Source organism: Arachis hypogaea, chromosome 6 (genome assembly GCF_003086295.3).
Source record: "Arachis hypogaea cultivar Tifrunner chromosome 6, arahy.Tifrunner.gnm2.J5K5, whole genome shotgun sequence".
NCBI lineage: Eukaryota > Viridiplantae > Streptophyta > Magnoliopsida > Fabales > Fabaceae > Arachis > Arachis hypogaea.
Window position 1 is genome coordinate 88,829,424 of NC_092041.1, and position 72,089 is coordinate 88,901,512.

At 33.9% G+C, this 72,089-nt stretch overlaps 1 protein-coding gene and 3 long non-coding RNA genes across 15 annotated transcripts; 2 read left to right on the top strand and 2 right to left on the bottom strand.

The window, feature by feature from the left end:
- The first annotated feature begins 12,730 nt into the window (after positions 1–12,730).
- LOC112696873 (uncharacterized) lies at positions 12,731–33,211 on the top strand. 12 transcript variants are annotated; one of them, XR_003810869.2, is made up of 9 exons: positions 12,731–12,940; positions 13,030–13,141; positions 29,131–29,348; positions 30,158–30,271; positions 31,162–31,529; positions 31,636–31,871; positions 31,953–32,359; positions 32,433–32,534; positions 32,660–33,211. It is a non-coding gene; the product is annotated as an uncharacterized lncRNA (long non-coding RNA). The 12 variants fall into 12 exon arrangements; XR_011862445.1 differs by having other exon boundaries at positions 12,731–13,141; positions 30,144–30,271; XR_003810868.2 differs by having other exon boundaries at positions 12,731–13,141.
- A 2,767-nt stretch (positions 33,212–35,978) lies between these two features.
- LOC112696874 (uncharacterized) lies at positions 35,979–38,164 on the top strand. The gene is made up of 4 exons (XR_003150982.2): positions 35,979–36,321; positions 36,571–37,280; positions 37,405–37,493; positions 37,689–38,164. It is a non-coding gene; the product is annotated as an uncharacterized lncRNA (long non-coding RNA).
- An 18,365-nt stretch (positions 38,165–56,529) lies between these two features.
- On the bottom strand, positions 56,530–58,066 carry LOC112698223 (uncharacterized). Its single transcript, XR_003151444.2, has 3 exons — positions 57,976–58,066; positions 57,533–57,604; positions 56,530–56,744 (listed from the first exon to the last, which is right to left on the bottom strand). It is a non-coding gene; the product is annotated as an uncharacterized lncRNA (long non-coding RNA).
- A 668-nt stretch (positions 58,067–58,734) lies between these two features.
- On the bottom strand, positions 58,735–60,806 carry LOC114924187 (formin-like protein 21b). The gene is made up of 6 exons (XM_072198234.1): positions 60,302–60,806; positions 59,694–59,858; positions 59,475–59,619; positions 59,119–59,217; positions 58,932–58,973; positions 58,735–58,767 (listed from the first exon to the last, which is right to left on the bottom strand). The coding sequence occupies exons 2-6, from the start codon at positions 59,702–59,704 to the stop codon at positions 58,735–58,737; spliced, it is 330 nt and encodes a 109-aa protein (XP_072054335.1). The 5' UTR covers positions 59,705–59,858; positions 60,302–60,806.
- Between the last annotated feature and the right edge of the window lie 11,283 nt (positions 60,807–72,089).

A 72,089-nucleotide genomic window follows, 5' to 3' on the forward strand; every position in this document is an offset into this window, starting at 1 on the left:
AGAGATACGAGAGGAGCACAGCATCTTCACACACTTATCTGAAATTCCCACTATTGCTTTACATAAGTATTTCTATCCCTTTTTATTTTCTATTTATTTATTAATTTTTGAACTCACCATAAACCAATTTAATCTGCCTAACTGAGATTACAAGGTGACCATAGCTTGCTTCATACCAACAATCTCTGTGGGATCGACCCTTACTCACGTAAGGTATTACTTGGATGACCCAGTACACTTGCTGGTTAAGTTGAACGGAGTTGTGGAAAGAAAAAGCTTCTCTAACAGTGCCTGGAACTCTTGTATCACAATTTCGTCCACCAAGTTTTTGGCGCCGTTGCTGGGGATTGTTCGAGTATGGATAACTGACGGTTCATCTTGTTGCTCAGATTAGAGGATTCCTCTTTCTTTTCTTGTTTTCTTCCCTTTCATATGAGCAGGAACAAGGATAAAGGCACTCTTGTTGAAATTGATCCAGAACCTGAAAGGACTCTGAAGAGAAAATTAAGAGAAGCTAAATTACAACAATCCAGAAGCAACCTTTCAGAAAATTTCGAACAAGAGAAGGAGATGGTAGCCGAAAATAATAATAATGCAAGGAGAATGCTTGGTCACTTCACAAAGCCAACGTCCAAGTTTGATGGAAGAAGCATCTCCATTCCTGCCATTGGAGCCAACAACTTTGAGCTGAAACCTCAGCTAGTTGCCTTAATGCAACAAAACTGCAAGTTTTATGGACTTCCATCTGAAGATCCTTATCAGTTTTTAACTGAGTTCTTGCAGATTTGTGAGACTGTAAAGACGAATGGAGTTGATCCTGAAGTCTACAGACTCATGCTTTTCCCTTTTGCTGTAAGAGACAGAGCTAGAATATGGTTGGATTCACAACCCAAGGATAGCCTGGACTCCTGGGATAAGCTAGTCACTGCCTTCTTGGATAAATTCTTTCCTCCTCAAAAGCTGAGCAAGCTGAGAGTGGATGTTCAAACCTTCAAACAAAAATATGGTGAATCTCTCTATGAAGCTTGGGAAAGATACAAGCAGCTGACCAAAAGATGTCCATCTGACATATTTTTAGAATGGACCATATTAGATATATTCTATTATGGTCTATCTGAATTTTTGAAAATGTCATTGGACCACTCTGCAGGTGGATCTATTCACCTAAAGAAAACGCCTGAAGAGGCTCAAGAACTCATTAATATGGTTGCAAACAACCAATTCATGTACACTTCTGAGAGGAATTCCGTGAATAATGGGATACCTCAGAAGAAAGGAGTTATTGAAATTGATACTCTGAATACCATATTGGCTCAGAACAAAGTGTTGACTCAGCAAGTCAACATGATCTCTCAAAATCTGAATGGATGGCAAAATGCATCCAACAGTACTAAAGAGGCAGCTTCTGAAGAAGCTTATGATCCTGAGAACCCTGCCATGGCAGAGGTTAATTACATGGGTGAATCTTATGGAAACACCTATAACTCATCATGGAGAAATCATCCAAATTTCTCATGGAAGGATCAACAAAAGCCTCAACAAGGCTTTAACAATGGTGGACGCAATAGCCTGAGCAATAGCAAGCCATATCCATCATCTTCTCAGCAACAGACAAAGAATTCTGAACAAACCACCTCTAATTTAGCCAATCTAGTCTCTGATCTGTCAAAGGCCACTTTTAGTTTCATTAATGAAACAAGATCCTCCATCAGAAATCTGAAGGCACAAGTGGGCCAGCTGAGTAAGAAAGTCATTGAAACTCCTTCCAGTATTCTCCCAAGCAATACAGAAGAGAATCCAAAAGGAGAGTGCAAGGCCATTGATATAATCAATATGGCCGAATGCACAAGGGAGGAGGAGGACGAAAATCCTAGTGAGGAAGACTTCCTGGGACGTCCCTCAAGCAAGAAGGAATTTCCTATTAAGGATCCAAAGGAATCTGAGGCTCATATAGAGACCATAGAGATTCCATTAAATCTCCTTCTGCTATTCATGAGCTCTGAAGACTATTCTTCCTCTGAAGAGGATGAAGATGTGACTGGAGAGCAAGTTGCTCAATATTTAGGAGCTATCATGAAGTTGAATGCCAAGTTGTTTGGTAATGAGGCTTGGGAAAGTGAACCTCCCTTGCTCATTAGTGAACTAGATTCTTGGATTCATAAAACTCTACCTCAAAAGAAACAAGATCCTGGCAAGTTCTTAATACCTTGTACCATAGGCACCATGACCTTTGAAAAGGATCTATGTGATCTAGGGTCAGGGATAAATCTTATGCCACTCTCTGTAATGGAGAAGCTGGGGATCATTGAGGTACAACCTGCCTTGTTCTCATTACAATTGGCAGACAAGTCATTGAGACAAGCTTATAGAATAGTGGAGGACGTGTTAGTAAAGGTTGAAGGCCTTTACATCCCTGCTGATTTTATAATCTTAGACACTAGGAAGGAAGAGGATGAATGCATCATCCTTGGAAGACCTTTCCTAGCCACAGCAGAAGCTGTGATAGATGTCAACAGAGGTGAATTAGTCCTTCAATTGAATGGGGACTACCTTGTGTTTAAGGCACATGGCCATCCCTCTGTGACAAAAGAGAGTAAGCATGAAGAGCTTCTCTCAGTTCAGAGTCAAGAAGAACCTCCACAGTCAAACTCTAATTTTGGTGTTGTGAAGCCACAACCAAACTCTAAGTTTGGTGTTAAGATCCCATATCCAAACTCTAAGTGGTGTTGGGACTATACAACATTGACCTGATCACCTTGTGGCTCCATGAGAGCCACTGTCAAGCTATTGACATTAAAGAAGCGCTTGTTGGGAGGCAACCCAATTTTATCTAATTTTTATTTTATATTATTTTATTTTTATTTTGTGTTTTATTAGGTACATGATCATGAGGAGTCACAAAAAAATCATAAAAATTAAAAACAGAATCAAAAATAGCAGAAGAAAAAAATCACACCCTGGAGGAAGCACAGGCTGGCATTCAACGCCAGTAAGATGCATCTGGCTGGTGTTCAACGCCAGAACAGAGCATCAACCTGGCGCTGAACGCCAGAAACAAGCAACATTCTGGCGCTGAACGCCAGGAATGTGCCTAGAGAAGAAAAGCTGGCGCTGAACGCCAGTAACAAGCATGAAACTGGCGTTCAACGCCAGAAACATGCTTTACATGGGCGTTGAACGCCCAGAATGTGCACCACACGGCGTTTAAATGCCAGAATGGTGTACAAAGGCATTTTACATGCCTATTTGGTGCAGGGATGGAATTTCTTGACACCTCAGGATCTGTGGACCCCACAGGATCACCTCAGGATCTGTGGACCCCACAGGATCCCCACCTACTATATTCCCACCTTACCTCCTAATCCTATTTTGTGATTTCCCCATGTCACACTTCCCAACACTCTTCACCAATCACCTCAATCCCTCTTCCCAATCACCTCCCTCACCACTCACATCCATCCACTCTTCCCCATAAACCCCACCTACCTTCAAAAATTCAAAAACATTTTCCCACCCATTCTTCCCCTTGGCCGAACCTACATCTTTCCCTCTCTACCATATTCTCTTCTTCTTCTTCTTCTTCTTCTTCTTCTTCTTCTTCTTCTTCTTCTTCTTCTTCTCTTCTTTCTTCTATTGCTCGAGGACGAGCAATATTTTAAGTTTGGTGTGGTCAAAGCACAATCTTTTTTGTTTTCCACTACCATCAATGGCACCTAAGGCCGGAGAATCCTCTAGAAAAGGAAAAGGGAAGACAAAAGCTTCCACCTCCGAGTCATGGGAGATGGAAAGATTCATCTCCAAAAGCCATCAAAACTACTTCTATGATGTTGTGGCAAAGAAGAAGGTGATCCCTGAAGTCCCTTTCAAGCTCAAAAAGAATGAGTATCCGGAGATCCGACATGAGATCCGAAGAAGAGGTTGGGAAGTCCTAACCAACCCCATACAACAAGTCGGAATCTTAATGGTTCAAGAGTTCTATGCCAATGCATGGATCACTAGGAACCATGATCAAAGTATGAACCCAAATCCAAAGAATTACCTCACAATGGTTCGGGGGAAATACTTAGATTTTAGTCCAGAAAATGTGAGGTTGGCGTTTCACTTGCCCATGATGCAAGGAGATGAACGCCCCTACACTAGAAGGGTCAACTTTAATCAAAGGTTGGACCAAGTCCTAATGGACATATGTGTGGAAGGAGCTCAATGGAAAAGAGACTCCAAGGGCAAGCCAGTTCAACTAAGAAGACTGGACCTCAAGCCTGTGGCTAGAGGATGGTTGGAGTTCATTCAACGCTCCATCATTCCTACTAGCAACCGATCTGAAGTTACTGTGGATCAGGCCATCATGATTCATAGCATCATGATTGGAGAGGAAGTAGAAGTTCATGAGGTCATCTCTAATGAAATCTACAAAATAGCCGACAAGTCCTCCACCATGGCAAGGCTAGCTTTTCCTCACCTTATTTGCCATCTATGTTACTCAGCTGGAGTTATCATAGAAGGAGACATCTCCATTGAAGAGGATAAGCCCATCACCAAGAAGAGGATGGAGCAAGCAAGAGAGACCCTTCACGGTTCTCAAGAGATGCATGAGGAAGCTCATCATCAAGAAATCCCTGAGATGCCTCAAGGGATGCACTTTCCTCCCAACAAATATTGGGAACAACTCAACACTTCCTTAGAAGATTTGAGCCACAATGTTGAACAATTAAGGGTGGAACATCATGAGCACTCCATCATTCTCCATGAAATAAGAGAAGATCAAAGAGCAATGAGGGAGGAGCAACAAAGGCAAGGAAGGGACATAGAAGAGCTTAAGGACATTGTTGGTCCTTCAAGAAGAAGACGCCACTAAAGGTGGATTCATTCCTTGTTCTTATTTCTTTCTGTTTTTTGGTTTTTAATGTTGTGTTTATCTATGTTTTGTGTCTCTACTTCATGATCATTAGTATGTAGTAACCATGTCTTAAAGCTATGAATAAAATCCATTAATCCTTCACCTCTCCTAAATGAAAAATGTTTTAATTCAAAAGAACAAGAAGTACATGAATTTCGAATTTATCATTGAATTTAATTTAACTATATTGATGTGGTGACAATACTTTTTGTTTTCTGAATTAATGCTTGAACAGTGCATATTTTTGATCTTGTTGTTTATGAATGTTAAAACTGTTGGCTCTTGAAAGAATGATGAACAAAGAGAAATGTTATTGATGATCTGAAAAAAATCATGAAATTGATTCTTGAAGCAAGAAAAAGCAGTGAAAAGTAAAAAGCTTGCGAAAAAAAATAATAAAAAAATAATTGGCGAAAAAATAGAAAGAAAGAAAGAAAAAGCAAGCAGAAAAAGCCAATAACCCTTAAAACCAAAAGGCAAGGGTAAAAAGGATCCAAGGCTTTGAGCATCAATGGATAGGAGGGCTCAAGGAAATAAAATCCAGGCCTAAGAAGCTAAATCAAGCTGTCCCTAACCATGTGCTTGTGTCATGAAGGTCCAAGTGAAAAGCTTGAGACTGAATGGTTAAAGTCGTGATCCAAAGCAAAAAGAGTGTGCTTAAGAGCTCTGGACACCTCTAACTGGGGACTCTAGCAAAGCTGAGTCACAATCTGAAAAGGTTCACCCAGTCATGTGTCTGTGGCATTTATGTATCCAGTGGTAATACTGGAAAACAAAATGATTAGGGCCACGACCAAGACTCATAAATAGCTGTGTTCAAGAATCAACATGCTTAACTAGGAAAGTCAATAACACTATCTGAACTCTGAGTTCCTAGAGACGCCAATCATTCTGAACTTCAAAGGAAAAAGTGAGATGCCAAAACTGTTCAGAAGCAAAAAGCTACAAGTCCCGCTCATCTAACTATAATTAATATTCATTGATATTTTGGAATTTATAGTATATTCTCTTCTTTTTATCCTAATTGATTTTTAGTTGCTTGGGGACAAGCAACAATTTAAGTTTGGTATTGTGATGAGCGGATAATTTATACGCTTTTTGGCATTGTTTTTAGGTAGTTTTTAGTAAGTTCAAGCTACTTTTAGGGATGTTTTCATTAGTTTTTATGTTAAATTCACATTTCTGGACTTTACTATGAGTTTGTGTGTTTTTCTGTGATTTCAGGTAATTTCTGGCTGAAATTGAGGGATTTGAGCAAAACTCTGAAAAAGGCTGACAAAAGGACTGCTGATGCTGTTAGAATCTGACCTCCCTGCACTCGAAATGGATTTTCTGGAGCTACAGAACTCCAAATAGCGTGCTCTCAACGGCGTTAGAAAGTAGACATCTAGAGCTTTCCAGAAATATATAATAGTCCATACTTTATTCGGAAATTGATGACGTAACTTGGTGTTGAACGCCAAGTACATGCTGCTGTCTGGAGTTAAACGCCAGAAAAACGTCATGATCCGGAGTTGAACGCCCAAAACACGTTATAACTTGGAGTTCAACTCCAAGAAAAGCCTCAGCTCGTGGATAGATCAAGCTCAGCCCAAACATACACCAAGTGGACCCCGGAAGTGGATTTATGCATCAATTACTTACTCATGTAAACCCTAGTAGCTAGTTTAGTATAAATAAGACTTTTTACTAGTGTATTAGTCGTCTTTTGACCACGTTACATCTTTGGTCTCAGTTTTGTATTATTCTTCATCTTAAGAGGCTATTGATCACCTTTTAGGGGGCTGGCCATTCGGCCATGCCTGAACTTTTTACTTGTGTATTTTCAACAGTGGAGTTTCTGCACACCATAGATTAAGGGTGTGGAGCTCTGCTGTACCTCAAGTTTCAATACAATTATTATTACTTTCTATTCAATTCTCTTCTATCCTTATTCCAAGATATACGTTACACTTAACTTTGATGAATGTGATGATCCGTGACACTCATCATAATTCTCACCCATGAACGCACGTGATTGACAACCACTTCCGTTCTACTCTAGGCCGGGCGCATATCTCTTAGATTCCCCAACAGAATCTTCGTAGTATAAGCTAGATAGATGGCGGCATGCATGAGGATCCGGAAAGTCTAAACCTTGTCTATGGTATTCCGAGTAGGATTCTGGGATTGAATGACTGTGACGAGCTTCAAACTCCTGAAGGCTGGGCGTGATGACAAGCGCAAAAGAATCAAGGGATTCTATTCCAACCTGATTGAGAATCGACAGATGATTAGCCGTGCTGTGACAGAGCATCGGAACGTTTTCACTGAGAGAATGGGATGTAGCCATTGACAACGGTGATGCCCTACATACAGCTTGCCATGGAAAGGAGTAGGAAGGATTGGATGAATGTAATAAGAAAATAGAGATACGAGAGGAGCACAGCATCTTCACACACTTATCTGAAATTTCCACTATTGCTTTACATAAGTATTTCTATCCCTTTTTATTTTCTATTTATTTATTAATTTTCGAACTCACCATAAACCAATTTAATCTGCCTAACTGAGATTACAAGGTGACCATAGCTTGCTTCATACCAACAATCTCTGTGGGATCGACCCTTACTCACGTAAGGTATTACTTGGATGACCCAGTACACTTGCTGGTTAAGTTGAACGGAGTTGTGGAAAGAAAAAGCTTCTCTAACAGTGCCTGGAACTCTTGTATCACAATTTCGTCCACCATGGCTTCTACTGGCCCACTCTCTTTAAGGACTCCAGAGAGTTTGTCCGTAACTGTGATAGTTGCCAGAGAGCTGGCAATCTCCCTCATGGTCATGGCATGCCTCAGCAAGAAATCCTAGAGATTGAGCTATTTGACGTATGGGATATAGACTTCATGGGACCCTTCCCACCTTCAAACTCAAAAACCTATATCCAGGTGGCAATAGACTATGTGTCTAAATGGGTTAAAGCAATAGCATCATCCACTAATGACACCATAGTAGTAATGAAGTTCCTCCAGAAGAACATATTCAACAGATTTGGTGTCCCCAGGACACTCATTAGTAATGGAGGTACTCATTTCTGCAATAGACAGCTGGATTCTGTCTTAAGCCGTTACGGAGTTCACCATAAAGTAGCAACACCGTATCATCCCCAAATAAATGGGCAAGCTGAAGTTTCAAATAGAGAACTAAAGCAAATCCTATATAGGACAGTAAGTACCTCTAGAAAGGATTGGGCTAGAAAGTTTGATGATGCTCTATAGGCATATAGAACAGTTTTCAAAACCCCTATTGGAACCTCACCATATCAGCTAGTATATGGGAAGTCCTGTCATTTGCCAGTGGACCTAGAACACAAAACCTATTGGGCTACTAGATTCCTTAACCTTGATGCTAAAGCAGCAGGAGAAAAACGACTTCTCCACTAAATGAGCTGGATGAATTCCGCTTAGCTGCATTATTTGAAAATGCAAAGATCTATAAGGAAAAGGCGAAAAGGTGGCATGACAGGAAGTTATCTTCCAGAGTCTTTGAATCAGGATAGAAAGTCCTACTCTTCAACTCAATACTCAAATTGATTCCTGGGAAACTCAAATCCCGTTGGATAGGACCGTTTGTGATTACTAGTGTATCACCTTACGGGCACATAGAACTTCAAGGTAAAGAAAATAGGTTACCTGTCAAGTGACAGATGGTCAAGAATTACCTTGAAGGAGATATAGAGCCAGGAGGCTCAACACTGTTACTAAGTTAAGTACAGTGAAGTCCAACTAAAGACATTAAGAAGTGCTGTTGGGAGGCAACACAATAATCACTCATACATTATTAATTTTTTTATTATTTCTGTTTTAATTAAGTTCTCTTTTTAATTAGTTTTTAATTATGTTTTAAGTTAATTTTAATGTTAGTGATCATGAACAATGCTCAAACAGAGACAAGATTATGTTAAACAGCAAACAGAATACCCTGGAGAAGGGATATCCTTGGCATTAAACGCAAGAAAGGGGTGGCAAATGGGCATTTAAATGCCCATGGAGGCAACGAACCTGGTGTTAAACACCAGCCAAGGAGCCATGGCTGGGCATTTAACGCCCAATGATGAGCACTAAGCTTGGCATTAAATGCCAGCCAGGGAGCCCTGACTGGGCTTTTAACGCCCATGAAGGAGGAACCATCTGGCATTTAAATGCCAACAAGACAGCATGGAGGTAACCTCAAAAATCTTATTTTTTCTTCATTCAATCTATCTTATTCAAATTCAATCTTGAAAATTCTTTGATTTTTAAGTCAAATCTTGTTTAAATATTTCAATTTCAATTTAATTTTAAATTTAAAATTTTTTTCTTCAATTCTTTTCAAATCTTTTTCAAAATTTCATATCTTTTTCAACTTGTTTTGAAAATTCTTTCAAAATCTCTTTTTATCTTTAGTAATTCTTATTCACATCTTTTATTAAACTTTGAAATCTTTTTATCTTATCTTTTATGTCTTTTATATCTTGTTCATATTTTTTTCTTATCTTTCAAATTTAACAACTAATCTTTTATATCTTTTTCAAAAATCTTTATCTTTCTTTAATGATTATTTTCGAAATTCCCTCCCCCCTCCCTATATATATGTGTGACCGTGCCCCTCTCCCTCACTCACCACCTCCCATTCGAATTCTATTTCCCTCTTCTCTCCTGCTTCACTTTTCTTCTTCTTCCTTTATTACCTTTTGCTTGAGAACGAGCAATTCTTCTAAGTTTGGTGTGGAAGGAGCCCTGTTCTCTCATCAAGAATTCAATCCCATGGCTCCAAGAAGTGGCAAGACTGCCCCAAAGAACAAGAAAGAAGATAACTCAATAGTTGTTTTCAAACCTATTCGATTCCTTACCAAGCAACATGAAGAACATTATCACAAGATAATGAGTAAAAGGCCAGTAATTCCTGAAGTGGGATTCAAACTAGGAGAAAAAGAATACCCGGAGATCCAAGAGCAAATTCGAAGAAGAGGCTGGGAGATTCTGACTGATCTTCAGTTTAAAGTTGGATACAACATGATCCATGAATTCTATGTAAAAATCTGTTGATGACAGAAAAGCAAAAGAAAGATGGAACATCATTCCATACTTTTCACATTATGGTCAGGGGGGAGATCATGTATTTTTATCTAGATAGGGTGAGAGAGATCTTCAAATTACCCTTGCAAAAGGACAACCCTGAATCATACAATAGAAGGGTGGTAGCCAACCAAAAGCTGGATCAAGTCCTAGAGGACATATGCTTGCTTGGAACTCAATGGATTGAGAATACAAAAGGGCAGCTAAACCAGCTAAAAAGGGCAAAACTCAAGCCAGTTGCTAGAGGATGGTTAGACTTCATTGGGCGTTCTATACTCCCCACAAATAACTGCACTGAAGTCACTATTCCAAGAGCCGTGATGATTCACTGCATCATGATGGGGAATGAGGTAGAAATCCACCAAATAATCTCCCGTGAGATTTACAAGTTGGAAAACATGGTGTCTACTAATGCCATGCTGCCTTATCCAAATCTCATCTTTCGCCTATGCCAAAAGGCTAAGATTCTGATCCACGTGGACAATTTTATTCCAGTTGAAAGCGCAATCACCAAGCAGGTGATGGAGAGTTCCAAGATACAAGAGGATCAACCCAAAAGAAAAGCACCTGAGCCTCCCCAAGAGATCCCTCCAATTGAGTATTGGGACCAGCTGAAAGCATCTGTAATACACTTGCAGAGCACTTTAGATTAGCTCAGAGAGGAGCACAAAGATCAAACTAGCATGATTTGTAAACCGATCAAGGAGCAAGAGAAGTAAGGGTGTGAGATGGAGGAGTTGAAGCGCCAGAAGCTCTCCCCTGAAGAGCCCAGTGTCCCTCAACTTGAAAAGCCCAGCACCTCTCAAGCTGAAGGTTGTTGAGTTTCAACTCTTTGACTATTCCCATTCTCGTTCACAAATTTCCATCCTAATTTAAAGTTACATGATCACCAGTAGTATTTAAGTCTTTATCATTATTTTATGTCTTTTGATTTTTAGAATTAAAATAAGCATTAGTATTAATCAATTTTTTTTCTAAATAGCTATAAATTATTCCTCTTATCATCATTAAACATGAATAAAATAGTAGATTTTTTTAGACGAATTAAAGATGCATAAATTTTTGAGTTCTACAATAAAGAATAGACAATTATTTTGATGTGGTATCATTGCTTTAGTTTTCTGAATGTATGAATAAAAAATGCATATTTGAAGTTGGAATTTTAGGATGCTGGCTCTTTGAAGAATGATGAAAAAGAAAAATTATTATTGATGATCTCAAAAATCCAAAATTTGATTCTTGAAATAAGAAAAAGTAGCAAAAAATGACAAAAATAAAGGAAAAATAATTACTAGCTAGAATAATGGCTGCTAATTTGTATTATTCACGGATAGAAGATCTTATGCTTGAAGTAATTTATTTTTAGAGAAATAATTTGTATTATTCCCAAATAGAAGATCTTATGGCTGCTAATTTATTATAGCAACCTAAATTTTGTTTAGGATAATTTTTATTATTTAAAAAATATTGCATTATATTATTATGTATTTATTTTTATTTTATAATATTTTACTAATTTAATTAAAAATATAGGATTATATATATTTATATTATTAAATATTAGATTTTAGAAAAAAATTATTAATATATATATATATATATATATATATAGAAAATAAAAAAATAATGAGAGACTTAAGGCTACACTTATATACAGTAGTTATAGCATACAAAAAAAATGAAGGACCTAAGGCTACACTTATAAACGGTAGTCATGGTATACAATGTGGCTATGTTTTACAGGTGATGAAGTAGCGTTGAACACTACAAGAAAAGAGAGCTATTTTAACACTTTATTTTTTAACACCATAATTAAATGTCAAAATTAATATATATTTTTAAATATCATAAATGTCAAATTTTCTATGTTTTCTTGATGAATAATTTGACCGTAGAAAATTACTTCTCAATTTTGACACTCATTTGTTTTCAATTTACTCCACTATTTCTCTTCTTCTCCGGGCTCTGTCAATTTTGACATCATACTGCTATCAGTTTGGCATCATACTACTCATTCTTTATCTTCAAAATCTCAATTTATCCTTCAGTTTCAAGATCTCATCTCATTCTTTGTTAAAAAATTTTGTTGAGAATATTTTATGATCAATAAGTATCATAATAAATAGTATTTTTGACGGTTAATAAGTATCACAAAAAATATATTCTCAAATTTTTCGAACAAATTATTTTTGACAGCCAATATTTATCAAAATAAGATTTAAACTTTTTTCACAATCACTTATATGTTAAAAATACAATTTTTGACAAAATTTTTATTAACATATTTTCATAGTTAAAATAGTGTCAAAATTTATTTTTTTGACAAATTTTAATTCTTTTTTTACACATATAACCCTCAAAAACAATCTATATTGTTGTAGTCGAAAAGCGTAGCCTATTCTGATAAAAATGGAAGTTGAAAAGCGTAGCCTTTGATTCTGGACAGCATCACTTGAAAAGCGCACCCTATTTCCAAATGCCAAAAGCATAGCCCTTGGTGCAGAAAAAAGCCTTTGAGAATAGGCAACGGCGGAATAGGCATCCCCACAAAAGCGTCTTCGTAGCTCAAAAAGTGTAATCTTAATATAAGACATCATTTTTTATTTTTAGCTATATTTTTTAAGTGTACCTTAATGGGTGTTTTTCTTGTAGTGTATTGATACAATGCTCATTTATATACACGGCAAGAGTAAAGAATATAATGGTTATATAAGTTGTTATATGATGCATTAGTTTAACCAACTACAAGAACTCTAATTTTGACAAATTTTTTATTCTATATGCTAACACTACAAGGGACACGGGTCTTACCTGCGGTAAAATACTAGCCCTTTTCCAGAGCGTTGCTGATCGAGTGAGCTGCTGCAGTTCTTCATGCGTTTTGATGGTCCGCCTCCAATAGATCCAAATTGGTTGCACTCTTTGTCCCAACCGCATCTAATAACAAGGTGGGAGAAGGTGTTTGTTTCATTAAAGAACCAAAACCAATACATTAAGGTGCGAATAACCTTCCCTCTTTTGGTGCGAACCCTAGCAGAGCATAGCGCCAATCGCAGGTCTCCTGCCACTACCGTCGTGATGTTGTCGGCAGCCTTCCCCCTTGCCCTTGCCCTGCTGTGTGCCCGTTCGCCCCCTCTCCCCTATCTCAGGTTCGTTCTTGTCCCCTCCCCCAATTTAATTTGAGTGGCTATTCATAAATTAATTTGAACATCAATTTCATCCATGTGCCATGTGAACTTTTGGTGTCAAAAGCATGTGAGGAACGATCCTCTCCCTCGTATGTTCCAATTTTCTCCCCCAATTTAGTGAGCAGATTTCATTTTTTTTCCCAATTTCTGAACCCCTGAGTTTTGATATGTTTGTGCTTAGTGCAATTTCATATTCGAATCCAGTTTTGCACTTTCGATTGGATTAAACTAATGTACTTCCTGCATGAATGTGTGGTTGACCAAATTAAATAGAATCCACTTTTAGTAAGCAAGAATATCTGCCATTTTTGTATTTCTGTGTTCCAAGTTTGCTCCTCTATTCAAAGTATGAACCTTCCGAAAATAGCTCTATTTTCATAAGGTTGTGCATAGAGCAACCCTTCTGAAATAGAAACCTAATTATTCTGCTATTTGTTAGAAAGACCAAGTTGAATTGACTAAGTTAGAAATCACATTAGTTTTTGATTGGATTGAATTTTACCAATTTAAAGTGATAGAATAATGTAGTGTAAGAGACACACTTCCTTGTGACTAGGGCAAAATAATTCAGCATGCTCTGTTTTGCTTAATTAATCAATGATAGGGATATATTAAAATGAAGGATATCATAACCAACTTCTAAAATTATAATAACTGAAAGAAAGAAATAGAACATGATAAAAATAAATCATTGGGAGATGGATCACAATTATATTAAACCAGACAGTAGCAATAAGGAGCAGATGGTGGAGCAGAAGGAGTAGTAGTGTAATAGCAAACACAGTTATTATTATTTTGCTTGCATTTCTTGTCATCTTTCTCCTTCAATTCTTGGAACTGAATAATAATAATAATGATGATAATGATGAATAATTTAGTGGTCATAACAACTTCATTAGAGGAACCAAGTCTTGTTATTAACTAATTAAGACCAAAATTGTTAAGACCAATGTTGAAAATTTTTAAACTTAGTAAGTACTTGTTAATAGGGTTGTGTAGAAGACAAAAGAGAAATATCACAAATGGAGGAAATTCAATAGAACTTTCACAATTCATTCCCCTATAGTAGTTGATGCTTTTGTTATTGGTATAAACAATTGTTCTACAAAAGACAATAAGAAATTGCAATATAAATAGCCAATAAAAACAACATAAATGCAGTGATTCAAGTCAAAGGCAACAATACGGAAGGCCAGCAAGAACCTTTCTCTTTCTACAAGTTTTAGATTTTAGACTACTTCAGCTGTGCAATAATGCGACCCATAAACAAAGATGTATATATATTTAATACTAGATACTCATATATCAAAAGGTATGGTCATTGAACAGGGGCCATTCACTTTAATAATCAATTATATATATGTGTCGACCAAAGTAATTAAAATTTATTTTCCTAGGATTGAACAGAGGCCATTCACTTTAATAATCAGTAGAATACCATTCTAAGTGGAGGGAATGTACTGGAGAATCTCCATCTTTCTGTAGGGGGTCCATGTTAATTTGACGCTGCATATATTGATTACTCTTAATTTCTTAGTTTCATCATAACATACACTTCGCTTCTTACCTGTTTGCATAGAGTAAAATATCTCTTGGGCCTTACTATACTTGTCCCATTGCAATCTTCAAAGATTTATAAAATTCTGGTATACAACTGTAGTTGTTGTCGCTTATACAGTTAGATGAATTAGTATTTATGCTGTTAAACCATTTTTGTCTGATTTCTAATTACCAAATCAAACTAGTCAGTTTTGTCTGATTTTTAGAACCATATGTAATAATTTGGATTTTTCTGAGAATTATGATGTTTATGTATTTTATTTAAAATGAAGAGATGATAAAGCATTTTGTGAATTTTTGGCTTTTCTTGTCTTCATGGTAGACCAAGTGAAAGTGACTTGTACATTACTGCAAAAGGTTTTATCTTCTTTTCTATTATTAGAACAATTGATAACAAGTTAATGGAATTCGTATAACCCAAAAACCATACCTCTGACTTACTGATGTGCATTAAGTCTATTTTCTTAATTTATTACATCTTTATGGTCATTTTTGGCTGCACAAGAATAAATATATTTTTAGTTACTTTCACATGCATGTGATCACATATGACACTTCCATCGTATAATGTTATGGGGGGATATTAACCACATATATATATAGCAAGCTAGTTACTACAAAATTGGAAGCTTTATGTGCAAATTTAAGGTTTAAAGTGGTCCTGCACACTTTATTCAAGGCCAAGTAGTTATACAGCATTATTAATTACAAGTATATTAATTATTAAATGTTAAATTGATTTATTTTTAATTTAACTAGTACATTATATTGTAATACTATATTAATTTCTCATTTTATTATTTCTCACATTAATATAATATTTCTCTTTTTTTCTTTTTCTTTTTTAAGAAAGAAATTTTATTTTCCATTTCAAATATTTGGCATTGGACCCAGAGTTTCTTTCTTCCAGTAATTTTATTTGAAAGTGCAGAATTTTTCAATGAGTAAGCAAATTTCTCATATTTTTCTGTTAGCTGTGTATTATCCTGGACTAGTAAATGTGTGTTTTATTACTCGGTTTAACCGTCAATCTCCCATTCTATATCAAGTGTTAATTCATCACTTTTTTCTCGTGGTCTGACTTTGTTTTATGATTTGTCGCCGTTTTATTTTTTCATTAAACTAGCTATCGATAAGAGTTGGATTTCAAAGTCCCGAGTTGGTGCAGAATATAAGAACGGTTTGACCAGATTCTTAGATTTTGCATTTGCCAATGCATCATCCGATGGGATGATACGTTGTCCATGTCCGAAGTGTGGCTTCCGCCTCTTTCAAAATAGAGAGGATGTGTTTGATCATTTGGTCATAAACCCTTTCCCGTCTAGTTACACATTTTGGATCCATCACGGTGAGAAATGCGGGTCGAGCACTCTTGTGACGGACAAGAAGATCAATCTGAATAAAATTTCAACGCCCCGATGCTTGAAATGGTCCAGGAGGCATTCAACTTCTCAGGACTTCCCGGCCACGAAGAAGACTCAGAGAATGAACACGACGGCGGCGCTATGGATGAGTTGCCTTATATAGAAAATGAACCTAGTCGAGAGACCCGAAACTTTCACGACCTACTCGAAGATGGGGAGCAAGAGTTATACCCAGGATGTTCAAAGTTCTCTGAGTTATCCTTCTTGGTGAGGCTCTATCACATAAAGTCCATGTGCGGAGTGAGTGATAAGGTCTTCGGAATGATTTTGGAGTTGCTCGCGGACGCCTTTGAGCATGCCCAGATTCCATCCACTGTGCACGATGCCAAGAAAGTCATAAGAAAACTAGGTCTCGCATACAAGAAGATAGATGCATGTCCAAATGACTACATGCTATACCAGGGCAACGACCAAGAGCTAACCAAATGCAAGTAGTGTGGGAGATCGAGATGGAAGCATAAGACTAAGAAGAACTCTGGGGTGAAGATCAATATGGTTGTCAAGAAGAACAGCAAACCACAGGTGGCGAAGATTCTTTGTTACTTTCCCCTTATTCCACGATTGCAGATATTATATATGTCTAGTAAGACAGCCGTTGACATGCTGTGGCATAAGAGAGGTCCTAACTCTGATGGTTTGTATAGGCATCCAAGGGACGCCGAGACATGGAAGTCATTTGACATACGATATTCCGACTTCTCTCGTGATCTGCGCCGTGTTCGCCTAGCACTAGCTAGCGATGGCTTTAACCCTTTTGGGAACATGAGCTCGAAGTACTCAATTTGGCCCGTGGTTCTTATCCCGTATAACATGTCACCCTGGTTTTACATGAAATCCACTTCGTTTATCCTCAATTTGGCCCGTGGTTCTTATCCCGTATAACATGCCGCCCTGGTTTTACATGAAACCCACTTCGTTTATCCTCTCTATGATTATTGCTGGTCCTAAAATGCCTGGAAATGACATAGATGTGTACCTAGAGCCGTTGATCACTGAGTTGAAGCAATTATGGAGGGGTGTTGAAACTTATGATGCAGTCGAGAAAAAAACCTTTAAGATGCATGCAGCGTTGATGTGGACAATCCGTTATTTTGCAGGCTTGGGGAACTTATCTGGGTGGAACACGTACGGTGGGAGAGCATGTCCTGCGTGCAATTTGGATGTTCAAACTAACTGCCTTACACACAAACAGAAATGGTGTTTCATGGGTCATCGTCACTTTCTGAATCATGACCACAAATACAGAAAAGACCGGTACTCCTTTGATGGAAAGATAGAGGATAGAGGTTTGGTGCGCGAAATTGTGAACAATACTTTTTCACAACTCTCATAATCCCCGGTCATGAACCCCAAAAACTTGGTGTTCAATACCATGGCATTACACAACTTCGCACAACTAACCAGCAAGTGCACTGGGTCGTCCAAGTAATAAACCTTACGCGAGTAAGGGTCGATCCCACGGAGATTGTTAGTATTGAAGCAAGCTATGGTTATCTTGTAAATCTTAGTCAGGCAAACTCAAATGGTAATGGTGATGAACGAAAATAACACAAAGGTAAAGATAGAGATACTTATGTAATTCATTGGTAGGAACTTCAGATAAGCGCATGAAGATGCCTTCCCTTCCGTCTCTCTACTTTCCTACTGTCTTCATCCAATCCTTCTTACTCCTTTCCATGGCAAGCTTAAGCAAGGGTTTCACCGTTGTCAGTGGCTACCTCCCATCCTCTCAGTGAAAGCGATTGCATATGCTCTGTCACAGCATAGCGGAATTCATCTGTCGGTTCTCAATCAGACCGGAATAGAATCCAGTGATTCTTTTGCGTCTGTCACTAACGCCCCGCCTTCAGGAGTTTGAAGCACGTCACAGTCATTCAATCATTGAATCCTACTCAGAATACCACAGACAAGGTTAGACCTTCCAGATTCTCTTGAATGCCGCCATCAGTTCTCGCCTATACCACGAAGACTCTGATCTCACGGAATGGTTGGCTCGTTTGTCAGACGAGCACTCAGTTGTCAGGCGATCAACCATGCATCGTGCAATCAAGAATCCAAGAGATATTCACTAGAGCCTTGGTTGCTTGTAGAACAGAAGTGGTTGTCAGTCACCTTGTTCATAGGTGAGAATGATGATGAGTGTCACGGATCATCACATTCATCAAGTTGAAGAATAAGTTATATCTTGGATAAAGAACAAGCGGAATTGAATGGAAGAACAATAGTAATTGCATTAATACTCGAGGTACAGCAGAGCTCCACACCTTAATCTATGGTGTGTAGAAACTCCACCGTTGAAAATACATAAGAACAAGGTCTAGGCATGGCCGTGAGGCCAGCCTCCCAATGATCTAAGAACTAGATGTCCAAAGATGATCAAAGGATCAAAAATAATCCCAAGATCCCAAGATGAAAATACAATAGTCAAAGGTCCTACTTATAGAAAACTAGTAGTCTAGGGTGTACAGAGATGAGTAAATGACATAAAAATCCACTTCCGGGCCCACTTGGTGTGTGCTTGGGCTGAGCATTGAAGCATTTTTCGTGCAGAGACTCTCCTTGGAGTTAAACGCCAGCTTTAGTGCCAGTTTGGGCGTTTAACTCCCATTTGGGTGCCAGTTCCAGCGTTTAACGCTGGGATTCCTGAGGGTGACTTTGAACGCCGGTTTGGGCCATCAAATCTTGGGCAAAGTATGGACTATCATATATTGCTGGAAAGCCCAGGATGTCTACTTTCCACCGCCGTTGAGAGCGCGCCAATTGGGCTTCTGTAGCTCCAGAAAATCCACTTCGAGTGCAGGGAGGTCAGAATCCAACAGCATCTGCAGTCCTTTTTAGTCTCTGAATCAGATTTTTGCTCAGGTCCCTCAATTTCAGCCAGAAAATACCTGAAATCACAGAAAAACACACAAACTCATAGTAAAGTCCAGAAAAGTGAATTTTAACTAAAAACTAATAAAAATATACTAAAAACTAACTAGATCATATCAAAAACATACTAAAAATAATGCCAAAAAGCATACAAATTATCCGCTCATCACAACACCAAACTTAAATTGTTGCTTGTCCTCAAGCAACTGAAAATCAAATAAGATAAAAAGAAGAGAATATACTATAGACTCCAAATTATCAATGAAACTTAGCTCCAAATTAGATGAGCGGGACTAGTAGCTTTTTGCCTCCGAACAGTTTTGGCATCTCACTTTATCCTTTGAAATTCAGAATGATTGGCTTCTTTAGGAACTCAGAATCCAGATAGTGTTATTGATTCTCCTAGTTAAGTATGATGATTCTTGAACACAGCTACTTATTGAGTCTTGGCCGTGGCCCAAAGCACTCTGTCTTCCAGTATTACCACCGGATACATACATGCCACAGACACATAATTGGGTGAACCTTTTCAGATTGTGACTCAGCTTTGCTAAAGTCCCCAATTAGAGGTGTCCAGGGTTCTTAAGCACACTCTTTTTGCCTTGGATCACAACTCTTATTTCTTTCTTTTTCTTTCCCTATTTTTTTTTGGTATTCACTGTTTTTTTTTCTTTTTTGTATTCACTGCTTTTTCTTGCTTCAAGAATCATTTTGATGATTTTTCAGATCCTCAGTAACATGTCTCCTTTTTCATCATTCTTTCAAGAGCCAACAATTTTAACATTCATGAACAACAAATTCAAAAGACATATGCACTGTTCAAGCATACATTCAGAAAACAAAAAGTATTGTCACCACATCATACTAATTAAGCTAGTTTTAAAGATGAATTTGAAATCCTGTACTTCTTGTTCTTTTGTAATAAAAACAGTTTTCATTTAAGAAAGGTGATGGATTCATATAACTTTAAGGCATAGACACTAAGACACTAATGATCATAAGACACAAACATTGACAAACATAAGCATATAAATTCGAAAAACAAGAAAATAAAGAACAAGGAGATTAAAGAACGGGTCCACCTCAGTGATGGCGGCTTGTTCTTCCTCTTGAAGGTCTTATGGAGTGCTTGAGCTCCTTAATGTCTCTTCCTTGTCTTTGTTGCTCCTCTCTTAGTTGTCCCATGTTGGAACTCAATTCTCCTAGGGAGGTGTTAATTTGCTCCCAATAGTCCTGTGGAGGAAGGTGCATCCCTTGAGGCATCTCAGGGATCTCATGATGAGAGGGGTCTCTTGTTTGCTTCATCCTTTTCTTTGTGATGGGCTTGAGGTCATGCCTTCTCAGTTGAACCGGCTTCCCTCTTGAGTTTCTCTTCCATTGAGCGCCTTCTTCACAAATGTCTGTGAGGACTTGGTCCAACCCTTGATCAAGGTTGACCCTTCTTCATGGCCACAACTTCATAGAAGTGGTCTTGATGCACCCTTGAGATGAATCTCTCCATCTCCCATGACTCGGAGGTGAAAGCTTTTGCCTTCCCTTTCCTCTTTCTAGAGGTTTCTCCGGCCTTGGATGCCATAAATGGTTATGGAAAAATGAAAAGCAACGCTTTTACCACACCAAACTTAAAAGGTTTGCTCGTCCTCGAGCAAAAGAAGAAAGAAGAGAGTAGAAGAAGAAGAAATGGAGGAGAGGGAGATGGCTTTGTGTTTCGGCCATTATGGGTGGGTTTGGGTGGGGAAGTGGTTTGAATTTGGATGGTGAGGTAAGTGGGGTTTTATGAAGAGGTATTGGGGTGATTGGTGAATGGGTGAAGAAGAGAGAGGGTGGTGGGGTTGGTGGGGATCCTGTGGGGTCCACAGATCCTTAGGTGTCAAGGAAAAGTCATCCCTGCACCAAATGGCATTCAAAAACACGTTTTGAGCCAATTCTGGCGTTAAACGCCGGACTGGTGCCCATCTCTGGCGTTTAACGCAGCATCTTGCCCCCTTTCTGGCGTTTAACGCCAGTCTGGTGCCCCTTTCTGGCGTTAAACGCTCAGAATGGTGCCAGACTGGGCGTTAAACGCCCACCAGCTAACCTCACTGGCGTTTAAACGCCAGTGGGTGCGTCCTCCAGGGTGTGCTGTTTTTCTTCCTGTTTTTCATTCTGTTTTTGCTTTTTTCATGGATTTTGTGACTTTTTATGATCATCAACCTACAAAAGAGATAAAATAACAAAAGAAAATAATTAATTATAAAACATTGGGTTGCCTCCCAACAAGCGCTTCTTTAATGTCATTAGCTTGACAGAGGACTCTCATGGAGCCTCAGAAATGCTCAGAACCGTGTTGGAACCTCCCAACACCAAACTTAGAGTTTGAATGTGGGGGTTCAACACCAAACTTAGAGTTTGGTTGTGGCTTCCCAACACCAAACTTAGAGTTTGACTGTGGGGGCTCTTTTTGGCTCTGTTTTGAGAGAAGCTCTTCATGCTTCCTCTCCATGATGACAGGGGGATATCCTTGGGCCTTAAACACCAAGGATTCTTCATTCACTTGAATGATCAACTCTCCTCTATCAACATCAATCACAGCCTTTGCTGTGGCTAGGAAGGGTCTGCCAAGGATGATGGATTCATCCATGCACTTCCCAGTCTCTAGGATTATGAAATCAGTAGGGATGTAATGGTCTTCAACCTTTACCAGAACATCCTCTACAAGTCCATAGGCTTGTTTTCTTGAGTTGTCTGCCATCTCTAGTGAGATTTTTGCAGCTTGCACCTCAAAGATCCCTAATTTCTCCATTACAGAGAGGGGCATGAGGTTTACACTTGACCCTAAGTCACACAAGGCCTTCTTGAAGGTCATGGTGCCTATGGTACAAGGTATAGAAAACTTCCCAGGATCCTGCCTCTTTTGAGGCAGTTTCTGCCTAGACAAGTCATTCAGTTCTTTGGTGAGCAAAGGGGATTCATCCTCCCAAGTCTCATTTCCAAATAACTTATCATTCAGCTTCATGATTGCTCCAAGGTATTTGGCAACTTGCTCTTCAATGACATACTCATCCTCTTCAGAGGAAGAATACTCATCAGAGCTCATGAATGGCAGAAGTAAGTCCAATGGAATCTCTATGGTCTCATTTTGAGCCTCAGATTCCCATGGTTCCTCATTGGGGAACTCACTGGAGGCCAGTGGACGTCCAGTGAGGTCTTCCTCAGTGGCGTTCACTGCCTCTTCTTCCTCCCAGAATTCGGCCATGTTGATGGCCTTGCACTCTCCTTTTGGATTTTCTTCTGTATTGCTTGGGAGAGTACTAGGAGGGAGTTCAGTAATTTTCTTGCTCAGCTGACCCACTTGTCCTTCCAAATTCCTAATGGAGGACCTAGTTTCAGTCATGAAACTTTGAGTGGTTTTGATTAGATCAGAGACCATGGTTGCTAAGTCAGAGGTATTCTGCTTAGAACTCTCTGTCTGTTGCTGAGAAGATGATGGAAAAGGCTTGCTATTGCTAAACCTGTTTCTTCCACCATTATTGTTATTGAAACCTTGTTGAGGTCTCTGTTGATCCTTCCATGAAAGATTTGGATGATTCCTCCATGAAGGATTGTAGGTGTTTCCATAGGGTTCTCCCATGTAATTCACCTCTTCTATTGAAGGGTTCTCAGGATCATAAGCTTCTTCCTCAGATGAAGCTTCCTTAGTACTGCTTGGTGCATTTTGCATTCCAGACAGACTTTGAGAAATCAAATTGACTTGTTGAGTCAATATTTTGTTCTGAGCCAATATGGCATTCAGGGTGTCAATCTCAAGAACTTCTTTCTTCTGACTAGTCCCATTGTTCACAGGATTTCTTTCAGAAGTGTACATGAATTGGTTATTTGCAACCATTTCAATCAGTTCTTGAGCCTCAGTAGGTGTCTTCTTCAGATGAAGAGATCCTCCAGAAGAGCTATCCAAGGACATTTTGGACAGTTCAGAGAGACCATCATAGAAAATACCTATGATGCTCCATTCAGAAAGCATGTCAGTGGGACACTTTCTGGTTAATTGTTTGTATCTTTCCCAAGCTTCATAGAGGGATTCTCCTTCCTTCTGTCTGAAGGTTTGGACTTCCACTCTAAGCTTACTCAATTTTTTGAGGTGGAAAGAACTTTGCCAAGAAGGCATTGACTAGCTTTTTCCAAGAGTCCAGGCTTTCTTTAGGTTGAGAGTCCAACCATGTTCTTGCTCTGTCTCTTACAGCAAAAGGGAATAGCATAAGTCTGTAGACCTCAGGGTCAACCCCATTAGTCTTGACAGTGTCACAGATTTGCAAGAACTCAGCTAAAAACTGATGGGGATCTTCCAATGGAAGTCCATGGAACTTGCAATTCTGTTGCATTAGAGAAACTAATTGAGGCTTAAGCTCAAAGTTGTTTGCTCCAATGGCAGGGATAGAGATGCTTCTCCCATAGAAGTCGGGAGTAGGTGCAGTAAAGTCACCCATCACCTTCCTTGCATTGTTGGCATTATTGTTGTTTTCGGCAGCCATGAGTTCTTCTTCTTTGAAGAATTCATTCAGGTTCTCTAAAGAGAGTTGTGCTTTGGCTTCTCTTAGCTTTCTCTTCAAGGTCCTTTCAGGTTCAGGATCAGCCTCAACAAGAATGCCTTTGTCTTTGCTCCTGCTCATAAGAAAGAGAAGAGAACAAGAAAGTGTGAAATCCTCTATGTCACAGTATAGAGATTCCTTTAGGTGTCAGAGGAAAAGAAGAGTAGAAGACAGAAGTAGAAAACTCGAACTTAACAAAGGAGATGGAGTTCGAATTTTGCATTAAGGGATAGTGTTAGTCCATAAATAGAAGGATATGAGAAGGAGGGAAGTAATTTTCGAAAATTAAGTGAAAAATTTTGAAAACATTTTTGAAAAACATTACTTAATTTTCGAAAATGAAAATGGAAAAGAAATCAAGTGATTTTTGAAAAAGATTTTGAAATTAGAAATCAAAAAGATTTGATTGAAAACTATTTTGAAAAAGATGTGGTTAAGAAGATATGATTGGTAAAAAAAAATGTGATTGAGAAGATATGATTTGAAAAACATTTTAAAAAGATTTGGTTTGAAAATTAAAAACTTGACTAACAAGAAAAGATATGATTCAAACATTAAACCTTTCTCAACAGAAAAGGTAACATACTTGAAATGTTGAATCAAATCATTAATTGATAGTAAGTATCTTTAAAAATGGAAAGAAATTGGTTTTGAAAAAGATTTGATTGAAAAATTGATTTGAAAAAGATTTGATTTTGAAAAGATTTTGAAAACTTAGAAAAAATTTGATTTGAAAACAAAATCTTCTCTTCTAGCCATCCTGGCGTTAAACGCCCAGAATGGTGCACATTCTGGCGTTTAACGCCCAAAATACTACCCTTTTGGGCGTTAAACGCCCAACCAGGTATCCTGGCTGGCGTTTAAATGCCAGTCTGTCCTTCTTCACTGGGCGTTTTGAACGCCCAGCTTTTTCTGTGCAATTCCTCTGCTGTATGTTCTGAATCTTCAATTCTCTGTATTATTGACTTGAGAAGACACAAATAAAAAATATTTTTGGATTTTTAATGATCAAAATGCAATTAAAATCAAATAACAATGCATGCAAGACACCAAACTTAGCAGTTTGTATACTACTGACACTAACAAAATGAAAATGCATATGAGACACTCGAAACACTCAAGTCAATTGAATTCAAAGATCAGAGCACGAAAATTATCAAGAATTACTTGAAAATCCTTAAGACACATGAATGAATGCATGCAATTGACACCTAACTTATGATGAGACACTAGACTCAAACAAGAAATATTTTTGGATTTTATGATTTTTCTGAATTTTTTTTGTGTTTTTCGAAAATTAAGTGGAAAAAGGTATCAAAATTCTTAATAAGAATTCCAGGAATCAGTGCAATGCTAGTCTAAGACTCCAGTCCAGGAATTAGACATGGCTTCACAGCCAGCCAAGCTTTCAAAGAAAGCTTCGGTCCAAAACACTAGACATGGCCAGAGGCCAGCCAAGCCTTAGCAGATCATTGCTCCAAAAGCAAGATTGATAAAAATCAACAAGCTTTTGTGGTGATAAGTTGAAACCTCGGTCCAATGAAATTAGACATGGCTTCTCAGCCAGCCAGATTTCAACAAATCATCATGAAACTCTAGAATTCATCTTCAAGAATTTCGAAAAAAAAATAAATACCTAATCTAAGCTACAAGATGAACCGTCAGTTGTCCAAACTAGAACAATCCCTGGCAATAACGCCACTAACTTGGTGTTGTTGCCAGATCTTGGCACTGATGTTACCAAAAGCTTGCTCAAAACTTGAACAATCCCCGGCAACGGCGCCAAAAACTTGGTGCGCGAAATTGTGAACAATACTTTTTCACAACTCTCATAATCCCCGGTCATGAACCCCAAAAACTTGGTGTTCAATACCATGGCATTACACAACTTCGCACAACTAACCAGCAAGTGCACTGGGTCGTCCAAGTAATAAACCTTACGCGAGTAAGGGTCGATCCCACGGAGATTGTTAGTATTGAAGCAAGCTATGGTCATCTTGTAAATCTTAGTCAGGCAAACTCAAATGGTAATGGTGATGAACGAAAATAACACAAAGGTAAAGATAGAGATACTTATGTAATTCATTGGTAGGAACTTCAGATAAGCGCATGAAGATGCCTTCCCTTCCGTCTCTCTGCTTTCCTACTGTCTTCATCCAATCCTTCTTACTCCTTTCCATGGCAAGCTTAAGCAAGGGTTTCACCGTTGTCAGTGGCTACCTCCCATCCTCTCAGTGAAAGCGATTGCATATGCTCTGTCACAGCATAGCGGAATTCATCTGTCGGTTCTCAATCAGGCCGGAATAGAATCTAGTGATTCTTTTGCGTCTGTCACTAACGCCCTGCCTTCAGGAGTTTGAAGCACGTCACAGTCATTCAATCATTGAATCCTACTCAGAATACCACAGACAAGGTTAGACCTTCCGGATTCTCTTGAATGCCGCCATCAGTTCTCGCCTATACCACGAAGACTCTGATCTCACGGAATGGTTGGCTCGTTTGTCAGACGAGCACTCGGTTGTCAGGCGATCAACCATGCATCGTGCAATCAAGAATCCAAGAGATATTCACTAGAGCCTTGGTTGCTTGTAGAACAGAAGTGGTTGTCAGTCACCTTGTTCATAGGTGAGAATGATGATGAGTGTCACGGATCATCACATTCATCAAGTTGAAGAACAAGTGATATCTTGGATAAAGAACAAGCGGAGTTGAATGGAAGAACAATAGTAATTGCATTAATACTCGAGGTACAGCAGAGCTCCACACCTTAATCTATGGTGTGTAGAAACTCCACCGTTGAAAATACATAAGAACAAGGTCTAGGCATGGCCGTGAGGCCAGCCTCCCAATGATCTAAGAACTAGATGTCCAAAGATGATCAAAGGATCAAAAATAATCCCAAGATCCCAAGATGAAAATACAATAGTCAAAGGTCCTACTTATAGAAAACTAGTAGTCTAGGGTGTACAGAGATGAGTAAATGACATAAAAATCCACTTCCGGGCCCACTTGGTGTGTGCTTGGGCTGAGCATTGAAGCATTTTTCGTGCAGAGACTCTCCTTGGAGTTAAACGCCAGCTTTAGTGCCAGTTTGGGCGTTTAACTCCCATTTGGGTGCCAGTTCCAGCGTTTAACGCTGGGATTCCTGAGGGTGACTTTGAACGCCGGTTTGGGCCATCAAATCTTGGGCAAAGTATGGACTATCATATATTGCTGGAAAGCCCAGGATGTCTACTTTCCAACGCCGTTGAGAGCGCGCCAATTGGGCTTCTGTAGCTCCAGAAAATTCACTTCGAGTGCAGGGAGGTCAGAATCCAACAGCATCTACAGTCCTTTTTAGTCTCTGAATCAGATTTTTGCTCAGGTCCCTCAATTTCAGCCAGAAAATACCTGAAATCACAGAAAAACACACAAACTCATAGTAAAGTCCAGAAAAGTGAATTTTAACTAAAAACTAATAAAAATATACTAAAAACTAACTAGATCATATCAAAAACATACTAAAAACAATGCCAAAAAGCATACAAATTATCCGCTCATCAAGGATCGCTTATTAGAGTCTCTGGTAGAGATATTATCCGGCAGTTAGAGGGTGTGCATGTCCAATTTGGCAAGGTGCAATCGGTTACGGGGAAAAGGACACGCGAACAGCAAACTCCCATTCAAGACGACACTCCTTGGAAGAAGAGGAGTATATTCTTTGAGCTGCCATATTGGGAGAATAATGAATTGCGTCACAACCTTGATGTCATGCACATAGAGAAGAATGTGTGCGACAACATAGTATTCACCATAATGGAGATGATTTTTCCTCCTTCTTTTTTCACAGTGATGGTTCACTTGACAGTGCATCTAGTCAAGGAGGTGCGTCTCGGTGGCCCAGTGCATTATCGGTGGATGTACCCAATTAAACAGTAATTAATCAAACAAAATTATCAATTTTGCCCTTAATTAGTGCTCATGACACATGTTATATTCCCAAAGGTACCTATGCCGTCTCAAGCAGTACGTGCGTAACAGATCACAACCAGAGGGCTCAATTGCAGAGGAATACTTATCTGAGGAGATTCTCGTATTCTGTTCAAGGTACTTAGATAATGTCGAGAGTAGGATTAATCGACCATTCCGTGTTGACGATCGACCACGTGAAGTCATGCCTGATGAGAGTGCAACCATGTTCCCAGAGGTTGGAAAGGCAGTCGGGGCTGCTTCTTTTTACACCCTCACACCAGCTGAAAAATTACAAGCTCACCGTCATGTATTGGTCAATTTCCTGGCCGTGGAAAAATATCTTGAGTAAGTGCATTTGAAAGTATCTACTTCGTATGATTTTCTATAGTTGGAGAACCTGACATGACATTTTTGTGACGTTTCTAGTGAGTTTAGGGTGATCACAAAGAGAAAGTTATGAAGTAGGACAAGGTCACAGTCTCACATATACAGTGTTGTGCACAGAGAATTTTTCGATTGGTTCAAGCGTAAGGTGAATCGTGGTATCATTTATACACATACATATTAATAATGGTGTCATATTATTCGTATCCCAAGATAATGAATATTCAATTTGTTCACTGCCAAGTTACATTGGGAAGCAGCATGCACCCGAACGAATTGCAGTGGCTTGCATGTGGGCCCAATGTTCAAGTTAGCCGGTATACATCTTACAACGTAATTGGATTTAAGTTTAAAACCCTCTTGAGAGAGGAAGGGTTGAAAACCCAAAATAGTGGGGTGTATGTCACTTCTGACACTAGGAGTTACACAAGCAAGCGCAATAGTAATGTTGCTATTGGTAGCGTCTCGTATTACAAAAAACTAGTGGACATCATTGAGTTAAATTACAGTGGTCAATTCACAGTCGTCTTGTTTAGATGTGTCTGGGCAAACACCACATCTGGCAGAGGTATAAAACAAGACTCTTTGGGATACACAGTAGTTAACTTCTCTCATCCAATTTATACCGGTGATCGAGAAGATGATGAACCGTACATTCTTACATCTGAGGCTCGCCTAGTATACTATGTCAAGGATGACGCTGATAAAGAATGGAGTGTGGTAGTCCATGTGAACCCAAGGGACATGTTTGAAATGGATGAAGATATAGGACAGTGTAATTTCGAATTTTCTCCCCCAACCGATCCTGACTGGGTTGGCTGAGTTTGACATCAAAGGGTTGTCATTGAGACGGGACGACGATTTGGAAGAACCAACCACTGATGCCATCGATAATTGCGACGAGGCTGCCTATATATAGATGTCTTCAAATACTAATTCTGGACATGTGCGCTATTTTTATAGTGTATATCACTGTTGAGGGTTATAAGATTGCATAAATATTAATTAACAACTAGCATATAATAGATTCTTAGAACTTGGATACACCTAATGTATATTCATACTTATTTACAATTAATTTACCTAGCGAATGTGATTTTTTAAACATATGTTGTGCTCAATTTATTGAATCAAGTAAGATGTTACTAGATTGTAATTGACACTATATATTGATTGACATGATCTTTTTTGTCAGGAAAATTGGAAGAGAGGGACCTCTTTCTTTGTGCCTCTAGCATCTTGTTTTGCAAGGCGATGATTGAGGCCTCCCTATTCTCTTTACTAGAGCACGCAAGGTCATTCGCAAGAGACCTGTGGTTCAACACGTTGCCTATTCAGTCATGGCTGGACACATTCTCAGCACACAGGCGCTTATCTGATGCTATTACTATTGCGAGTGGGGATATTAGGACGGTAAATTATCATGTGTCTGCCCGTATAAAGGCTGCTTGGCTTTATCTCAACCTACCATAGCAAATCCAGATGTTTTATTGTCTTTAATTAAAAGACACTTTCAAAAGGGGCTAACATATTTAAAAAAATGGACATATTTCAACTTGGTTGGCTTTTTTTTCTTTCGAATTTGGTTCAAGTTATATTTCATACTAATTCCACTTATATTAATAATTAATAACTTTAAATAGAATAATAATTAAATTGGTACCTAACAATATTTATATGTATAAATTAGTCTTGAATAAAATCTTTTTTTGACAAATTACTCTCTTTTTAAAATGTTAGATAAATTAATTTTGAATAAAATAAAAAATCAAAATAGTCTTAAATACTTCTTAAAAATTAATATATACTTAACAAAATAATATGTTCGTTAAGTATTTATGTTTTTTGTAATTTTTTTATTAATAACCTATAATACTTTTAAAAACATTACCAAAAAAAAACATATTCAACACAGATGTACAAAAACGTATTTTTATTTAACTATTTTTATATTTTATATAAAAATATTATTTATATACTTAAATTAGTTAATAAAATTAACATAAATATTTTTTTATAAATATATAAATAAGAAACTAATATATTCGTTAAGTATTTATTTTTTATTGTAATTTTTCTTTCAATACCTACTAATACTTTTAAAAAAATTACAAAAAACCAAAAAACACAAACTTAAATTTTAAATTAGATAAGCCACCGCCCCTTAAATCCTTATTTTTTCCCTAATACCAATAATCCTTATTGTAGCTTGCTTCGTCCAGGTTTCTCTCCTCCACGTCCATCTTTGCGGTTTGCCAACGTCCTAGAGCCCCTTCTCTCACTGCCCGATCTTCAGTGGTTCCTCTCTCACCCTCACTCCAGTCATCCCACTGCAGGTAAGTACGATTAATCCTAGTTCCTCCCTTCAATATTCACAGCATTCAACTTAGGTAATGCTATTAACGACAATATGTTTAGTTTGCATTTAATATGTAAGGGTCCCTAGAAATTCATTAGACTGAATGGAACTCCTTAGCAATCTTATCAAATCTTTGATTAAATTGATTGTCCATAAAAATTCATGTTTGATTATCCAAATTTAAAGTAGGCCTACAAATGTTCCAAGTTCCAACATCTTAGTTCAACTAATTGATTGTAACTTTTTTGGAACTCTATTCTATTATATCTAAGTATGATATTTTTTCAATTTGTTAAACATGCTACTTATAAGTTCCAAGCTTAAAATTAACTTCCAATAGTGCAGAATATTACTATGGTTCTAGGCATTATAGAGAAATTGTGAGTACATCAATGTTTTTTTTATGCCTAACATATTTGATTTCCTTGTTAATATACTCTTTTAACTGATGTACTCATGTACTCTCGTATTTTTCGAATGCAGTTGGGAAAGATGATAATTTATATTATGATGTACATGTTAATTGTTATTACTGCGCTATTTCCGGCTTACTAATTTTTTTATCTAAGCTATATTCGGATTAATAAAAATGATACATGAATAATTATATTTATTCTTAAATAATTGAATAATTATATTTAACATAAATTAATAATTTGATTCTAGGAATTATATAGAAATTGTGAATACATCAATATTTTTTTATGTCCCACGTATTTAATTTCTTTGTTAACATGGTCTTTCAACTCATGTACTCATGTACTCATGTACTCATGTAACTGGGATATGCTGGTGTCCTTTTTGTATGTTAATTTATATTATTATGTACATATTAATTGTTATTACTTTGTTTTAATCCGAATACAGTTGGGAAAGATGCCCCAAATAGGTCGTTTCACGAACAAAGTCCGTGTAGACACAGCATGTCAGCAGCCTCAAGTGGGAGGTCATGCGGCTTCAACTTCGCAAAGAGCAGACTGCCCAATTCCGCCGTCCAGTGGCAATAGTGCCCCCGCATCCTCGTCTTTATGCCTCTTTCATCCGCCCCGAACCGAACCACTGCCTGCTCCACAAGCTTCCACGAATGATGTTCAAAACTCGGAGCCAGACGCCGAAGAGGTAGACCCAGAGGTAGATGAGGTAGATTCTTTTAACTAACATGTTGATAATCTTTTTGCTGCATCGGATGCGCAAGAGACGCAAGACCACAGAATTTTGGGATGTTAAAACAATTGGTATAAGAGAACTTATTTAATTCTATTTTTCATTGCCCTATTTTTCTATGATGTATTCGCAGCTTGACTCCAATGGTAGCTAACTAAGAATTAATATGTTTTACAGAATTCGATGGCACAATCAAACAGGTCAAACTGAGTGTGAAAGAAGCTATGAAGCCACCTAACGGAAGAAAGGTCGTACTCAGGTTTAACAGTGCACTGCAACCAGTTGGGGATGAAGCAGGTCTACTGAGCGACGTTATGGGACTGCTAGGATCTGACTACACCAAATTCCCAATCTGCGAGAGGGACTAGAGAAAGGTTCGCACCAGGGACAAGGTCTATAATGAAATAGTAAAGGTAAAATGTTATTTTTATTTCTTCGTACCATTCCAAACTCATACTTTGAACACTACTCACAGCTTAATTTTAATGTTGCAGGAAATGTTCCATTTTGAAGAAGATAGTAGAGAAATTATAAAGCGTACAATATTCAAAATGCTAGGAAGGGCTTGGAAGGAAACGAGGAATAGATTATACCATCACTTCTATGACCAAGAACTTTCACTTGAAGAAAATATTGAAAACCGCCCAGATGAAATTACTGAGGACCATTGGAGATGGTTTCTCGATTATCGCCATAGCGACGAGACACATGTCATATAGTTTTGTTTCATAACAGAAAAAGTCCATTTATGTCACATTGAGTTAGTCAGAACTAGTGTCCAATAACTCTTAATTTGTTGGCATGACAGGAGATTTGTAAGAAAAATATTGAGAATCGATCAAAGCAGCTTTACACCCACACCGGCGGATCAAAAAGCTTGGCTAGGTGCGGAGAAGAAGAGGTAATCCAATTTTGGGAATGTTTTTGAATTATTTGTTCTTATACTTAATACTTTGTCATGGTTATTGGTACAGTCAGAACGACAAGGGAGGAGAGTTGGTAGAGGAGAGTTGTGTCTCTTAACGCACAAAAGATCTAATGGGACCTATATCCATGATGCAACTCGCGCTATTAGAGTAAGTAATGTCTTAAGAATCAGAAAGTAGTGTCTCCTATGTTTTAGTTTTTAAAATTTTATTGGAAGTTTGTGCGGTTAGCGACTTGCTAATAAATGTTTATAATTGCTCATCTATGTGTGTAGGAAAGAATTGAGGCTATTGAGCAACGTGATGAATTCTCTAGACTGTTGTCTCAGAATGATTCGCTTGCTCAAGCTCTCGGAAAGGAGCACCCAGGTAGGATGCGTGGCATGGGGTTGAGGCCGACTTCTAGTCAAGTCTTCGGTATGAATTTCCATAAGCCGATCAATGATTTTGAAAGGGAGGAAACCCAAAGGATGCTACTTGAACTACAAGCAGAGTTGGCAGCAGAGAAATTGAAAAGGAAGGCAGTGGTGGATGAAGTAGCAGCCGAGAAGACCAAAAGACAGGCAGTGGAGGATGAAGTAGTAGCTGGGAAGGTCAGGATGCAGGCAATGAAAAGTGCTTTGATATGTCTACTTCAAGGGCAAGGTAGGAAGCTGCCATCAGATGTCGCTGCATGGATGAGTGCATTGGAGGGACAGAATAGAAAGTAGATCTTAGGATTATGGAACCTTTTCTTCTTTCAGTTATAGACTTTTATGTTCTTGATTATGCAACTCTTAGTAAGGAGTACAGTAATAATTATATTAATTAAATTAATGGTTTTGCTATTGTTGTTTACCTTACAATTTATTTTTTGGGATATAAAATAATTTAACTTACTAATATTAACAAGGATTAAAAAAACAAAAAAAATGTACATTAAAATAAAAAACAGAGTGGTTTGCCAGTGTACAGTACAGTATTTTTGCAGCCATTCAACCGAAAAATAGTGGCGGTTACGAACTAGCTGTTAGAAATTTGAAAATTCAGGTTGGCCGTTAAACAGCAACGTTTTCAAACCGCCGGTAATTAAATTTGAACAAAACCATGGCCATTAAATAGCGGCGGTTTCAAACCGGCGAACATTTCGTGTGGATCACTGTTGTCCAGATCGCGACGGTTTAAAACCACCGCTAAACATTGCGACGCAAATTGCCGGATTTTGTGGTGGTTATGCCAGTGGTTCCTGAGAACCGCCGCAAAATCATATAATCACTCTTTAATAGGCGACGCTTAACAAACTGTTGGAATCCAGTTTCGCGGTGGCTTAAAACCGCCACAAATCACTCCAATAACTGCCGCTATTTCCCGTTTCCTTTGTAGTGTAACAGAATAAAATAACCATCTTACTTTTCAATTTTCTTAATCTTACCCGAGACATAAAGTGTTTATAGTTTTCGAATAAATAATACTGATAAGCAAACTAATTTTGGCCATATCAACAGCTAGACAATCATTTTTTGGTGGCTAAAGGAGATCTAAATATCAATGAACCTATTATTTTGGTTTGATTTGGTAAAAATTTTTAGTGAGATAGTTATATTTTTTATTTAGTAAAATTTTTTAAAAAATATTTATATTTTTTATAATATTTTTTATTTTAAAAATTATTTTATTAAATATAATTATTATTACTATATTTATTAAAATTTATTTTTAATTTAATTTATTAAACATTAATATTATAATTTTAAAAAATTATGTATTAATAAAAATTAATTTTTATAAATTATATTTAAAATTAATTTTTATAAGTTATTTTTAAAAAATAAAAGCTTCGCCGAATCTAAACTTTGACGCGAGGCAGTGACATGATGTTAGTTCTAGCCTTTGTTGTGGTTCTACAAAACAAGAAAATCCTAAGCTTCTTTGTGTTATTTTATTATATGATATGATGGTGGCATTGCTGTAGTTTGGTTTAACTACTTTTTAATGATATTTTAGAGGTTAATTACTAATGTAAGGCTATGATGGTTAAGTTTTCTAATAATATTCCCAATGTTTTAGCATAGAACATGATTTTGCTCCTAATTTTGATACCTGTAATTATAAATTAGAGAAAATGACTTTCTTTTTTTATAAAACACTTAAATTTATTTTACCAAAATATCCATTAATAATAATTATATATTGATAATTGTTCAGTGTTTTCAAATAATAATAATAATGTAACATATTTTAACTTGTTATAAAAATATTTAATTTAATGTGTTTTTTATATATTTCATGCTTAATGATAAAAGACTAAGACAAAATAAAATTTATCACATTTATAATCATGAAATATATAAAAATTTTAAAATAAATACTTTTGTAACAAATTAAAATATTTTATATTTTATGATAAAATATTAAAAACAAAAAAACTTGTTACAGTTGTTATTATTATTATTATTATTATCTAAATCAATCAAATAATTATCACTAAATCATATATAATTATATTATTTATAAGTGTTTCGCTTAGATAGATTAAGTTATTTATTATTTTATTCTTACAGAAAAAAAATATATATTTCATAAATAAAAAATAGTGTTATTTAAATATTTCAAAAGAAAAAAATATCAATTTCTATGTAAATTATTTTGGCTTCATCTTTACAAAACAAAAGAAAAAAAACACACTACAATTTGCAGCATATATTTTTAACAATTGACAAGTGTTAAATCGTATTTTATAAGATGTAAAATGACTAAATATCAGAATATATATATATATATATATATATATATATATATATATATATATATATACCTCAAAAATATTACGTACCTGATAAAATAAAAGAAAAACAATTGATTTATGGAATAAAAAGACAATTGTGTACTATTTCCCTTGTGGTTCCGTTACTGATCACTGAAAACAAACTCTCTGAATCAGATCCCTGACCTTCACGCGTGTGCTCTCTGCAAACGAACCAACCCCTCTATTCAAGTATTCATTTCTACATTTGTCCATTTCTGCTTTGGGAAAAGCTACTGACATTATTATTTTTATTATTATTAAATAAATAATATGATTAAATAAAATGAGATTTTAAGTATTAGTTTAGATTGACTTATTTGAATAAAAAATATTTTTTTAAAATAAAGTACATTATTATGTTTGAAATATATTTAAATGTATCTTTTAACAAAAATATTTTTACTAAAAAATAAATTATTTGTATTTTTTAAAAATCAATAATATTTTTTTAAAACATAAGAAGAAAAAGATATTTTTAATGTTTAAAAATTATTTTTAAATAATCATTTAAATATGAAATAGCTTTTATCTATTAAATTTTAATTTTTAAAATAAAGAAAATAATATTTTTAAAAAAATCAATCCAAACTAATCTTAAATTGCACAAATGTAACATTTGAGATTTGGTTATATTGAAATCCTCTTACATATCTATATAAACTGCATTGACTTATTATTTTCATTCATTTTAAAGTGCGATTTAGATGTATTATTATGAATTTAAAAAAAAAAACGCTACAAGTGGTAGGGTTTATGGAAGAAGACAAAAGTTAGCCAATAAACTCCAAAGGTAGATGCGGTTATGAGGTAAGAATCATGAGCCAAAAATCACTTTAAGTGGTTGTGGTTTATGCACACAAAGAAAAAACCAATTTAAGCCATAAACCACCGTGACCTACACAGATTACTTAGTCGTAGAGATTTAGTTGAGAAGAAACTGTAGTGAATTACAGCGGTTTATGTTGTTGTTTCTATATAAAATTGTGATAGCTTGGCACGGATTCTTCATTTGGAGAGTGATTAAACTAATCTTAGAGAGGTTTCTAGAGAGAACTGTGAGAATCACACAAGGGTGGAGCCATGTCAGAGGAAGAAGATCGTCTATACTGATTTAATGGTGTTGCCCACATTATTGGCTTCATTAATAAAGAGGTTAGTGCATATTTGTTTTTTGTTAGATTCCAGAAAAAGTGATATTATTGATTAGAAGTAGAATTCTAGTGATAGTCACAAAATTCATGATATATTGTTATGCTAGTTTTGTTGGCTATTAATGATTTTATTAAGTAGAATCTGTAGTTTATTGATGTTGTATTAGATGATATATTATTTTTGGAACTTTTAACGATGATTAGATGACATTGTAATTAAGACCAATCAACTTGTTACTTTGTGATGTAGCCGAGTAGGTGTATATACAGTGTTAGAAGGCAACAGAACATGCCTTTTCATGATCAAGTCATCTCCTACTTGGAGACCATCGGATTGTACCCCCTGGCGTGACTGAACATACAACCATTGCTTCAAGTTAGATGAGCCTTTGGTCAGTGCACTTATTGAAAGATGGCCTCTTGAGACGCACACTATTTATATGTCATTCAAAGAATGCATGATAACTTTACAGGACATAGTGTACCACTTAGGGTGTTTTATCAATGGTGAGGTGGTCAGCGGGTGGCTCATAGACTTTTTACAATTCATTCCTGATGGAAAACTAATTTGGGAATGGTCTTAGGAGCTTTTCGATGAGCTTCTGCTACCAAATAAGGTAAAGCAGATGACAATGCACTTCACGTGGTTTCATAAATGATTTAGATGCTCCTAGCCAATGCTACCGAAGACACAGTGTATATACACGCATGGGTGTACATTATAATGTTAGTCTCTACTCAGCAGTGACAAGAATGAAAATCGGGTTCACCTTCAGTTATTGTCGTTTGTGGAAAAGCTCGATGAAATGGACAAGTATAGCAGGGGTTTAGCTCCTCTAGGGTGGTTATACAGATACATGTATCAGGTGGCCAACAAGAATGTCACCAACCTAGCCAGGCTGTTGCAACTACTATAGTAGTGGAGTAGTGGATATTTTGGTGGTTTCCTACACTTAGCTAGTATGGTTTCAGCAACTTTTCTTTTTCGTTGGCATCAAGATATGATTGAATGTTTTTTATGTTTGAAATATTTATATAAATGTATTCAAGTATATGTATGTTGAACCAATAATCAACTTTGTAGGTGGGCGAGGTATCAGCCTATGCAAGATAAAAAAAGAGCCAAGAGTTATTAAGACGAGGCTTGCATTGGATAGGTTGCGGACTCGAGATGTGAGTTGTTTAGGGATTTTATTCGCTTCACACATGTTTTATCTTTTATGTTTGATTAAGAAGAGATTTTTTATCTAGTTTGTGTGAGAGTCATATTCTGTGTGATGTGGTTGTGGTGGTTCACTCGGGGTTAATTGCCGCAGAGCACTCGAGGTTATGGACGGCGGTGACAAACTTGATCTATCTATTTTGCAGTGATTGAGTGGCATCAAGTGGACCAAGTAATATAAGAATTTGATGGGGTACAACATCGATCGGAGATGGTGTTGAACATAGATTTTCTCCACGTGAAAGATGGGAGAGGTGGAGATCGGTGGTTTTCCTATTACTAGCAGACATGGCATCTGCATTGGCAGAACATGGTTGATTCTGTCCTCCACATTTAGAGAGTTGCAAATCCAAGTCCTTCAACACAATACGTAGAGTGGTAAAATCGGTAGCTTATAGAGTCTTGTATTCGAATGCTATATTTGCCGATCCTAGGCATCAGGTGGCTCACAAAGTCTTTCCTCTTCATAAACCGCTACAACTTATAGTAATTTATGGTTTGTATGATATTGCACGTAAACAGTGATAACTTAAGGTGAATTACATTCAAAATCCAAAAATCTTACAACTGATCGCAATTTACATAGAATTGGATCAGAACTTCAATCTAACCAAATTTCAAATGTTGCGTTTGTGTAATTTAGACTCACACTTTATTTAATAATGTCATTTATTCTTATTATTATTATTAATTAATTAATAATCAATAAACATATTATTAACAAATCTTTTATGTATTTATTAAATTTATATAATAATAAATATAAAATTAGTTCATAAAAGGATTATTTCACTCTAATTAAAAAATCTTAAGTTGAATAATATTTAAAATGATAAAAAGTTATTTTCATGTATATATATATGATAAAAAGTTTTTAAGATAGAATAATATGTGCCAATTCCATTCCTAATATATAGCATATAGATTATTTAATAGAGTAAATTATTATTCCATTTTTTTATTATTATTGTTGTTGTTATTGTTTATTGTGGACTCTAAATGAAAATTGTTTTTTTTTTAGTATTGAGAAGCAATGTAAGTTTAGCAATGATATTATTAGAAACGGTATTTTACATAGGAATTTGCAGATGCTATTTTGAAGAAGCACAATAAGCAGGAGGCTTATTGCACTAATATGCAAGTTGCGTATTGCTTGTATGCCCGACACCCATTTAACCCTTGCAAGCCCATGAATACGGCGCACTAACACCCCTTCTCTCTCTGTCTCTCTCACTCTCTGTCTCTCTCTCATCTGCACGGGCTTCTTTTGTCATCTTCATTTTCAATTTCAACTTCACCTCTCTCACTCTCACTTTTCTTTCACTCTCTCCCCATCAAGCTTCTCCTTTCTCTTATTTACCACCAACAACAACATTTCAAACTTTCTTTTTTTAAGTAAGTTATTTTAATTTTAGTAATATAATTAATAGATTTATTGTGTATTTTTTATTGTTTAATCTCAAATAGAATAATATTCATATTTATAGTTATTTTTTAAATTGGTTAATGTTAATTAGTAGTTAGAGAAAACTCATAATATATAATTAGAGAATATACTTGTATCATATCTTTAAATGTATGATATTGATATTAATTAATGATTAGCTATATATACATTGAACGTTTGAATTTGGGGCTTTGGTATATTAAATAATATAAGGATAGGTTACATAAATAAATTATTTGGAGTTTAAATTTATATATATACAACTTTTGAAAATAGGTTAAATATATAACAAATACGGATGATAGCGGCGGTTAATTAGCAGTTGTTTATCAAATCGCAGTAGATTGGCAAGATAGTGGCCAATAGGAAAGCGATTTGGACTCTGCTACAAATCTAACCAAAGAAGAGAGCCAACTCTAAGTGCCTCATCACTCGCTGAAGTCCAGAGCACTGAAGTCTGAATCACTCTCCCTTTTTTCCAGCCCTAGCTTTTCTTCGACCACCCATGCAGCACCACTATCGATCATCACCCCCAGCGTCTCCGTCAGAACCAAAAAACCACCATCTTCTTCTTCTTTGCGAACAACCACTGCGAAAACCCTTCCTCTCTTTCTCTTCCCTTGTCTCCTGCCTTCTCTGTCTCGCCACCGGTTACCATCCAGCGCCGCTGCGACCATATTCTTCCCCTCCTTACAACCTCACACTGTGGGCCTGTGGCTCTCTAGCTCGCCCATGCCTCTCTCATTCCTAGTCGCAAAATCAGAACAGAGCCACTCTAGTATTAACTTGACTCAGGTTCTTAGATCACCTTTTCTTCTCTATTTTAATTAATTTAGGATTAGTTATATATTGATTCTAGTATTAATTTGATTTGCTTAGAATTATTTGCTGCTGTTAGTTGAGTTTAGGTTAGAATTAGGATTTTCTGATTGGAATTAGTGTTAGTTTATACATAGTTAAACATGCTGTTAAGAGCTTCTTGAGTTTGAATTTCATTTTGTTTGAATTGATTGACTGATGCTTTACTGAGTAAATGCGAAATGCTGCTGATTTTTTATGTCATTAGTGCTGAATTTTGAATTGGTGTTGCGAAGAATGCTTGTTAGTGTTATTTTGTGTTGTTTATACTTTTGCATGCCAAGTGTTCGGCAATATGCCAAGTGTTTGAATATGTTTTAAAATTCTATGCAGATATGATCTATGATAAGGACACTATGGATGGCAATGTTTGATTCATTTAGTGCACCCAATCTAATGAGATATGGCTTGGTTGTTGTTGTATTCTTCTAGCTAGAGAAAATTTTGTTTCTTGCAATATCATGCCATAGTTAGTGATATTTTGCATCAAAGATTTTGCATTACTTGATAAAAGTAATGTTGTGTGTGATTTCACCATAAAATATATAGGTGCTACTGTGCTAGACATGAGTAAGTGAGACATCTACTTTGAAGTATCTTCTGCTTTTTTGGTCTTAAAATGGGGAGAATTATGACCTAATTGTGTTTTCATTAGTCATGTCAATCTAGAATTAATCATATTTGTTTTTTTTTCTTCTCCAGATTCCTCACCAGCCTATGTGTGATCCTATCTTCACCATTGGCCAAGGTCGTCAGTGAAATTTATGGCTTAAAAATCCAACTGTTGGCAATATTTTATGCAAGTTGAGTAACATCGAGGTAGAGGTTCCACTTTCTATTTTATGCAATTCAAAACAGGCGGCTGAGTTGCTAATAATCTATCTAGTTTGTATTTTGGTTATAGAAAATGAGTCATTTGTATGATGCATTTTGGGAAATTACTATTTTAGATTACTAATCATGGTTGTTATTCTACAAAATGTAGAGGTTCACCTGTTGCATTACTGGAAATCACATGAGGCAAAGGTGCTGTTCAAGTTAATGGTAAGTACCTATCGCAAGAATGTCCCAACTTTTACTCGTTGTTAGTGCCTCCTTCCTTCTGCTCTGCTCATTACTTCTTGTGTTTTCTTTTTGGTTTGATTTATTCTAAACTTTATTTCTACTAATCATTGCATTACATGAGTTGTTCTTCCTTCAACGCACCACCCACGCACCATCTTTCTTTCGTTCTGATATGCTCCATCTTCGCTGCTGCTTGCTTTCTTCTTTCCTGGTTTGATCTTCTCTCTATGCTCACTTTTAATTAATTAATGTGTATTAGGGTTATCTATTAGGAATTAGGATGAGCTTTTGAATCTGTTGTAATTGATGAGTTTTCATTTAAACTCTTTGTCTTCCCATATGATTAGTCAATTAGTATTTGCCAATATTTGTTTTTTAATATTTCCTCTCTTGATGGTACAGATAGTTCTGGTTAATTTTGCAAGCAAGATTGGTGCTATAGTTACCAAGATTTAGACTTCAGAAGCCACCCATGTTGTAAAACCCGGTTAATTAACGGCTAATTAACCCATAAATGAGAATTTATTCTAGAAAGCCCAAAATGTGATTTTTATGGCTAAATGTGATAGAGGAGATTGAGACGAGAATTTCGGTACCAATTTTATAGAATTCGGACCAAGATTGGACTGAAAGGGCCAAACCGGGACCGGACCCAAAGTGGACCCTTGGCCCAATATAACTAAATCAAAACCCTAGTTTTCAGCACTCTCTCTTCTCACACAACACTAAAACACGCTGAAATTGGAGGCACAAGAGGGAAGAACACTCTCTCAAGTTCTCTCCCTTGGTTAATCTTCAAACCACCATAACTTTTGATCTAGAGCTCCGATTGCCGCACCGTTTGCGGCCACGCGTTCACCGCGAAGAGCTCTACAAAATTCATACAATCAATCTTGAGGTAAGCCACGTTTTTCTCTTTGAATTTCCAGCCTTATTTTCGAGTTTTATGAGCAAAAATATTGAGATTTTGGGCTCTTTGATGTTATAGGACCCAACTCTCTTGAAGGAGAAGGTTAATCTTGTCTCCTTGGACCTTGGGTGTGGTAAGATTCTCAACCCTAGTGTAATTTGTTGTCCTATGATGTTGGGTATTGAGATATTGTGTATGGGTATGATGATTGTGGCTTAGGTTGTGTATGTGTGAATGTTGAAGCTTGATTGGTGATATTGAAAAGCTTGAAAAGGGATTTGGTGGTGAAAAATCTGTTCTTGGAGGTGTTGAGACCTTGAGAGCTTGTGGATAAGTGATTTGGAAGTGCTCCGGTTGAGCTTGGGAAATCGGCTAAGGTATGGTACCGGTTTTCCGTATCTAATATGTAATGTGGTAGGAAATACTTAGGCTAGAGGGCCTAAGATAGGCATTGAATAGTTGATGTTGTTGAATGATTGAGATATATGATGTGGTCATATATGTGATGATGATTATTGATGCCTTGGTGGTATGATGTATGAGAAATATGCATGTTGTGATATATGCTTGATGATTGATTATGGTTGAATTGTGGGTGGAACCATGTTGATGGTGAGTATGATATTGATTATGTACAATGATGATTTAATGGAATTGGTGTTGTTGAAAATTGGCATGAGGAAGAGTATATGATATGTCAATGTGTTTGAGTTTGAGTCACTTGGGTGAAGTGGGTTAAAATGATGGGATAGTGATTTTGTAAATTGTGGTAATGTGTCAATGTGTGAGTTGAGGAGGCTTGATGTTGAATTTGATATATCTTGATTGATTTCAAAGAAAAGGGATGAAATTGGCATGTTTTGAATGATTTTGAAAAGAGTTGAAAATGGCTTGTTTTGCAAATGGCACTTTGTGATTTTGTATGAAAAACATGGTTTTGGGCATACTTTGACGGGACATAACTTGGACTACGGATCTCCTTTTTGTGCCAAATCTATTTAGAAATGAAATTGGATCTGGGATGTCCATGCCGTTCGAAGAACGGGTGAAAAACGATTTAAAATGAGGAGGTTATACCCGTCGAAAGATTGGGGGTTGAATCTGTAAATTCTACCGTTTTTTACTTAGAAAATTTTTAGCAGAATGACCCCCCGCGCGTAGGCACACTTGGCGCGTATGCGCCTCTCAAAAATGCCATCCACGCGTGTGCGTGATGTGCGTGGGCGCGCCAAATGTGCTGCACCCAATGCCCAGCCATTTTCCAGAGAGTTGTGCCAGAACTGTGCCAGTTTTGTGCCTGGGGCACGAGAGTACCCACGCGTACGCGTGGCTGACGCGTGCGCGTCGATTGGCTAATTTTCAATCCACGCGTTAGCGTGCATGACGCATACGCGTCGATGAGTTTTGTGGCCATCCACGCGTGCGCGTGGAGTGTGTGTACGCTGGCCTTGTTTTCATCCTAAAGTTGATTTTTGAGTTTTAAAAGCCAAATCTCATACTTCTAAGCCTCCGATCTCACCATTTATGTCTTAAATCATTATGATATGCCTAGCAATGAGTAAAGGGGCTAGGGGATGTGGTAACTTACGAGTAAAGCAAGGGAAAAATGAATGATCAATGAGGATCAAGCATGATTATGTGAGAGGCGGAGGATGGCGGTGGAAGTGTTTGTTATGCCATGGGCCGAAGGGCTGTGATTGTTATTGAAATGGCTGGTTATGGATTTAACCGTGAGCCGAATGGCTGGTTATGGATTTAACCGTGAGCCGGATGGCTAGATTATTGCCGTGTTACGGCGGAGTCATGATTATGGCTAAGTATAAATGCATATATGCTGTTGAATGAATTGTGAATGTTGCACTTCCACTGTTGGAGATGAGAGTTTCCCTGGAAAGAAGCAGTGGCTAGCCACCACGTGCTCCAGGTTGAGACTCGAAGCTCTTTTGACCCTATGTTGTAAGTGTGGCCGGGCACTGTGAAAGACCCGGATGAGCTCGCCCCCGTAAATATTCACCAGTGAAGGTGATGAATATGGATCATGGTTATGGTCAAGTTTATGATGAGTATAACTCGAGGGGATGCGCGACAGAAGGATAGTCCAATGGTTAGCTACCAGGACTTGTCGGGTTGGATCTATAACCGACAGATGATATCATCAGCCACTAGGGACAGGCATTCATCATATGCATACTATATGAATTGTTTGAGATTGCCTATTTGACTGCATATTACTTGCTAATTGTCTAAATGCCTTATTTGTTCCTATTTGTATATTTCTTGTTTGATATAACTGTGTTTGCTACATTATACTCCTGCTGGTGGTTGGGAGGTGTGAAGGAATTGGAAAGGAAAATATTAGTTTGACTGAAGAATCTTTAGTCAGTCGCCACATATGGTTTAGCTTGTTTATAAGCTTTGATATTATCTGGAGGAAGTTCTAGGATTGCCTTTGGCTTTCCTCTATTATTATATATTATATATGTGGAAGCTGTTACCATGCTGGGGACCTCTGGTTCTCACCCATGCGGATTTTGTGGTTTTCAGATGCAGGACGTGAGGTTTCTCGCTAAGGCCTGCTGGAGACTTCTGGATTTGCGAAGATCCTTTATTCTCGGGGCTATATTTTGGTTTATATGTTCTGCTTAGATACTTTTATCTCCATTAAATAATACAAACTGTGCTGACTCCTCTTATGGGAGATTTTGGAGAATAGGTTTCTGTATTTGTGTCCCTTTGGGTTTCCTTTGGGTTTTTCTTATTTTATCATATGCATATATTGCTATGCTCGGACCGGTTATCTTCGTAGCCGGATTTCGAGTCTTGATATTCCTGTTTTTGACACTCCTTTGTATATATATATATAATCTCGCGTTGGTTATCCTTGTTCGTTACGTTATCGACCAGAGTGTTGCGCTTTCGAGTTGCGATTTTTGTTTACCCCTTTTTCTATAAAGGCTCCTAGTTATAATCAATCATTCATACTACTATACGTACTAAATTTTATTTTTAGAGGTCGTAATACCTTGCCATCTCTGAATTATGACTTAAGCATAAGACTCTGTATAGTAGGTGTTACACATGTGATTGTAGCTACTGATGAAAATGGAGAATAATGCTCTAGAACACTAAAAGTTTTTATGGCAATTCTAAATGAAGAATGGGTTCTCAAAATGGATTATAAGTTATTGTGGTTCTACGTTTTCTTATTTTATTACTTGATTTTATCCTCATAATTGATTTCTGATTATTGAGTTCTTTAGTCACTTAATGACTTTATTATTTGGTTCTTATTCTGCAATGATTATGTTCATTTGAGAGTTGGGGGTTAGAAGGAAGAATAGAATTTATGGAACAGTGAGATCAAATTCAGTAATGTTCTACACAATGGCATTCTTTTTGGACTTACAGTTCTCTGCTATGTGAAGTTCACATTTTGCTTTGATATTTATAAGGTAATCTATATATTTAGCTTTATAATAGTTATTTGATGGAAATTTTATTTTGAAAAAATTTTAAGACTAAATTGACTTGACAATTTAAAAGTGTTAGGATTAAGTTGATTAAATTTTTTCTCTATCATCTCATATCATCTAAATCATACAGAACATCAACAAAATAAAGGTCAAGTGCCCTGTATTGGTGATACATGTAAGTAATGAACTCTAATACTATTTAATCTGTATTTAGTGACAATTTTGAACATAAACCAAATTCTAATATTTCTTTCTATTCTAAAACACAAGCCAAGGTGAGTTCCAAAAATTATATAATCTTTGTTAAATGATTAAATATCCAATGTATTTAGTGCATCAGGACTTGATTAATTTTTATACGCAGTATATATTTACTTTTTCCATTAGAATTTTTAATCTTATATTTGTTATGCTAATCTTAATTTTTTAACACAATGGAAGATATGGTGAGAGAAAAGAGAATAAAAGAATCGACTACATCATACATATTGTATTAGTAATATGTATAAGCATATAAATATAGACAAGTTTGATTAGTTATGTACTTAAACTAATATATATAGCATTATTATTGAGATTTGTTTCAACAGTACCTTTCCAAGTATATGCCAAAACAGTTAAGCAATATGTGCCATTCTCATGGAAGACTGTGGATTCACCTATCTTAATTTTGAGTATTGAAAAGATAATAATCAAATTATGAAGAGGGACATACTAACTGTGCCAGTGATAATAATTTGTTAAAACACCTCAGATTTAATTAGTGTTTTTATCTATAATAACATTACGAGAATTTATAAGTGAATTTGTCTTTGACCCCTTTTAAAATTTGGTGTTGGGTTGAAGAGCTTCTAAAGGATAATGATTTATGAAAATGTATGCACCCTTAAAATTCAATTTCCAATATTCTCTGAACTTAGTAATTCAAACCACTTCATCACTAAGATGACGAGATCAGATAAAGTGCCTAAAGTATATTATATCTTGCAAGTTATTTTATGGTCATTGTATTGCTTTTTCTTATTATTTTTTATGTTAACTCATATTATGCTTGTAATTGTAAATAGGTTTCATACATCCCAACTAAAAATCTGATATATTTGTATTGCTTGAATATTCATCCAACAGGCCTATCAAAACAAAGAAGATCACTAGAGTTGAGTTGAACAAGAGACTTAGGCATAAAGAACAATAGAAAAAAGAAGCAGAAGCTAAGAAATTGTAGGAATTGTCGAAAGAAATTAACAGGTAGTATGTTCATTTTCTATGTTTTCAAACACAACAAAGCATGATATTTGAGCTGTGTTGATTCTTCTTGTTACAGCATACCTGAAATTATGGAGGAAATCAAATAAGAAGATGAAGAAAAGCAAAAGGAACGACTCAGGTGCGAAAATGCTAAACAAGAGATGTTAAAGACACGAACACCACGCTTAGGAAAGTTAGATTCTAATGAGATAATGATCTGTATTAGTGATCATTGGTTAATGACACTTTGGTTTTGCTAATGAAAAATTCTATTTTTTACAAATTAAATTTTAGCTTTTATTACACTAAAGAAAGAATTTTCTTTAGTGCAAATTAACTTAGTCTTTTTTTTTTGCTATTTTAGAAGAAACTAAGTAGTTTTGTGAAGAAATATATTTTTTAATATATCTGTCAAGATTGCGTCGGTTATAAGCTATATTTTTTAAAAAACTATACTCTGAATTGCGGCAGTTATAAATTGACGCAACTTTTTTAAAAAATCCTCTTCTCCAAAGAGCGGCGGATTTGAACCGCTGCAAATAATTTTTATCAATTTAGCGGCAATTATACCAACGGTTACTAAAAACCGCAACAAAACCTAATCCCGCGGCACAAACCACGTCACCTGCTATAGCCGCTCATATATGATATTGCGGCGGTTTAAAATCGCCGCAAATACTAAAATATATCGCTAACATTTATCCCATTGTTGTAGTATATATTTGGATATATATTCAAATATGTATTTATATATGTTTAAAATATTTAAATATATTAGTTAAATTTAAATTTATTTTAAATATATTTTAAATTTAAATATATTCGGAATTTAAATATATATTATTTACATATATTTTAAATTTAGATAGATTTTAAAATTAAATATATATATATATTTAAATCTAAATTTAAATATGTTTTGAATTTAAATATACTTTAACTTTAAATATATATTTCAAAAATTTTTAAATATATTAAATATATATTTTTAATGAATTTAAATTTATTTTAAGTATCTTGATTTATTCCAACTAAATATATTTAAATTCAAATATTTTAAGATGAATATTTTAATTAATATATATAGATAGATTTTATTAAATTAAAATATGTTTAAATTCAATATATTTAAACATGTATTTATATAACATATATTGATTAAATATGTCATATTTATTTTATAGAATATTTTATTTAGTATGTAGGCCTAAGAGGTTAGAGATAATTTGTTCAATGCTATGAAGTACAAACACTTCATTGAGTTGTTGTGTCTGCGTGTCGGACATATTTTGAATATGACATTCATCAACACTTGTTTGATACATGTGTCTTCTGTGTTCAACATATCTTAATGAAAAATAAAAATCTTTCTCTGGACCCACTTGAACACACCTAAATATCATTATGTCAATGGCGTGTCTAACTTGATTCTTAACCTGCATTCTTAAAATGAATTTAGAAATGGTATATATTTTTATTTATTAAAACAAAAAAATTTAAATACTTTATATAATTTAAAAAAGATATTAAAAAATTAAAAAATTAATTTATATTTTGATATCAATAAAATATCAAAATATCATTACATTTATTTGAAAAAATTCATATTATATATATATATAAGATGTCGTGAATGTCGTGCCTCTAAATCTTATAAGAATTTAAATTTCGTGTGTTTCATACCATGTCATATTCCGTATCCGTATCAATATCCATGCATCATAGGTTAAATATGTTTCAAATATATTAAATTTTAATAAGTAGGTCGTTGAGGTTAGAGAAATATAATTTAAAATATAACTTAATATATTTATTTAATGTTAGAAAAATATGAAATATATATACATTATATATCAAATATATATATTAAATATATAATTATATAATATATATCTTTTTTAAAAAGAACAAAAGTAGAAGATGGTTCGCCCCCTTCTTTTTTACACTCATACTTACAGTCACATCCCTTTTCGCGTCTATACCCATAGCCACACCCATACACACAACTATACACTGAGTCTCGCTCTTCATTTTTGACTCAGTTATTTTTCAATTTATACTTATTCCACATGTCGTCTTACCAGGCATATTATCGATCCTCTATCTCACAATAAAAGGACATAGTTGAGCAACCCTCAAACCATCAGCTATATTAGTGGGTGCTTGAATTATCCAACTTATAATGGGTGAATAATTTGTTCTTCAACCCTTACCTGCAAGTGCAGCAATTCTAGTTGCGACCTCCTAAACTTGTCTAGCAGGCGCGACAGTCTAATCGTCAGTCGCCTTGAATTATTCCTGATCGGTTATCTGTGGATTTCAAACTGCAATGTCGTAGTCTCTTTTCACTCTGTAAGACGAGAATGTCTGTTTACTAGAGATGAAGTGATTCGATCCAGAGTGTCACTAGAGGGATTGATCGCAGTGATGCTTGATAATGGCTGAGGATGATAAGGATAGCGTGGATGACAGTGACGATGAGAGCATTTGTGATGAAGATGCAAAAAATAGTGCATTTATTATTATTGTTAATGTTGGTTTTGTTGGATTAGTGTATTTATTATTGTTAATGTTGGTTCTACTGGATTATTGTATTTATTATTGTGGTTGTTGTTGTCGTATAGGTGATGCAAAAAGTGCAGAAGGGGTGAAAGGTACAAAAAGTTTTCATACTCCAGATATTCATGATAAAGGGTATTATTTGAGGATAGACCTCACACACAGAAGCATAAGTTGATATATCCCTTTCACACTAAAAAAAAGGCAGTTAAAAAATGTACTAAATTTGTGAAAAAGACATTTAGCAAATAATTTTTATACTTGTTGTTCAGCTATTATTAAAAGACTTATTGTAATTTTTATAAATTTTTATAAGTTCATATCATGCAACAAGAATTGGAACTTTACTAAATTTTTATAAATCTAGTACACAACGCAATTCATAAAGTAGTATTTAAGTCATTTCATAATGTAGTACATAATCCAATTCATAATGTAATACATAATCTAATACAACAAGTAAATAAACACTAAATTTATTAAGAATTAGGTGCAAAGCCACCAGCACTTGATCCGGCACAATGAAGACATCTACTTCGACTATGAACCTCACCTTGACAAAACCTGCAATGCCTAGAACCACGCATATATGCATTTCATTCAAAAAGCGGGTTATTTTGGGATGACCTTTGGACACTCGCTTTAAGTGCGGATTAGGTATGTATCTTGGTCTTGGATAACCGACTATATTGTTGGATTTTCCAATGGCTTAAATCGTGCTCTATACACCTTTCTGATCTCATCTATCCTATTACCTCATGAACATATTGTTGCCAATTAAGGTGTCGGTTTGCACAACATGTAAAGACATGGCAACATAGAATTCGATTTGTATGAAATTCACCACAATCACAATGTCGTTGATTGGAGACTCACTGTATACACTATACTACTGGATATCTCACGCATTTTAAAAATCTCATTCTGCCTACCAAATAAGTTATCTTGTATATTCCTAGTTGCCTGCTTATTTGATTGAAGTTTATTGGTCGCATATTTAGAGAATACATGTCATGCGTTCCTTCGAGCCTCAATCTTTGCCATTTTTCTAGTGAACAACTTATTTTAGTCTGTAAAAGTTGTCTTGAAGAGTAATATGATAGGAAGACTACATGCCCTTTTTATACTCTATTAATGCACTCTATTAGGTTTGTGGTCATATGATCCATCGATAACCACTATCAAACGTCAAAGCATATTATTTTCATGGGATCCAATTGAGCCAATGAGTATAAGCCTTGCCACGCTCACATAATCTTGCGTACTACATACAAAATTCATGCACAATCCTAGAATAACTTATAAAAAATAACAAAACAAAAATAATAAGTATCATCGCATAATGCTAGCATCGTTATATCACTGTAACATATGTACGCATATTGACTATAAGCTTTTGCAAATACGGCGTTTGGAACCTTCTCATGAAGTTTCATGCTATGTGCCTAACGCAAAGCATGTGGATAGTTCTCAGAGGCTCCCATGATCTATTACTACGTGTTATTGCTAAGCTAATAGAGTCGTGTCGATAAGAGCTAAGCCCAATACCATCCCGAGTTACCACATGTGTGTGCAAATGAGTAAGAAAGAAGTGCCATGCGTCAAAAAAGTCTCACCCTCAACAAAGACAAATACAATAGGCACAATATGACCATTGCCATTCTAAGAAACTAAAACTAATGGAGCTTCTTTGTATTTTTCATACAGATGTGTGTCATCTACCTCGCTCTACGATTGGTTTGTAGCTCCTAAATGCTCTAATATAAGGATAAAAGCACCAAAACACCTGCGTTAGTATCCTATTGTCTTGAACCACCCATCCCGTCAATATGCTGGTGTAATTTTAATCTTGACTGCTATTGATGGCTCTTTGTACCATTACTTCAACCACAACGACAAAGCTTCATAAGAAGCTTTTCAACCACTAAAGATTTTTTCAATTGCCTTTTACTTAGTCAGCCATGCATTGTGGTAGGTAATTTATCGTATAATTGAATTTTAGTTGCACTTCAACAATCACATATTTTACCTTTAAAGATGGATCAGCTTCAACCAACAACTGTATTACATCTGCAATCATGTCTGAGTTCATCTTGGTATGATCTTGAGAAATTATAGTTTTGGTACATATGTGACTATCATTATACTATCTTATAATCCAACAAATTTTTTTCTTAATAAAACTAGTCATGATAAGCCAATAATAACTTGTTCTGTATTGTACACACTTGACATAAAATGTGATTGACTTAGATTCACACACCCGATAATTCACACGCTATAAATAGTATAATTTTTAATTGTCATAATTACAGTCTTTCTAGAATTGAACTCTATGCCAATGACAAATTTACTGTCCATAACAACAACAATAAGGTCTACACTAATGATAACAAGAAATAGATATGACTATTACTATACGATTCATCAACAACAACAACAACAACAACAACAACAATAATAATAATAATAATAATAGATGCTAATAATTATTATTATAATAATAATACTAATAATAAGAAAAAAGACGGCTTATCTGCATTGACTCAGAAAATTCTAGTGCATTCAAAACTTCTGAATCCAAAGTGTGGATGAAAGAAGGTCTCCAGATAGATGTTGGTTCGCTAGTGCGTTTGTCACATTTGCAACGTTAGGCTTAACTATTATGTCATCATCATTCCCATCTTCAATTGGATCAACAATACGATAAGTGTACTCAAATTCCTCTTCACTTTCAGTGTTATAAACTGTCCAATCGATGTTAGACTCTAGTAAATGAACCTCAACTAATTCTTCAAACTCAACATATAACTCGATAACTGACACTTATCTCTGTATTTGCTGATAGATCGAAAACATTCTTTGCAGACTTGTTTCGTCAGCCACATATATTATTTGAAATTGAATGAAACCATTGAATAATAACACAGGTTGTCAATAAACAATAGTTATAACTCTCTTTAATACTTAATTATGGGTTAAGTACTGTTTTCGTCCCTAAGGTCTGGGGTGAAAATCAAATTCGTCCCTGACCTTTTTTTGTTATTAAAATCATCCCCAATGTTACAAAACGTTATAAAATCGTCCTTTTATCCATAAATAAAATTTTTTGGGCAATTTTGCCCTTAAAAAAATAAAAAATATTAAAAAAATAAACCACCCACCCCACCCCATCCCTTACCCCCACGGGCCACCCCTCCCACCTAAAATAGAAAAACAAAAAAGAAGAAACCAAAAGACGCAGAACAAAAGAAAAGAGAAACAGAGAGGATTGAAGAAAGAAAAGGAAAGAAAGAAGAAGGAAACAAATCTCATTCGGCAAATTAATCTTTGGAATCAGAAACTCATCCGGCAAGAACCCATCTTGCAGCATGTCATAGAACAGCCCCACAAATTCCTCCCAATCACACTCTCTCAAGCACGCACCAATCATAGCAGACCAAGTGAACAAGTTCCTCTCACGCATTTCATCGAACACCTTACGTGCCTCCTCCAAAAACCCACATTTCGCATACATGCTCACCAGCTTGGTCTCCATAAAAGGGTCCAAATTTGTCACAACTTCTATCCTAGCATGCAATTCCCTACCCACCCATATGCAATCCCTATCAATGCAGGACTATAGAAGGTTAACGTACATGATCGGTCTCACCTTGGAACCTTGCCGAGCCAGTGAGTCAAGAATTGCTACAGCATCAATTAAGGGACCATTGATGCATAGCTGGTTCAGTTGGGCTTCAATTGATATTGGGTGTGAGTCTTTTGTGACAGAAACAAGGTTGGAACTTGCATGGAACCTTGTTTTTCTGTGGAACTCGAACTGGGTGGCACTGTAATGATACGACGAGAGTGAAAGTGGAGGACTTGGTCTATTAGGTATGATAATAAGATTCCTCTCCGTTGATCCTCACTTCTTTGTTTTTTCCTTTTTTTTTGGGAATTCTGTTATGTAGCTGGATTTTGCATAAGTGCGGAGAAGATGAGGAATGTGTATTTGGTTATTGTGAATGAGGAATTCTGTTATGTAGTTGGGTTATTGTGAATGAGAAAGGAAGAGAAGAGAAGAGGAATCTGTGTTTGGTTACCTTTTTTTTATTTTTGTTTAAGGACAAAATTGTCCAAAAAATTTTATTTATGGATAAAAAGATGATTTTATAACGTTTTGTAACATTGGGGATGATTTTAATAACAAAAAAAGGTCGGGGACGAATTTGATTTTTACTCCAAACTTTAGGGACGAAAACAGTATTTAACCCACATAATTATTGACACATACATTAACAAAGTACACTCTTAAATTTCTCGTATCTTATTGCAAACGAAATAATAATATTCCATGAATTTTCACATACAGAACTCATATCCTCGAATGTTTGAAAAAAAATCTGATTATTATAATATATTTTTAAAATAACACATCTTTTATTTTTCTACTCTTATTAAACTCATTCAAACGATTTTTTCTCTAAAGAAAAAAAAAACATTCTCACACTCATAATCTAACAATCTCTTCTTCCTTTTGTAATATTCCAGTTATATTTTTTTAATAAAAAAAAATACAATATTCCTTTCCTGTAATATGAATACGTCTCCCATAATGTTAATATATTTTTATATTGTATTTTAATATTAAAATAATATAATACATCTCTGTGCATTATATTTTTAAATATTTAAAAATACAATGTGCTCTCTATATATTGTTGAAGATAAATTAAAAAAAAATTCTATTGTAGCAATTTATTTTCTACAAATGATCCTGTCTCTAGAATTTTAAAAAATATCGTACAATTCAATAACAAAATATGATACCAAAGCCATCTCAATATCTAAAAAAAAATCAGCCGAAATTGGATTCCTCTCACTCCCTCTCTCTTCTGTATCTGAGATCCGAACCAATGGAAACAAGATCTTTCTATCAGACTATATGTTATCACCCTCTCAACTTTCTTTTTCACTCTATATCTTGCTTCTTTCAGCTGATGAACGTAATCATCATCAATATGCACCAAGCTTAATTACCCACTTTGATCAATTATCTTATTAATTGACCCTACTGGCCTACTCTCTCCCGCTTCCTTAATTTAGAATAATTTATATCCCCCAATTAAATTTGTTTGCTTTTATTTGGCAATAGTAGATCAATTATAACATAATTATTACTAATTCACTATAACGCCATTACTAATTCTGCAGTGCTTTACGTATAGATAGATCTTTTTATGACATTTTTTTATATATTGTTTTTTAATGAAGATATCATAATTTTTTTTAAAACAATTAAAGTTTAGGTTAAATTTGGAATAAAAAATATAATTTAATCTTGTGACCTTTAACTATATATAAAGAAACATAGATCAATATGCTTTCGAAAAAACCAGTTACTATATAAGTTATACCAACTTGCTAGTAGTACATTTTATCATCATCTTGGTCCAGGAAAACGTGGATTTCAAATTGATATTTTTCTATAGAAAGATCTCATAACGAATATGTGTGTTTAATTTCTCCAACCAACATAGAGGGCTTTATAGAAAGATTTTGTTTTTTGAATTTTATTTTTTGCCATGATTATGCATATACCTTAAGTCCGTATACACATAAAAGCCAAGGTTCCAGCGAAAATTTAATGCTTGAGTTATGAGTGACAAACAAGGGGGCTCACATTTGCTGAGTGGAAGAGATATAAATATTCAAAGCATACGACAAATTAAACTGAATCTTGGGCAGGACGAAAAAATGTTTGGTGTATGTACGTATTATGTTCACATCAAAGGCACGTACATATATGATTAACTTGGTAACGTCCTTCATCTTAGACATTATTGTTTGTTGTGTTATATAGATATATGAAACCCATTTAATTTTGCGGTGCAAGTAACTATCATCATTCATCTTTTAATAAATTATTATTTATTGTAATAATTTTTTTTAGATATATATTATATCTCAAATTTTGTCTCATATATTTAAATTTTAAAATTATATCTTTTTAAAGTTAAAATATTTAAATTTAAACCTAACAAAATCAAATTCTTCTAACCAAACTAAAATTAAAATAATACTATCAAAATTAATTTTTTTCGGTTTCAAGATTGGTATATATAATTTTTTTCATTTCTAATAAATAAGAGTAATGAACATAATTATTTTTAGATGAGTTTTGAATATGTTAAAAAATTATTTAGTATACAATTTTATAATTTTAGATGTGTTATAAAACCATTTATATTAAAACAACATAAATACGGATTTGAACAAATTTTGAATGTGTTAAAAAACATTTTTGTTAAGAAAAAATATAAGCACAAATCAAATAAATTTTGGATGCGTATTAAAAATATTTTATGTGTTATCTTATTATTTTGGATATATTATGAACATATGTAAAATAATAAAAAAACTACTACAAAAATAATCATCCGAGAAAGAAAAAAAAATAATGTTTAAACACAAACATATGAAACTAAAATATAGTTAAATACGAAGGAGAAGAAGTGATATTGTTTAGATAATAAATTAATTTTGTTATTTGTTATTTTATTATCTTTTAAATCCACTTTGAGTTTAGGGAGGTTAGAATCCAACAGTATATGCAGTCTTTTTTCAGTCTTTAAATCAAATTTTTGCTCAAGTCCCTCAATTTCAGCCAGAAAATACTTGAAATCACAGAAAAAACACACAAACTCATAGCAAAGTCCAGAAATGTGATTTTTGCATAAAAATTAATAAAAATATACTAAAAAAGTAACTAAAACACACTAAAAACTACCTAAAAACAATGTCAAAAAGCGTATAAATTATCCGCTCATCACACTACAAGAAAAACACCCATTCAGGTACACTTGAAAAGTGTAGCCAAAAGTGAAAAAGAATGATGCCTTAGGCTACGGCTACGCTTTTTGGACTACGGCTACGCTTTTTGGGGTGGTTCCTATTCGGCCGTTGCCTATTCTCAAAGGCTACGCTTTTCTGCACCAAAGGCTACGCTTTTGGCGTTTGGGAATAGGCTACGCTTTTCAAGTGATGCTGTGCAGGACCAAAGGCTACGCTTTTCAACTTCTATTTTTACTAGAATAGGCTACGCTTTTCAACACTATTGCATCACTTGTCAAGCATAGCCACATTATATTCCATGGCTACTTTTTATAAGTGTAGCCTTAGGTCCCTCTTTTTTTTTTTATACTATAGCTACTTTATATAAGTGTAGCCTTAGATCCCTTATTATTTTTTTATTTTATATATAATAATTCTGTATTTTTAATTAAATGAGTTAAATATTATAAAATAAAAATAAATACAGAATTATACTAAATAATTTTTTTAGATAATAAAAATTATCTGTAACTAAAATATATTTATAATAATGATCCAAAAGTACTAAAATAATGTTAATTTTAAATATTCATACATCTCATATTAAAATAAACATAGCCATATTAAAATAACTATGATATCCCTTAGAATTTACTACTAATACTCTATAAAAAAAAAACTATAATATTATATCCTACATAAGTATCTTCTAATAAAAGTCATTAGTCAACTATACATGTATCCATTCCCAACACTACTCTATCTTAGCCAATAAACCACAATAATAATCAACTTAATCTTCATTATCATCATCCTCAATATTATCCTGCATAATTATATAGAAAAGTAATTAGAAAAATATTTATAATAACATTCGCGATTATAAAAATTAAAAAACCAGACTCAAAACTATCAATGACTGATATCATTAATCCTTTCTATACCGTGTACAAGTTTCACCAATGCATAATAGTGTTTCACAAATCCAAAATTAGAATTCAAAGATCAAAAAAGCATAAGCTATAAACCATAAGATAAAGAGCTATAATTTAAAAAATCATCACCCTAGTAACTAGACAAAAATCCCCTACCTACCACCACAATGCCAAAATCAGAACTGTTGCCACAAAGTTTTCCTATTCTCTTCACATTTGAAAAGTTGAACTCTCCTACACAAGCCAATTTTGAATTATTACTCTTCCAACTATTACTACTACATGCAACAGCAACATATAGAACATGATTAGGACTATCACTTAAAAACTAAAATTTTAATATATTATTATCATGTTATGAACGTATCATATTATGAACAAGAGGGAGAGTTAGCTTTTATACTCAATGAAATAGAACACACTGATGATAATGTTTTGAAACTTTTAAATAATTATTATTTTTTTTAATTCATGTAATAGCATTGATCAGTAATAGCATACTTCTAAAGTGTGAGTTAACTCTTAATTCATGTGACACACATATCATTGCAAGAAGTCAGAGGAGGAGATATGTGCTCAGTTTTACAGGGGAACAAAGTGAAACAGAACCAATAAACCAACCAAACTAGCAATTAGCAGTTGAATAATTTTCTTTTTTCAACCAAGCATAAATCATCACCTTAGTCGTAGCTTCCAGGCTTACAAGGTCTAAGCGGAAGTCAAGCAGTCCAGGCGACCTATCAGCTAGAACCTAGAACCAAAATAGCAAAACGGAAAAAAGGTAAGTAATCAAATGATATATTTCTTTAGTGCAATTGTTATTATACCTTGCAAAGATAGTGCATCAGTGTCATCTTATTGTTAGAAGCATGAGTGTCAGCAAGCTTTAAAAGACTATCCTACTTGAATTCAATTGTGGATTTTGCATAAATTAAATAAATAAATAGTAATCCATAAACTGTAAGTTTACGTTAGACAAGATCTAACAGAATCAAATTAAATTTTAACTTCTGAAAAATTAAGAAGGGCCTATGATTATCCAAACATAGAAAATTGAGAGAGCTAGAACGATGTCCTAGAGAATGATAAGGACATTAACATTTAAAGGAAAAAAGTACATACCCCTAGCTGTTCCTTGATTTAATGTATTACCCAAAAAAAAGAATTTTCTTCATGATCTTCAGCTTGACAGACTTTCGGACCTATTCCCAAGAGAAAATGCATGAGGTCAAAGAAATACCAATAATACAGTTTGTTAGTTTCATGCACAATGTACCTCTTCACAAGCAGAGTTCACAATTTTTAAACTCTTCTTAAATTCTATAACGTGCAAAAAGAAAAAAGCATAACTGAATCAAACATAAAGAAAAATATAGCAAGCACCACCATACATGAGACAGAAATTGAATCTTAAAAGAGAATACTCTTAACTTTGACTCTACTCGTGACACCTTCATCAGCTCTAAAAAATACTGAAACATGACCAAATATATACAAGGATATGATTATAGATACATAGTATGATATTGCATTAGGAAAGGCCAAAAAAATTGTTTTATAACCAACATCTAAAGAAAAAAGTGGGGACATGTAATAAATTGCTTCTTTCTTTCTAGAAGCAAGCAAGCAACAACAAATCTGTAACTATACATGATATAGACCTTGAATTCATATGAGCTGCCTTCCAAAGAAACAGACTTCTTGCACAATTTTATTGATCATTATCATATGTTAGATTCACTTCCAAAATTAAAGCCTTGCCGCATTCAGTTCTTTAACCTCTGCAGCTAATTATTTATACCCAAAATTTTGCAATTTCCAGTTTCCATGCCAACAATTGTTTTTTCTTTTTTTTCCCTTAAAATGAGTTTCCTCTCTTCTCTACTTCATTTCTCCACCATTCCTCCCAACTCCCTATCAGATTTTAAAGTAAGTAAAGGGTCTAAGAAATCAAATGCTGGTAGACGGATCCTAGTTATGGAGCCTACAAACAATATCCTATATAATTCTGAGTACTTAGATTTACACTAAATTAGCTATCATAAATAATGATATGGCTATAACAAATTAGTACACACCTGTTCGCATTTTTTCAAATTCTCTTTGTCACCAGTGTATCCCTTCATAAACAAGGGGAATCAAAATTAGAAAAGCAAACAAACCAGAGTAAAAGATATGTTTCCGTAACAGCAGACGCCAAATGAGAAACCTTACCTGACAAAACAAGATGTAGGAATTAAGTATGATAAGTTTGTTAATCTTTACCTTCAAGAGTTCCATCTCTTCTTTGGTAGGACAAAACTTAATGAGATTTTTCACCTGATCCACATCTAATACTGATTCATCCATAGCCAGCACAGCAGCCTGAGAATATCCATTTTAACATGTTAGATAATACTTACCACATTGTTCGAGGTGGATATTTCAGATTTGCTGGCAAGAGCTATTATCGGTGGCCTTAGGCACATATACAAGTCAATCAAATTTCAATAAGCATCTTCTATGTAAATAAAAAACACTAATATTTACTAGAAAGCAACATGCATAAGAATGATATTTTCATTATAAAATCTTCTATCCTGAATGATCAAAAAACTTATTCACGCCAATTTTCAGCTTACCATCATATCAGGAAGTGGCATCTTAACCTTAGTGAGCATAATTTCAGTATTGTGCAAATAATTTCTCTCCCTCGCTTTTTTCAGCTGCTTGGGCATTGCTCCTTGTATCATTCTTTGCACCAGTACCATCTTCTCCCGCATCATCCTACCAAATCAATGAATACAAGTATGTAACCAATAATCCTAGATTATTCTTTGAACCACTAGATGTGAACGAACCTTAGTCTCATTAGTCTTTGTATCCTTTCCACTGATTTTGCCTTCCTGGAATAGATTCAGCGCCTGACACAGGCTGCACGGATCCAATATCAATGATGAGAAGGAAGAGCTTAAAGAACCATTGATCAGTAATTCCCAATCTTCTGGCTTCTATCTGCATTAGTTCTGCAAATTCATAGCACACACAAACCACAAATGGTGTTAGAAATAATAAACTCTGTTTGAAGAGGCGACAATTTGCACACTTGAGGCCAATAATCTTCTCAAACAAAAAAGAAAACCCTAACGAAGCAAGAAGTAGAAACTCAAAAAATTAGAAAGCCTAAAAAATAGAACCCCCAAAATCTTCAAAAATTCACAGAAGAAAAATCCATACACAGAGAACAAGTGAGATAGAGGGTGAGACAAAGAGAGAGCGAATGAGATAAAAAGTGAGATGACGAGCAACAAAGAGAATGAGATTGAGAATTATTGTAGGTGGTCTGCGATTGCTTCTCGGCTACCAGGAAGCTAAAACCATTCATGTAGTAAAATCTCTAATTAAAAACCCTAAATTGGAACCTAAAACCTCCCAAATTTCATAGAACAAACTGAAAATCGATACATACCTTCTCAGGTGAGCGGCGATGACGATGCTGAGCGACGACGACGATGCTGAGAAGCGACAGTGAGCACACGCGATGATGATGCTGAGCGGCGACGGTGAGTGCCCGAGATGGCGATGCTGAGGCGACGGTCAGCGCACGCAATGACGATGGTCCGCGCGGCGGAGCCCTAGCCGGCGTCGTCCTCTCCTTCCTTTCCCTCTCCCCTCTTCTTCTCTTCTTCTTCCCGTTCTCCACTTTTCTGATTTTTTTCCTCTTTTGTGTGTGTTGAGTGAGGATGAGATTGTGAGCTGGTGAGTGGTGAGCCGGTGAGCGGCACAGCGATGTGGTGAGTGGTGGGTGGTGACTGGCGGTGAGTGGTGACTGGGTGATGAGCGAGGGTTCTTCGCGATGATGAGTGATGAGCTTTGGAGGGAACAAAGGCGCTGTGATTCATGTGGTTCCAGAAAGGGGATAAAGGCGCTGTGATTTACCAAGTGTTGTGAGTTTCAGAAAGGGGATAATGAGCTTTGGAGGGAACAAAAATTTCACTAAGTGTTGTGAGTTTGCTTTGGATCGAAAAAAGAGAGGAAAAAGCGCTTATTAGGCATCATTTTAAAAGCGTACCCAAAACTTAATAAATAGGCTACCTTCAAAAAGCGTTTTCTTTGATATAAAAAGTGGACCCATAGATATTAACATAGGGCTACACTTTATAAGTGATTTCTATAATATCTAAGGCTACACTTTTTAAATGATGCCAGAATTGTGTTTCCTTTTCTCTAAAAAAAAGGCAACACTGAGAAAAGCGTAGCCTATTCTATAAATAGGCTACGCTTTTCAAATGTAGCTTAAAAAAAGTGTGGTTGAATGGGTATTTTTCTTGTAGTGTCACAACACCAAATTTTTAGCGCCGTTATATATATATATATATATATATATATATATGCTAATTTGTGCAACGGTATCTATAATATTTTAAAAAATATTGTTACAATTAAATTATATATTTTTTATTTAATAATGTTTTTTAAATATTAAAAAAATATTATCAAAATATCAAAAAAAATATAACTTTAATTTTAATAATATTTTATAATTATCATATCTACTATAAATATAGACATACCAAAATTTATTTTTTATATATATATAATTAATGTGAGAAGCTGATAAAAATATAATTCTTCATTGTCATCAAGAATCACATGAAATGGGGTAGATACAATCGCTATAATCACATCTCTTTTTATTCAGATCTAAAAACATTGACCTAAAATTTTCTATAGTCAGGATTTGGACTTATAACTTAAAAAAAAAAGTTTTTAGTCATCTCTATTTATTTTAAAAATGTGATCCTAGATGTTTATGATTAAGATTTTGAAGGGTGATTTTTTTTAATAAAATTATTTTAGATTTTAAGTTATATTTTTTCATATTAAAGTTTAAATTCATGACTTAAAAATGTCTGAGAGTCACAATTTTTTAAAAATTGTAACTTAAAATATTTATGGTCACAATTTTTAAATCATAATTTAAAAAAGTTTCATTACAGTTTTAAAATATGACCGAAAAGGATTTGTAGACATAATTTTAAAATTTAAGCAAAAAAAGTCTATCATCATAATTTTAAGGAATAATCTTAAAGAATATATAGTCACGATTTTAAACTGTGACCTAAAACAATTTATAATTATATTTTTGAAGTGTAATAACTTAAAAGAGGTTTATAGTTACATATTTTTATATATGATATAAAATATCTGTAGACAATTAGTCATAATGTAAAAGAAGACCTAAAAGAATTTATAGTTACAATTTTGTAAAATATGACTCTAAGAATCTATAATTACGATTTTAATCTATGACTTAAAATAATTAATTATTTTTATTTTTTAAAAACTAAACAATTTCAATAACAACATAAACATCATTTGAGTCCTTATTTTTAAAATTTTTTCACGAAGATTCAGCAGAATTTTTCTTAAATTAGAGGTTTTTATCAAACAGTATTCTTGTTTTTTATCAATTGAATAATTGCAATTACAATTTCAAACAAACAAACAATTAATCAAACATCTATTTCTATCACTATCTATTCTAGTGTGCATCTTTTTGTTATTCTCTGCAATTTCCAACAAACAAAAGGTTGAGAAGGAGAGCCATTTTTTTTGTCCTATAAATCTATCCTAAAAATAATAAGTCTAACATAAAACTTAAAAAATTTAAGTATAATTAGAGAGAACTACCAACTTATACGAAATACAATAATTGCATGAACAACCCACGAAAAAATTTCAATTAATCGAAAAGAAATGCTCAGTCTAAAGGAATGCTCCATCTAAATTAAGCAACAATTTAACAAAAAAATTATACATGATATAATTTAACCCTTATTTTGTTAAGCTAAATAATTTTCATGGTTCAGATATTCAATTATGATAATCAAAGAGAGACAAATTAAAAACCCAAATTACTTAATGTATTATATAAATCGATTGCCCCAATTTATTACATCAAGACATTAACCCCTAACTTACATAATGTATTATAAATCAATTCATCCAATTTACTAAAAATAATTATGCTAAACAGAAAAATTTTAGAAAAACCAAAATATAATGCAAACCTATTTGTAGTCATAGTAACAAATTACTGAATTTTATTGTTGGAGAAAGAAATTATTTTCATGAACTACATTAATAGACTCAAAATAAGATTACGAATTTTAAATTAACTTAAATTGAAGTGTAATATAAAGGGAAAAGTGGTGGAGGAACTTGCAAGAAAAAAGAGTCGTGATTAATATTTTACAGTATAATAACGATTATTTTTATTTTATATTTAATTAATATTAGTGTATTATATATTGATTTTTATTAAATTTGTATAAAAAATTTAATTAATAAATATATTAATGAATTTTATTATATTTATTAATATTTTTTATGGTGTAATAGATATTTAAATATGGTGTAAAATAAAAGGATAAAGGTGAGGAATAAAAAATGGTTAAGAGTACTATAGAAAACAGAATTTACAGCATATGCCAATGGTCAATAACACAAATAGAAAAAAAATTATAGATATTCGACGAAGTTAGATGATTTTTTTATTTATAAAATATATGATTTTTTTATTTATAATGTATGTTTAATTGGACAGGTGTGGTAAAGTTTAAGATTAGACAAACTTCATGCATTATATGAAATTTGTCGAAAGATTAGGCAAACTTCGTTCAACATGCTGAGATTTTTGACAAATTTTTTGTAAAAAAAAAAAAATAAATTTTAAAAAATAAATATAAAATATTTTTTTGGAATTAATTTTTTTTATTTTACTTCAGAAAAAATTCCTATAACAAAGTGTTGTTCAAATGCAACATTACTAGGAATTTATATGGTAGGATATTGGAGTGTGATGAGGCTAGGAAAAGCTTGATATGGTAGGAAATTAAATGAGTGACATGTCACGTGTGATAATTTGGTAATTTGCAAAGAAATAGAAGGAATCTTTGAGAGTGATGGGGTTGGGAAAATGGTTCAGCCAAACAGAACGCAAAAACAAGAAATGCGTGTTAGGGTTTACAAGAGGCCAATTTCTAAAAGAAAAGAGAAAAAAAACGTACTTTTTTTTTTAATATTACAAGCTACTATATATATTGTTATGCATTATGTAGGGGAAAATTAACAAGCAAGTAAAATGAAGAAAGGGGAAACATATGGTGCTGGTGTCTCCCGCAGAAGCTGCAATAAAATCTCTTCCACGGTCAAACAAGTAAAAACATGCATCATTACGTATACCCTTTTGTTTGTTATTTTGGCAAAATTTACCTCTCTGGAAAACATAAATTAAATAACCAACTTCATTCTGTTCTTCCTTCATGATTAAATAATTAATTAATCCAACTCTCAATTCTCAAACGATCAAAACGATGATGATTTAGCTCCAAAAGTAATTAAATAATTATACTATGATATTAAGCAAATATATATATTAAACACACAAAAGTGTTTGATAAAACTAAAATTTAACCGTTAAATTAGTCCTTATGTATTTATATATAGTTAAGAATGCTTTCATTTTTTTTAACAAATTGATGAACCATCAAAATAATAATTTTTTTTTTATAATAGAATAATCAACACTTTCACACTAAAATAATAAAATATTTTCACAACATAATTAAATATTTTCATAAAACACAAAAATTATCCGCAATTTATTTTTATACTTTTATTTATATTTTAATTATAAATATTGTTATATTATTTACGAAGTTTAATTTGATTATAAGTATAATATAAATATGTGGTTATTCCATATTATTTCACCATGCATCATATCTATGTAATTGATTGGTAGCTGAATTATTACATATGTCTATGTAACATATTTGTTCAAAATACTTAATATTTGTTGTGATTTAAGCTTTCGTAGAAGAAAAGCAAAATTTAAATTAAAAAAATACAGCAATTAATAGAATTTTAATATTTTAAAACAAAATCGATAATTTACTTTAAGTGCCTTCTATATTATTGGCTATGATTATGATAATTATAAAATTTTGATAATACTTAAAAAGTGTCACTAATATTATATTTATACTTTATTTATTTAGTAGTATTTTTTTATTAAAAAATGTTATTAAATTAAAATATTATTAAATAATAAAAAATAGCCATATTTTTAATTATAATTTTTAAGTATATTGTCAAAATTTTATAATGATCACAATCACCATAATCATGACTAATTTTTTTTATATGAAAAGAATTAGTGTGCAATGTATAGTTATAAGAAGAGTTGGTATTTCGGAGTTAATTGTTTTAAGAAAATTGACATTAAATAAATTAGACACTCAAATTTAATTTGTTAGAAAGAGAGGAAAAAACTAAAATATGAGGTCTAATTTAAGTAAAGTACGTATACAAATTTAAATGTCAAATTTATGCATTAAAAATTTTTAAAAATTCAAATACACAAAATTTAAGAATCAAATTTATATTTTAAATAATAAATCTGATGGTTCGATATATTTTACATCCTAATTGAACACATATACTCCAATAATTAATGCTCCAAAACATCATTATATTCACATACTAAAATTAAAAAGTCCATAATAATCATAAGTATCCTAAAATTCAGCTTTACTTGAGAGTGTGTATGTTTCTTAGGAGGAAGCCCCCTCATGCGTTTGGTGAGGTGCTGCTGAGCTGCCTCATCCCCTTATGGTTAGTTTCTTCATCTCATCAAATCATCAAATGTAACTGACCAATATGATGACTTCTGTTTTGTGCAACATTTGAATCAGTAGTAAAGTTGTATATTCTTCATATTTTTTCTCTCTCTAACCCAAAATAGTGAACTCATGTTATCCTCCCAGTTATCATAGCTCATATAGTCCCTTTGTTTTAAAATAAATAAATAATTGTGCAAACTAAAAGGAAAATATTCATATTAAAAATGTAATAAATAAATTTTGATAATAGTTAAAATATTGTAAAAAGACAAATTAACCTTAAACAAGTGAATATATATATATAAAATTAATAGATATTCAATTTTGATAAATAAATTACAAATTTAATTAAAAAAAGTAATGTCATTTTGATGTCAAAAAATGGATAATCATTTCAATTTTATTTGTTTTGTTTTGTTTTGAGACGAATAACGAAAAAGTATATACTGATGCGAGTAATATAATTTTACACCCGTCACCAAATTAAATTAAAAAATACGAATCATAATAAATAATATATATAGGAGTGAGTAGTGATTGATTTTTCAGTTCAAAAATAAGATTTTTTATTTAAATTTATATATCTTGATAAAATAATGATTGAATCATAAATTCAAAAAATTTCTCATATGGACTTAGTCTATCCCTTTCAATTTTGAAATCAGATTTATTTATGTATTAACTATAATGTATAGATACTGACATAGATACGAATCGGATACGAGATACGATATGATACGATACAAAATACGTTTTTTTATAAGACATGGGATATGATATATATAAAATATAAATTATTTTTTAGATAAATTGTAATGATATTTTAATATTTTTATATTAAAATATAAATTAATTTTTTAATTATATAAAATATTTAAAATATTTCTTGTTTTAATAAATAATAATAATATATACTATTTTTAAATTTATTTTAAAAATATATATTAAGAACAAGATTAGACACATTAATATGTAATGGTATTTAAGTGTGTTTAAACATATTCGAATAAAAAAAATTATTTTTTTATTAAGACATAATTGAATATAAAAAATACACATGTCAAACAAGTATTGCGTTTATTTAAAATGTAGTGTATCTAGTATGTAGATATAATAACTCAGCAAAATATCATATTGTGTTAAACTATAAGTAACTTTCATTCCATTTCATCTTAATTATTGTCATGTAATTCATTGTTATGTCGCTTATTAATTAGTTTTCCCTGACCAAAGAGGCGTGAGAATTAGTACCCTTTTTATTTCTACTATTTGGGACAAAGGAGGAAGAGTGGGGAGTCAAATTCAAAATAAATATAGATAATCTCAATCCATTTTATATGCCAGTCAAACTGAAAATAGAACGATGAAATTGATTCAAACATACGTCAGATTAAAGTGATATTTTTATTTGAAAAATAAACTGATTAAATTGAAGCAAGTAGGAAGGAGCAGTTCGTTGATACGTTAAAATAAACAAGGGCGTAATTATTGGATTACAGCAATACTAGGGAATTAAGAGAATATTAACAAAAAATCAGTTAAATATCTTTAAGTAAATTTAAAATTTTTATGCAGATAGTACTTATATTAAGTATTAAGATATTTCTTCTACTAAGTATTAGAATGTTTTTTTTTCATACTAAATAGATATTTTTTTATATATTTTATAAATTTTTTTATATACTAAAAATCGAAATTATTGAAAGCAAAATTTTGTGATTCCCACTCTAATTCTCTAACGTATTATTCAGAATTTTAATTTAGAATGAGAAATAATTAATATCAAATATTATAAATTAAAAATAAATAAAATTAATTAAATATAATTATAAATTAATTAAATTGTTTACTTTTTTATTGATCCCTTCTTGTTTTCATATACTTTTTCATTGAATTAACTTTTCCATTGTTTTTTCTCGAAAGAGAGTCTGGAATGGAAAAAAAGGTTAACGATTAATTGATAAATTAACAAAGCTAATTATCTATTGGAAAGAGAATGATAGACGGATATCACGAGGGTTATATTATGATGGGTTTGGTTAATTAATCTATAGTCTAATCAAGTTTAACGCGATGAAGATATCACATTATTCTCTTTTTTTTGGTGACCGAACAAAAAATCCAAACAAACAAACAAAAAAATTATTCTTGTTTTATGCACTTAATTTTTTTTCTTTCTCTCTTTTTAATTTAGTTTTATATCTAACACCGTTATATATATATATATATATATATATATATATATATATATATATATATATATATATTGGTGTATATAATAACTAATTAATTTTGTTACGAGTCATTTATGTAAAAGTAAATATTGTTAAAATATATTATGATTAATTAGTATTTAGTAGACTAATTTAGCATATTTGAATATTTATTATAAGATATTACGTTTTTATTATTTCAATTCTCTTAGCACCTATAAATATCTTTCTATATTGTATTATTTTATATAATTTCAATACACACAAATCTTTTTTTTACTGCTCTCTCGCTCTTACTCTTTTTAACATGGTATCAGAACTATAGTATCTTCTTTAAAGATGATAGGTTGTTTTTCTTTTGGTAAAATTACCGTATTTTCACACTTTTTTCTATGCCACTTTTTTCTTTTTGTCATTCGTTTGATACTTTTTCACCTCACCGATTAGTTTATTCTCTCTATCTTGTGTCTTTCCGAGTCTAATGAATTAAACATACACCACTGTCATTCGCTACTTACGTATTTCTCATGGAAAAGCCAAATATTTTTCGTCATCTTCCGACATTTTACCATCTCTTCGCAATTTGCCACTTTTTCGGTAGTGTTTAGGCAGTCCGCCATCTTTTCATCAATTTCGTCTGCGCTTTCCTTATGCCAGTTTTGTCTGCATTTTTCTTGTGAAAATTTGTTCTGTGCTTTCTTTGCGGCAGTTCCATCTACGCTTTCTTCCAGCAGTTCCGTTTGCACTTTCTTCCGTCAGTTTTATCTATACCTGTTCTATCAGTTTATGCAGTTTTTTTCTTTATTTTGTTGTTTTAAATAAGTTTCAAACTCAAGTTGAGTTTGAGGGAAAATATTAGAATATATTAGGATTAATTAGTATTCAATAGACGCTACAAGAAATTACTAAAATAGCGACCGATTTTAGCGATTGATATAAGATTTATAGGAGCAGAAAAATTTTGGTCGCTAAATCGGTTGCTAAGTTTCATTCAGTGACCGATTTTAGCGACCAATGAAAATGGTCACTAATAGCAACCGATTTGGCAACCGATAATATTTTTCTTCGACCAAAATGAAATTGTCGCTAAAATTAGTCGCTATTTTTTGGTTTGGCGACTGATTTACCAACCAAAATAGAAAATTTTATCTTTGGTTCTTTTGGTCACAAAATCGGTCGCTATTTTTAATTTAGCGAACGATTTAGCAACCAACAAAGAAATAGCTAAAACTAGTTGGTCGCTAATTCAGTCGGTATGCTAAGTTAACGACAAATTTTAGAGACCAATTAAAAAATATTGTTTCAAAGATGGCGGTCGCTAAATCGGTCACTATTTCTAAATTTAGCGACCAATTCAACGACAGAAATACAAAAATAGTGTTATAAACTAACCTATCGCTAAATCGGTCTCTAGTTTAAATAAACGGAAGGTACTAAGTTAATCTAACCCTAACCTAGCCACACCATCCTCAGATCCCTCACACTTCTCGCTAACCCTAATGTGACTACCGCCGGAAGCACAACACCCTCTCCTTTTGCGCTGTCTTCTTGTAACATGCTTCTGAGTTGAGTAGCTTTTATCTTGGATGGAATGACACTTTTATTTTATTTTATTTTTTAATTTTATAAGATATCTTGGTCCTTACGCCAAGATATACCCTTGTTAGTTTATTGTTTCAATCATACCTTCTTTTAATCACACTAGAATTTTCTAATTTGCTTTAGTTAGTGAAATCCATTTCTAATGTTTTTTTAGAATATCTTTGAGTGGTTTGGAGCAGCAGTTCAATGTTGTTAATCTAAAAGAGTATTTTAAGTTACTTTGGCCATTGTTGTATGAGTATTCGGGATCACACATTTGATTTCTATTGGTTTAAGACATTCCTTCATCTATATTTTTTATGCTTATTGCATCATGTATGTGTGTCTACATTATATATGTTTACTCTAAGATAATTTTCAATCAGTTTCTGCAGAACAATAACTAGCATTTACGCTCAACTTCTATTTGCGTTATAGTTAATCTCACTCTTCTTGAAAGTTCCCATGCATTTAGTCGAATTATAATTTTGCGTAGGCTTGACATAGTTTTTAAAATACAGAGGATGGTCAATGATTCTCACATGGATGTGAAGGTCTTTTATTCTTCATCCCAAACTGAATTCATTTCACACTTTTGTTAAGTATTATGTTAATTTTCTTCTATTTCTGCAGCTTCGTGCAAGACATGCATTTGGACATATTATTATTTTTGGTGATAGCTAAATCTAATCAAATTATTGGATACAATCCCTTCGACACATGCAAAGACGGGAGATTTCAATAGAAATTGTATTCTTTTATATTCACATCTTATGTGTATTGCATCCTGCATTCAAAATCAGCTTTCAATATGGTTTGTTAATTTTTTTCAGTAGATGATGTTTAATAGGGCACTTTGTTTACTGATTGTGGGTGTCCCAAGAAGTTTTCGTAGAAGATGAAAGTTTTCTATTATGTCATATGTCTGATTGCTTCTTTAACGTTTCTCTTTCCAGGTGTATCAAATTGCATTAGTTTTTCTTTTTTAACCAATCAGAGCTGTGTGAAAAGTTTTCTGATTCCATAAGCACTCCTAACCACATTACTTTCAGTATCTCATTTTCTTAACTGCAAATAATATTATGTGCTACTTTTTGTAAATCAAAAGATCAATGTAGATTTACAAGCTTAGTGTTGTAAGATATGAGTAGTAAATATACCATGTACCATGAATTTGGATTGTGAATCATAAATTTGATATACTTATAAATTTTGTCTCTTTTAATTTCTATATTTCGATATAGATATTGTGAATATTTATGAATTTTGTCTGTTTTAATTTCTATATTTTGATATAGATATTGTGAATAATTAGTAAAATTTTATAATTAGAAAATCAGTAACAGTGACCGATTTTAGATTTTCAGGTCAGACATAAGCAAGCGATTTAGCGACCAAGAAGTTGGTTGCTATTTAGCAACCGATTTTCTCAGTGACCAATTTAGCAACAAAAAAGTGGTCGCCATTTAGTGATCGATTTTATTAGCGATTGATTTAGCAATTAATATCGTTTGGTACTAGTTTGCTAGCATTGGTTGAAAGTCGGTCGCTAACGGTTAGCGACCGAAGTTAGTCGCTATTTTCAAATTAGCGACTAGGGTTTTAGCGACCACTAGAATCAGTTGCTAAATTGGTCGTTATTCTGGTAATTTCTTGTAGAGAATTATTTAGCCTATCTGAATATTTATTATAGGATTTTACGTCTTTATTATTTCAATTCTCTTATCAACTATAAATACCCTTCTATATTGTATTATAATATCATTCCACATAATTTGAATACACACAAATCCTTTCTTTACTTCTCTCTCTTATCTTTCAAACAAATATAATTGACACCGCTAAATGTTTATGGTCATTTTAGTATGTTTATGCTACGATGGTTATAGTAACTATGGTATTTTAAAAAATGATGTTAAAATTAAAGTAATACATTTTTATTATTTTAGCAATTTTTTTTAAAAAGTGTTGCTAAAAAAATATAATTTTAATTGTTACGGTTATTATAGTAACTATAGTATTTTAAAAAATAATGTTAAAATTTAAAAAATATTTTTTTTATTATTTTAGTAACCTTTTTTAAAAAATATTGTCAAAAAATATAATTTTAATTTTAACAACAATTACATAACTAATATATATATATCGATTGATTAGAAAATAATAAAAAAATAAAATTTCAGAATCTTAAATAGTAAATTACATAATTTTTCTTTAAGAAATATTTTTTAAGATTCGATACAGCGGTTCAAAACAGTGTACTTTTAGTAACATAACTCTCTTTTGGGTTAGTTAGTTGGTGTATAATAAAACTCACTCTCTTTTGATACGAAAACTAAATTGGGTGTTTAATTGCGGGTACCTATTTCTCTCTTCAATTTAATGTTCCACACACACGTACGCACAAATAAAAATAATAAAGAAAATGAAAGAATGCAAAAGAAGAAGTAAAGCGAGGAGGGTAAAAAAGGATACGTGGAAAGACGTGAAGGGGAAGAGGGTGGTAGGGTGGTGAGATTGATGATTTTAACAGTGTCGAGTCTAATAGGTGGCTACTCCAATGAAGATTTAATGATTATCATCATGTGAAGATACATCATTTTGACCATTGGATGATAGATTGTAGGGCTTGATTTGATTTGAAGTAAAAGTGTTACTTTTATTTAAAATGTTGCTAAATAAATAAGTTACACTTTTTGAACAAGGATCATCATGAGAAGATGTTTTTGCCATCTTCATGGGAGTAGTTGCCTAATATTAATATAAGGTTAGA

Coding starts and splice junctions, on each gene's coding strand:
- LOC114924187 (XM_072198234.1), bottom strand. Junction 59,218..59,474: donor TGCCACTTCCTGATATGATG/GTAAGCTGAAAA, acceptor GGATATTCTCAG/GCTGCTGTGCTGGCTATGGA. Junction 58,768..58,931: donor ATTTGAAAAAATGCGAACAG/GTGTGTACTAAT, acceptor AAAATCTGATAG/GGAGTTGGGAGGAATGGTGG.